The following is a 72,089-nucleotide window of genomic DNA, read 5'->3' on the forward strand; positions in this document are numbered from 1 at the left end:
GTACATAACACTTTCCACGTCTCGAATTTGAAGAAATGTTTTTCTAAAGAAGATCTCACTATTCCGTTAGACGAAATCTAAATCAACGAAAAACTTCAATTCATCGAAGAACCCGTCGAAATAATGGATCGTGAGGTTAAAAGACTTAAACAAAACAAGATACCAATTGTTAAGGTTCGATGGAATGCTCGTAAAGGACCCGAGTTTACCTGGGAACGAGAAGATCAGATGAAGAAGAAATACCCGCACTTATTTCTAGAAGATACGTCAACACCTCCAACTGCTTAAAATTTCGGGACGAAATTTATTTAACGGGTAGGTACTGTAGTGACCCGAACTTTTTCATGTTTATATATATTAAATGAAATTGTTATTTACATGATTAAGTGTTTCCAACATGTTAAGCAATCAAACTTTTTAAGACTTGATTAATTGAAATAGGTTTCATATAGACATTTGACCATCCAAGTTGACCGGTGATTCACGAACGTTAAAACTTGTAAAAACTATATGATGACATATATATGGATATATGTGACGACCCGAAAATTTCCGACTAAATTTAAACTTTATCTTTATATTATTCTGACACGATAAGCAATGTTTGTTAAGTTAAATCTCAAGGATTTTAAACTATGTTTATACATTCATTTAAACCTCGACCAAATTCCAATGATTCATGAACCATTAAATGAACATATATGAATATGTATGTATAGGTGTATATGTTATAAATTGAAAATGTCAACAAAGTATTTAAACGTCTAATGCTTTATATGAACGTATTTATTTCAATATGATTATCGACGAAATTAAAAAATATATATTAAATGATTGAATTATCAGAAACATTGAATTATGATTACAAGTCTCTGTTGAGAGGTCCACTATGATTTGAGAAAATCTATTCCGCTTAACGATATTCAGAATAATTTGTAAAGCTATTTATAAATAAAAATAAAAAGTGTCATTTACGAAAGTTAGACAAAAGCTAGTGGAGAATTGGTTTCCATAATATTCTATTAATCTATTTTCAAACGTACAAAAAACGTTTTCAGTTTAAAAAGAACTTTATTATTAAAATGTATATAACTTTTATAAATATCTAGAATCACTTTTGACAACTCATTACTTAACCAGTATAATAAGTATAACGATATTTATATTTTATTTCATTAAATATATAAAACGATTTAAATTAATATTATATATATTTATACGCGTATTATACATACATAGTTTTTATACTTTTACTATACTTTAACTTTACCTTTACTTTTACTTTACTTTAACTTTAATAATTCACTTTAATAATTTATACTTTAATAATTCACTTTAATAATTCATACTTTAATAATTCACTTTAATAATTCATACTTTAATAATTCACTTTAATAATTCATACTTTAATAATTCACTTTAATAATTCATAATTTAATAATTTACTTTAATAATTCATACTTTAATAATTCATACTTTAATAATTCACTTTAATAATTCAAAAATCTATTATAAATAGAATTCAATAGGTTTCATTATTTCATAGAAACTTGAAAATATATTTCTCCAAACTCTCTCAATCGATTTACATATATATATATATATATATATATATATATATATATATATATATATATATATATATATATATATTTTGCTCTGTATTATTTCAAGATATTATTAGTATACATAAAATATTACGACGGAGTGATGTCCGAGTGATTTCAAAATAGTTTTTTGAATGAGTCGAAGCTAAGGAAATTATGGATTATAGCTATGGAGGTGATGGGTATGGTTCATGGGTATGCTCGTGAGGTCAATCTAGTGTTTATCATCTCCGTTGCTTCTACGTACTTTCCTGCAATATTGAATCTCAATATTGATACGTTCGTGAATCCGAGGCCAACCTTGCACTTGTTAAATGACGTTATACGTATTTTTACTACGAAATACAGTATGGTGAGTTTAATTTGCTCCCTTTTATATATATTTTTGGGACTGAGAATACATGCGCTGTTTTTATAAATGTTTTACGAAATAGGCACAAGTACTAAAACTAATTCTACGTGGGTTTAAACCAGAAATATACCCTTAGCTTGGTAACATTAAACTACTTGTCTATGTACGGTAGGCACGAATCCTAAAGATAGATCTATTGGGCCTGATAAACCCCATCCTGACTATGGGATGCTTTAGTACTTCGAGGTTATTTTAAACACACCTGATCTGGTGTACTTCAGAGGGTAAAACATGAACGTTAAGGCTTGTTACCGGGTGCCTACAACTTATAGAATACTTTTATACACTTGCGAGTGTACATATATTTATAAACGGAAATCTTGTGGTCTATTAATATATTGAGATGATTGTTATGATAAACCTATGAACTCATCAACCTTTTGGTTGACACTTTAAAGCATGTTTATTCTCAGGTATTAAGGAAATCTTTCGCTGTACATTAGCTTATTTTAAGGATATTACTTGGAGTCATTCATGGCATATTTTGAAAGATGTTGCATTCGAGTCATTGAGTTCATCAAGATTATTATTATGTCAATTATAGTTGAATGTATTATGAAATAGTGTGCATGCCGTCAACTTTCATTGTAAAGAAAGTTTGTCTTTTAAAAACGAATGCAATGTTTGTAAAATGTATCATATAGAGGTTAAATACCTCGCGATGTAATCAACTATTGTGAATCGTTTATAATGTATATGAACGGGTCTTTTCAGTTGGTATCAGAGCGGTGGTCTTAGCGAACCAGGTCTGCATTAGTGTGTCTAACTGATAGTCGTTAGGATGCATTAGTGAGCCTGGACTTCGACCGTGTATGCATGTCAAAAGTTTTGCTTTTCATTTTTGTCGGAAATTGCCTGCTTATCATTCTTAGTATAGACACGTCTTACTGCATTGATTGCATGAATAGTGTATAGACAAAATACATATCTTAGTGTATCTGCTAATCCATATCTTAGCGTATCTGTTACTGTAAACTTTGCCTGACATATCCCGTAAATTCCTCCGTAATCTACGAAATCTTTTGCGCTATATATATAGATATTCTATGTAATTAGAATACCACCCGATAGCCGAAAAATCATTTCATATCGAAAAATCCTTTATTCAATCGAACGAAATGGAATTCGTCATTAGTTCAAGTCCCTCGAATTCCGATATGGAATCCCACTCAAGCTCCGAAAGTAGTGTGACCGGAATGGATCAACCAATTAGCCATCATCTATTCTGGATGAATTGGGGATAGGTTCGTAGCCTCCTCAATAATTGGAGACAAGAAGAAAGTGATCCCTTCCATCCACCACATTGCCCTCTTGGCGATGAACCTGAAGCACTTACTGGCGAACCGGTCTGAAACACCATTTTCTCTCTCATTTCCAGAGTATCTCGTCACGATTATATACTACATCAAATTCTAGATTTTATTTATCCGCTTGTCCGAACCGAAAATCACCCCGGTGTAATAGAAGAAGTCAACGCACTTCGCGCTCGAGTAGTGGCTTTAGAGAATATGGTGCAAGGGTTACAAACACCAACAAATAACGAATAATTTCAATTTTATTGAATAAATACTCCGTAAAAGTTATGTAATTTCTAAAGTCTTTAGGGATTATTCAGTTCTAGTTTCAACCGTAAATCAAATGAGTTTAATTTAATATTAACTCATTAAATCTATGTTACATCTGAAGAAAATATGTACATATATATTTTCATAAAGACTGTAATAAAATTCTGTTGTACAAAATATTAATTGTGAAAAAAAAATTTAACGGGTAGGTAATACCCGAGAGATATATAAATTCACAATTAATATGTTACATTTTTCGAATCTGATTAAGCAAATCATCAACTATACTCCCAAAATCTCACAACAATATACATTCTTGTATAGTAATCAAAACAACCATTCTCACCCAAATTTGATTACGCATTCTGATTTTGACAAATCAAAATCCAAGTCATGATTTAACAGAAGACATCACTCTTAGATTCCTACATCTTTCAAAGCTATACTTTGACTTCAAAACTGTGTTAGAACATCATATGAATATTAACGATTACAAACTGTGTTCAAACTCTCTGAAGTTTTCGAAGACACTTCAAATAATGAACAATCAAGATGATGACCCAACCACATATTACCCACATTTATGTACCTAAAAAGCTCTCGAAGCCAAAGTCATAGTTTGATGCGTATCCGTGTCAGACCCTTTGGCATTTATTAGCTAAAATGACTTTTCAATTCCTTTTCAAAGTAGACAGTTTTGTCACAGCTCCAGCAAGTCAACTTCGACTTTTCAGTCGGACTAGTCTTATTATAACCTCGATAGATACGTTGCCCTTTCATCATCGTTACTGGGGACCTTTCATATCTCGCCACTTTAGCAATAAACTTACCAACAACTTCAATTATCTTTGACTTTTCGAAAAATCATTATATTTATTGAAATCACATCATTTACTCATTCGCATCTTGTAACGAGAATTGTCACACGAATCATTGGAAAACAGTAACCAGTATTTTGAAATCTCGCAGCATGTCTACGCCAACAGTTATATGTGTACGTAAAACGTCTATCTCCTGGACTTACATACTTTGAATGTGAAGTTCTGAAAAATATTTTGAACTGCAAACTAGTTCTTGAAATGCTGACGAAGCATCAAAAACTGTAAACGATCTTAACAGTAAAAAGTTTGATGACAAAGAATAGTAAGGTGGTAAAGCTGAGAAAAAGAGAAGGTTTGGAACCGGAAAACGGATTGAACAGACTATGAAGGAGGCTGTGGACAAATCACAAAGACTAAATCTGCCTTCAAAGAATCCAAATGATTCAGTGTCTGCTAAAGTCATTAACGAATACCTTACTCTTTATTCTAAACCTTTACAGACAAATCTTCATCATCATCCATCAATATTAGAAATTCTAAGATATTATCATATCTTTCATTATAAATATCCGCGATATTTCTGAAGATATTTTCACAACTAATCTTATCTGAAGTCATTTATCTCTTTGCGCTATCAGTGTTACATCATATAAGAAACTATTAGTTTCTATATTCTATAAACTTTCAAGTTTAAATTATGAATGTTTTGAAGTAGTGTTGGGAACTGAAGCATGAGTTAGTATAATATAATGACACTTGATCAACGTGATTATATTACAGTAAGTCATGCTGAGTTTCTAATGGGACATGACGATTCACAAACTATGCCGTCATCATGTTCCATGTTACACGACTCTTGTATTCTATTTAATCTCTAAAAATATCAAGAATATATTTTCTTGATGATTCGGTCTTTTCAGGGTATTCTGGTAAATTAACAAATCAAGATCGTACCATTACCATTTCCTTCTTAGAACATTAACTATGTTCATTCTAAAATTCATATTTGCGAATACTGGACCATTACAAACGTTGCTTAATTGCAAGAAGAAGAAACGAAAGGACAAAACTCCAAAATAGAAATTGGAGTATAAATCGCAGCAAATAGAAGGGATCATTAACTATGGATGTCAATGATTATAGAAGACAAAAGCAGGGTCTTTGAAATATAAGGGAAGATATAAAACCCAACAACCACCCAAAAATTATAAATCGTATATATCGATGCATATAGCAATATAAAGACACGGAAGAACTAAAAATGCTATAAAACCGAGAGTATAGTAGAAGTAAATAGATTCTTCCGGAGGCAGATGAAAAAGAAGAATGACAGATATGAAAGTGAGGAGTATATCGAGAATCAGTATTGGATGAAGCATATTGACAAATACTTTAAAATATGAGTTGAGGGAGAAAGAATAGAAGGTGTGAGTTGTAAGGAAACGAAGGAGGTGGATTTATAGTGAAATACCCGACAGAGAAATCAAGATGGATTATCGTATTAATTCGAAGAGAATAATAATCTCCTTAATCATCGAAGCATCAAATCCAACATAGATTACAAAGATTTTCTTTAAATTCGGAGATTAATTGTGATGACGTCAAAAGATATGACGGATCACTATAATCTTATTTCCTTCATTTACGATAACTTCCCTCATACGCTTCGAGTAATCGAATTATTTTATCCATACTTCTTAGACATGATAAAACTTCATAATCGTTACGTCATAATAACATTCTCATTGTTAGCTGTAACGACCTCTATCAAATTTCGGGGACGAAATTTCTTTAACGGGTAGGTACTGTGACGACCCGGAAATTTCCGACTAAATTTAAACTTTATCTTTATATTATTCTGACACGATAAGCAATGTTTGTTAAGTTAAATCTCAAGGATTTTAAACTATGTTTATACATTCATTTAAACCTCGACCAAATTCCAATGATTCACGAACCATTAAATGAACATATATGAATATGTATGTATAGGTGTATATGTTATAAATTGAAAATGTCAACAAAGTATTTAAACGTATAATGCTTTATATGAACGTATTTATTTCAATATGATTATCGACGAAATTAAAAAAAATATATTAAATGATTGAATTATCAGAAACATTGAATTATGATTACAAGTTTCTGTTGAGAGGTCCACTATGATTTGAGAAAATCTATTCCTCTTAACGATATTCGGAATAATTTGTAAAGCTATTTATAAATAAAAATAAAAAGTGTCATTTACGAAAGTTAGACAAAAGCTAGTGGAGAATTGGTTTCCATAATATTCTATTAATCTATTTTCAAACGTACAAAAACGTTTTCAGTTTAAAAAAAAACTTTATTATTAAAACGTATATAACTTTTATAAATATCTAGAATCACTTTTGACAACTCATTACTTAACCAGTATAATAAGTATAACGATATTTATATTTTATTTCATTAAATATATATAACGATTTAAATTAATATTATATATATTTATACGCGTATTATACATACATAGTTTTTATACTTTTACTATACTTTAACTTTACCTTTACTTTACTTTTACTTTACTTTAACTTTAATAATTCACTTTAATAATTCATACTTTAATAATTCACTTTAATAATTCATACTTTAATAATTCATACGTTAATAATTCACTTTAATAATTCATACTTTAATAATTCACTTTAATAATTCATACTTTAATAATTGACTTTAATAATTCATACTTTAATAATTCACTTTAATAATTCATACTTTAATAATTCACTTTAATAATTCATACTTTAATAATTCACTTTAATAATTCAAAAATCTATTATAAATAGAATTCAATAGGTTTCATTATTTCATAGAAACTTGAAAATATATTTCTCCAAACTCTCTTAATCGATTTACATATATATATATATATATATATATATATATATATATATATATATATATATATATATATATATATTGCTCTGTATTATTTCAAGATATTATTAGTATGCATAAAATATTACGACGGAGTGATGTCCGAGTGATTTCAAAATAGTTTTTTGAATGAGTCGAAGCTAAGGAAATTATGGATTATAGCTATGGAGGTGATGGGTATGGTTTATGGGTACGCTCGTGAGGTCAATCTAGTGTTTATCATCTCCGTTGCTTCTACGTACTTTCCTGCAATATTGAATCTCAATATTGATACGTTCGTGAATCCGAGGCCAACCTTGCACTTGTTAAATGACGTTATATGTATTTTTACTACGAAATACAGTATGGTGAGTTTCATTTGCTCCCTTTTATATATATTTTTGGGACTGAGAATACATGCGCTGTTTTTATAAATGTTTTACGAAATAGGCACAAATACTAAAACTAATTCTACGTGGGTTTAAACCAGAAATATACCCTTAGCTTGGTAACATTAAACTACTTGTCTATGTACGGTAGGCGCGAATCCTAAAGATAGATCTATTGGGCCTGACAAACCCCATCCTGACTATGGGAGTACTTCGAGGTTATTTTAAACACACCTGATCTGGTGTACTTCAGAGGGTAAAACATGAACGTTAAGGCTTGTTACCGGGTGCCTACAACTTATAGAATATTTTTATACACTTGCGAGTGTACATATATTTATAAACGGAAATCTCGTGGTCTATTAATATATTGAAATGATTGTTATGATAAACCTATGAACTCACCAACCTTTTGGTTGACACTTTAAAGCATGTTTATTCTCAGGTATTAAGGAAATCTTCCGCTGTGCATTAGCTCATTTTAAGGATATTACTTGGAGTCATTCATGGCATATTTTGAAAGACGTTGCATTCGAGTCATTGAGTTCATCAAGATTATTATTATGTCAATTATAGTTGGATGTATTATGAAATGGTGTGCATGCCGTCAACTTTCGTTGTAAAGAAAGTTTGTCTTTTAAAAACGAATGCAATGTTTGTAAAACGTATCATATAGAGGTCAAATACCTCGCGATGTAATCAACTATTGTGAATCGTTTATAATGTATATGAACGGGTCCTTTCAATATATATATAGTTAACATGATATTATGATAAGTAAACATATCATTAAGTATATTAACAATGAACTACATATGTAAAAACAAGACTACTAACTTAATGATTTTGAAACGAGACATATATGTAACGATTATCGTTGTAACGACATTTAATGTATATATATCATATTAAGATATATTAATACATCATGATATCAGGATAATGTAATAATTTAACATCTCATTTGATTTAATAAACAATGGGTTAACAACATTTAACAAGATCGTTAACTAAAAGGTTTCAAATCAACATTTACATGTAACGACTAACGATGACTTAACGAATCAGTTAAAATGTATATACATGTAGTGTTTTAATATGTATTCATACACTTTTGAAAGACTTCAAGACACTTATCAAAATACTTCTACTTAACAAAAATGCTTACAATTACATCCTCGTTCAGTTTCATCAACAATTCTACTCGTATACACCCGTATTCGTACTCGTACAATACACAGCTTTTAGATGTATGTACTATTGGTATATACACTCCAATGATCAGCTCTTAGCAGCCCATGTGAGTCACCTAACACATGTGAGAACCATCATTTGGAAACTAGCATGAAATATCTCATAAAATTACAAAAATATGAGTAATCATTCATGACTTATTTACATATAAACAAAATTACACATCCTTTATATCTAATCCATTTACCAACGACCAAAAACACCTACAAACACTTTCATTCTTCAATTTTCTTCATCTAATTGATCTCTCTCAAGTTCTATCTTCAAGTTCTAAGTGTTCTTCATAAATTCTACAAGTTCTAGTTTCATAAAATCAAGAATACTTCCAAGTTTGCTAGCTTACTTCCAATCTTGTAGAGTGATCATCCAACCTCAAGAAATCTTTCTTATTTACAGTAAGATATCTTTCTAATACAAGGTAATACTCATATTCAAACTTTGATTCAATTTCTATAACTATAACATGAAATGTCCCGTTCTTATTGTATAAAAACGTTCCATATTAATTGATTTCGTTGCGAGGTTTTGACCTCTATATGAGACGTTTTTCAAAGACTGCATTCATTTTTAAAACAAACCATAACCTTTATTTCATAAATAAAGGTTTAAAAAGCTTTACGTAGATTATCAAATAATGATAATCTAAAATATCCTGTTTACACACGACCATTACATAATGGTTTACAATACAAATATGTTACATCGAAATCAGTTTCTTGAATGCAGTTTTTACACAATATCATACAAACATGGACTCCAAATCTTGTCCTTATTTTAGTATGCAACAGCGGAAGCTCTTAATATTCACCTGAGAATAAACATGCTTTAAACGTTAACAAAAATGTTGGTGAGTTATAGGTTTAACCTATATATATCAAATCGTAACAATAGACCACAAGATTTCATATTTCAATACACATCCCATACATAGAGATAAAAATCATTCATATGGTGAACACCTGGTAACCGACAATAACAAGATGCATATATAAGAATATCCCCATCATTCCGGGACACCCTTCGGATATGATATAAATTTCGAAGTACTAAAGCATCCGGTACTTTGGATGGGGTTTGTTAGGCCCAATAGATCTATCTTTAGGATTCGCGTCAATTAGGGTGTCTGTTCCCTAATTCTTAGATTACCAGACTTAATAAAAAGGGGCATATTCGATTTCGATAATTCAACCATAGAATGTAGTTTCACGTACTTGTGTCTATTTTGTAAATCATTTATAAAACCTGCATGTATTCTCATCCCAAAAATATTAGATTTTAAAAGTGGGACTATAACTCACTTTCACAGATTTTTACTTCGTCGGGAAGTAAGACTTGGCCACTGTTGATTCACGAACCTATAACAATATATACATATATATTAAAGTATGTTCAAAATATATTTACAACACTTTTAATATATTTTGATGTTTTAAGTTTATTAAGTCAGCTGTCCTCGTTAGTAACCTATAACTAGTTGTCCACAGTTAGATGTACAGAAATAAATCGATAAATATTATCTTGAATCAATCCACGACCCAGTGTATACGTATCTCAGTATTGATCACAACTCAAACTATATATATTTTGGAATCAACCTCAACCCTGTATAGCTAACTCCAACATTCACATATAGAGTGTCTATGGTTGTTCCGAAATATATATAGATGTGTCGACATGATAGGTCAAAACATTGTATACGTGTCTATGGTATCTCAAGATTACATAATATACAATACAAGTTGATTAAGTTATGGTTGGAATAGATTTGTTACCAATTTTCACGTAGCTAAAATGAGAAAAATTATCCAATCTTGTTTTACCCATAACTTCTTCATTTTAAATCCGTTTTGAGTGAATCAAATTGCTATGATTTCATATTGAACTCTATTTTATGAATCTAAACAGAAAAAGTATAGGTTTATAGTCGGAAAAATAAGTTACAAGTCATTTTTGTAAAGGTAGTCATTTCAGTCGAAAGAACGACGTCTAGATGACCATTTTAGAAAACATACTTTCACTTTGAGTTTAACCATAATTTTTGGATATAGTTTCATGTTCATAATAAAAATCATTTTCTCAGAATAACAACTTTTAAATCAAAGTTTATCATAGTTTTTAATTAACTAACCCAAAACAGCCCGCGGTGTTACTACGACGGCGTAAATCCGGTTTTACGGTGTTTTTCGTGTTTCCAGGTTTTAAATCATTAAGTTAGCATATCATATAGATATAGAACATGTGTTTAGTTGATTTTAAAAGTCAAGTTAGAAGGATTAACTTTTGTTTGCGAACAAGTTTAGAATTAACTAAACTATGTTCTAGTGATTACAAGTTTAAACCTTCGAATAAGATAGCTTTATATGTATGAATCGAATGATGTTATGAACATCATTACTACCTTAATTTCCTTGGATAAACCTACTGGAAAAGAGAAAAATGGATCTAGCTTCAATGGATCCTTGGATGGCTCGAAGTTCTTGAAGCAGAATCATGACACGAAAACAAGTTCAAGTAAGATCATCACTTGAAATAAGATTGTTATAGTTATAGAAATTGAACCAAAGTTTGAATATGATTATTACCTTGTATTAGAATGATAACCTACTGTAAGAAACAAAGATTTTTTGAGGTTGGATGATCACCTTACAAGATTGGAAGTGAGCTAGCAAACTTGAAAGTATTCTTGATTTTATGAAACTAGAACTTTTGGAATTTATGAAGAACACTTAGAACTTGAAAATTGAACTTGAGAGAGATCAATTAGATGAAGAAAATTGAAGAATGAAAGTGTTTGTAGGTGTTTTTGATCGTTGGTGTATGGATTAGATATAAAGGATATGTAATTTTGTTTTCATGTAAATAAGTCATGAATGATTACTCATATTTTTGTAATTTTATGAGATATTTCATACTAGTTGCCAAATGATGGTTCCCACATGTGTTAGGTGACTCACATGGGCTGATAAGAGCTAATCATTGGAGTGTATATACCAATAGTACATACATCTAAAAGCTGTGTATTGTACGAGTACGAATACGGGTGCATACGAGTAGAATTGTTGATGAAACTGAACGAGGATGTAATTGTAAGCATTTTTGTTAAGTAGAAGTATTTTGATAAGTGTATTGAAGTCTTTCAAAAGTGTATAAATACATATTAAAACACTACATGTATATACATTTTAACTGAGTCGTTAAGTCATCGTTAGTCGTTACATGTAAGTGTTGTTTTGAAACCTTTAGGTTAACGATCTTGTTAAATGTTGTTAACCCAATGTTTATAATATCAAATAAGATTTTAATTATTATATTATCATGATATTATCATGTATGAATATCTCTTAATATGATATATATACATTAAATGTCTTTACAACGATAATCGTTACATATATGTCTCGTTTAAAAATCATTAAGTTAGTAGTCTTGTTTTTACATATGTAGTTCATTGTTAATATACTTTATGATATGTTTTCTTATCATAGTATCATGTTAACTATATATATATATATATATCCATATATATGTCATCATATAGTTTTTACAAGTTTTAACGTTCGTGAATCACCGATCAACTTGGGTGGTCAATTGTCTATATGAAACATATTTCAATTAATCAAGTCTTAACAAGTTTGATTGCTTAACATGTTGGAAACATTTAATCATGTAAATATCAATCTCAATTAATATATATAAACATGGAAAAGTTCGGGTCACTACAGTACCTACCCGTTAAATAAATTTCGTCCCGAAATTTTAAGCTGTTGAAGGTGTTGACGAATCTTCTGGAAATAGATGCGGGTATTTCTTCTTCATCTGATCTTCACGCTCCCAGGTGAACTCGGGTCCCCTACGAGCATTCCATCGAACCTTAACAATTGGTATCTTGTTTTGCTTAAGTCTTTTAACCTCACGTTCCATTATTTCGACGGGTTCTTCGATGAATTGAAGTTTTTCGTTGATTTGGATTTCATCTAACGGAATAGTGAGATCTTCTTTAGCAAAACATTTCTTCAAATTCAAGACGTGGAAAGTGTTATGTACAGCCGCGAGTTGTTGAGGTAACTCTAGTCGGTAAGCTACTGGTCCGACACGATCAATAATCTTGAATGGTCCAATATACCTTGGATTTAATTTCCCTCGTTTACCAAATCGAACAACGCCTTTCCAAGGTGCAACTTTAAGCATGACCATCTCTCCAATTTCAAATTCTATATCTTTTCTTTTAATGTCAGCGTAGCTCTTTTGTCGACTTTGGGCGGTTTTCAACCGTTGTTGAATTTGGATGATCTTCTCGGTAGTTTCTTGTATAATTTCCGGACCCATAATCTGTCTATCCCCCACTTCACTCCAACAAATCGGAGACCTGCACTTTCTACCATAAAGTGCTTCAAACGGCGCCATCTCAATGCTTGAATGGTAGCTGTTGTTGTAGGAAAATTCTGCTAACGGTAGATGTCGATCCCAACTGTTTCCGAAATCAATAACACATGCTCGTATCATGTCTTCAAGCGTTTGTATCGTCCTTTCGCTCTGCCCATCAGTTTGTGGATGATAGGCAGTACTCATGTCTAGACAGGTTCCTAATGCTTGCTGTAATGTCTGCCAGAATCTTGAAATAAATCTGCCATCCCTATCAGAGATAATAGAGATTGGTATTCCATGTCTGGAGATGACTTCCTTCAAATACAGTCGTGCTAACTTCTCCATCTTGTCATCTTCTCTTATTGGTAGGAAGTGTGCTGATTTGGTGAGACGATCAACTATTACCCAAATAGTATCAAAACCACTTGCAGTCCTTAGCAATTTAGTGATGAAATCCATGGTAATGTTTTCCCATTTCCATTCCGGGATTTCGGGTTGTTGAAGTAGACCTGATGGTTTCTGATGCTCAGCTTTGACCTTAGAACACGTCAAACATTCTTCTACGTATTTAGCAACATCGGCTTTCATACCCGGCCACCAAAAATGTTTCTTGAGATCCTTGTACATCTTCCCCGTTCCAGGATGTATTGAGTATCTGGTTTTATGAGCTTCTCTAAGTACCATTTCTCTCATATCTCCAAATTTTGGTCCCCAAATCCTTTCAGCCCTATACCGGGTTCCGTCTTCCCGAATATTAAGATGCTTCTCCGATCCTTTGGGTATTTCATCCTTTAAATTTCCCTCTTTTAAAACTCCTTGTTGCGCCTCCTTTATTTGAGTAGTAAGGTTATTATGAATCATTATATTCATAGATTTTACTCGAATGGGTTCTCTGTCCTTCCTGCTCAAGGCATCGGCTACCACATTTGCCTTCCCCGGGTGGTAACGAATCTCAAAGTTGTAATCATTCAATAATTCAATCCACCTACGCTGCCTCATATTCAGTTGTTTCTGATTAAATATGTGTTGAAGACTTTTGTGGTCGGTATATATAATACTTTTGACCCCATATAAGTAGTGCCTCCAAGTCTTTAATGCAAAAACAACCACGCCTAATTCCAAATCATGCGTCGTATAATTTTGTTCGTGAATCTTCAATTGTCTAGACGCATAAGCAATCACATTCGTTCGTTGCATTAATACACAACCGAGACCTTGCTTTGATGCATCACAATAAATCACAAAATCATCATTCCCTTCAGGCAATGACAATATAGGTGCCGTAGTTAGCTTTTTCTTCAATAACTGAAACGCTTTCTCTTGTTCATCATTCCATTCAAATTTCTTCCCTTTATGCGTTAATGCAGTCAAGGGTTTTGCTATTCTGGAAAAGTCTTGGATGAACCTTCTGTAGTAACCAGCTAGTCCTAAAAACTGGCGTATGTGTTTCGGAGTTTTCGGGATTTCCCACTTTTCAACAGTTTCTATCTTTGCCGGATCCACCTTAATACCTTCTTTGTTCACTATGTGACCGAGGAATTGAACTTCTTCCAACCAAAATGCACACTTTGAAAACTTAGCGTACAATTCTTCCTTTCTCAATACTTCTAACACCTTTCTCAAATGTTCACCGTGTTCTTGGTCATTCTTTGAGTAAATAAGTATGTCATCAATGAAAACAATGACAAACTTGTCAAGGTATGGTCCACACACTCGGTTCATAAGGTCCATGAACACAGCTGGTGCATTAGTTAAACCAAACGGCATGACCATAAACTCGTAATGACCATAACGTGTTCTGAAAGCAGTCTTTGGAATATCATCTTCTTTCACCCGCATTTGATGATACCCGGAACGTAAGTCAATCTTTGAATAAACAGACGAGCCTTGTAGTTGATCAAATAAGTCATCGATTCTCGGTAGTGGGTAGCGGTTCTTGATGGTAAGTTTGTTCAACTCTCGGTAGTCGATACACAACCTGAATGTACCATCTTTCTTCTTGACAAACAAAACAGGAGCTCCCCACGGTGATGTGCTTGGTCGAATGAAACCACGCTCTAAAAGTTCTTGTAATTGGCTTTGCAGTTCTTTCATCTCGCTGGGTGCGAGTCTGTAAGGAGCACGAGCTATTGGTGCAGCTCCTGGTACAAGATCTATTTGAAATTCAACGGATCGATGTGGGGGTAATCCCGGTAATTCTTTCGAAAATACATCGGGAAATTCTTTTGCAATGGGAACATCATTGATGCTCTTTTCTTCAGTTTGTACTTTCTCGACGTGTGCTAGAACAGCATAGCAACCTTTTCTTATTAGTTTTTGTGCCTTCAAATTACTAATAAGATGTAGCTTCGTGTTGCCCTTTTCTCCGTACACCATTAAGGGTTTTCCTTTTTCTCGTATAATGCGAATTGCATTTTTGTAACAAACGATCTCTGCTTTCACTTCTTTCAACCAGTCCATACCGATTATCACATCAAAAATCCCTAACTCTACTGGTATTAAATCAATCTTAAATGTTCCGCTAACCAGTTTAATTTCTCGATTCCGACATATATTATCTGCTGAAATTAATTTACCATTTGCTAATTCGAGTAAAAATTTACTATCCAAAGGCGTCAATGGGCAACTTAATTTAGCACAAAAATCTCTACTCATATAGCTTCTATCCGCACCCGATTCAAATAAAACGTAAGCAGATTTATTATCAATAAGAAACGTACCCGTAACAAGCTCCGGGTCTTCCTGTGCCTCTGCCGCATTAATATTGAAAACTCTTCCGCGGCCTTGTCCATTCGTGTTCTCCTGGTTCGGGCAATTTCTAATAATGTGGCCTGGTTTTCCACATTTATAACAAACTACATTGGCATAACTTGCTCCGACACTACTTGCTCCGCCATTACTCGTTCCGACACCATTTGTTCCTTTCGTTCTATTAACCCCTGGTCCGTAGACCTCACACTTCGCCGCGCTATGACCATTTCTTTTACACTTGTTGCAAAATTTGGTGCAGAACCCCGAGTGATTCTTTTCACACCTTTGGCATAGCTGCTTCTGATTGTTGTTGTTGTTGCGGTTATTATTGTTGTTGGGATGATTGTTGTAGTTGCTGTTGTTGTTGTTGTTGTTGTTGTTGTTGGGCCGTTTGTTGTAGTTGCGATTGATGTTGCGATTGTTGGGATAATTGTTGCGATTATTGTTGTAATTGCTGTTGTTGTTGTATTGGTGATTCTTATCACCGTTTTCCTCCCACTTTCTTTTGACTTGCTTCACATTGGCCTCTTCAGCAGTCTGTTCTTTAATTCTTTCTTCAATCTGGTTCACTAGTTTGTGAGCCATTCTACATGCCTGTTGTATGGAGGCGGGCTCGTGTGAACTTATATCTTCTTGGATTCTTTCCGGTAATCCTTTCACAAACGCGTCGATCTTCTCTTCCTCATTTTCGAATGCTCCCGGACACAATAGGCACAATTCTGTGAATCGTCTTTCGTACGTGGTAATATCAAATCCTTGGGTTCGTAACCCTCTAAGTTCTGTCTTGAGCTTATTGACCTCGGTTCTGGGACGGTACTTCTCGTTCATCAAGTGCTTGAATGCTGACCACGGTAGTGCGTACGCATCGTCTTGTCCCACTTGCTCTAGATAGGTATTCCACCATGTTAACGCAGAACCTGTGAAGGTATGCGTAGCGTACTTCACTTTGTCCTCTTCAGTACACTTACTTATGGCAAACACCGATTCGACCTTCTCGGTCCACCGTTTCAATCCGATCGGTCCTTTGGTTCCATCAAATTCCAAAGGTTTGCAGGCAGTGAATTCTTTGTAGGTGCATCCTACACGATTTCCTGTACTGCTAGATCCAAGGTTATTGTTGGTATGTAGCGCAGCCTGTACTGCGGCTATGTTTGAAGCTAGAAAAGTACAGAATTCCTCTTCATTCATATTCACTGTGTGTCGAGTAGTCGGTGCCATTTCCTTCAAAATAGTCAAATGGAACAAGTTAATCATACAGAATATTAAGAGTAGTTAATAGTATTTCGTAGCATAATATGAACTCATTTATAAAAGCTTTTTCTTCATATTAGCGTTTTATAAGTTTAAATTCGGGTAGTACCTACCCGTTAAGTTCATACTTAGTAGCTAATATACAATTCAACTACTACAATTCTATATGAAAAACTGATTATAATAATATTTCGCGTTCAAACTTTTATACAATATTTTACAAACTTACAATACCGCTTATTTTACATAAAGCATGAAATATAGTACACAATAACTTTGATACAAGATAGTTGTGAAGATAATTCTAGCTAGTACACAAGTCGTTCAGCAAAGGCAATAAAGACACGTAATTCATACGTCCAGAAACAAGTCATGCATTCTGGTTTTACTAGGACTACTTCCCATCCTTAGTCTTGTGCAACATAACCGTTATGGCCGTTGATAAGACAGCGTGTTGTAACGTCGTCAAAGGGACGAGGGTTACGTAATGTCCAACAGTCCCGTAACAATCTAAAAACCTCATTTCTTACCCCAATTACCGACTCCGTCACTTGTGGAAACGTTTTGTTTAATAGTTGTAGCCCGATGTTCTTGTTCTCACTTTGGTAAGAAGCGAACATTACTAATCCGTAAGCATAACATGCTTCTTTATGTTGCATGTTAGCCGCTTTTTCTAAATCACGAAGTCCAATATTCGGATATATTGAGTCAAAATAATTTCTTAACCCGTTGCGTAAAATAGCATTTGGGTTCCCCGCAATATATGCGTCAAAGTAAACACATCGTAACTTATGGGTTTCCCAATGTGATATCCCCCATCTTTCAAACGAAAGTCTCTTATAAACCAAGACATTCTTGGAACGTTCTTCGAATGTCTTACAAACTGATCTCGCCTTAAATAGTTGTGTCGAGGAATTCTGACCGACTCTAGACAAGATTTCATCAATCATGTCTCCGGGTAGGTCTCTTAAAATATTGGGTTGTCTATCCATTTTGTGTTTTTAAACTGTAAAATAGACAAGAGTTAGATTCATAGAAAAATACTTATTAATACAAGCAATTTTTACATATATCATAAAGCATAAGCACACTATATTACATATATTACACCACACGAATACAACTATCTTATTCCGACTCGCTCGTTTCTTCTTCTTCGGTTTTGGTTCGTTTTGCCAAATTTCTAGGGATATATGATGTTCCCCTAATACGAGCCGTCGTTATCCACATTGGTTTAGAAAAACCGGGTGGTTTAGAGGTTCCCGGGTCATTGTTACAACTTAAGGACTTCGGGGGTTGACGATACATATAAAGTTCATCGGGGTTGGAATTAGATTTCTCTATTTTTATGCCCTTTCCCTTATTATTTTCTTTTGCCTTTTTAAATTCAGTTGGGGTAATTTCTATAACATCATCGGAATTCTCGTCGGAATCCGATTCATCGGAGAATTGGTAATCCTCCCAATATTTTGCTTCCTTGGCGGAAACACCATTGACCATAATTAACCTAGGTCGATTGGTTGAGGATTTTCTTTTACTTAACCGTTTTATTATTTCCCCCACCGGTTCAATTTCTTCATCCGGTTCCGATTCTTCTTCCGGTTCCGATTCCTCTTCCGGTTCTGACTCTTCTTCCGGTTCCTCTTCGGGAACTTGTGAATCAGTCCACCAATCATTCCAATTTACATTTGACTCTTCATTATTATTAGGTGAGTCAATGGGACTTGTTCTAGAGGTAGACATCTATCACATAATATCAAACGCGTTAAGAGATTAATATATCACATAATATTCACATGTTAAAAATATATATTTTCCAACAAAATTTGTTAAGCAATCATTTTTCAAGTAAACACGGTCGAAGTCCAGACTCACTAATGCATCCTAACAAACTCGATAAGACACACTAATGCAAAATTCTGGTTCTCTAAGACCAACGCTCGGATACCAACTGAAATGTCCCGTTCTTATTGATTAAAAACATTCTATATTAATTGATTTCGTTGCGAGGTTTTGACCTCTATATGAGACGTTTTTCAAAGACTGCATTCATTTTTAAAACAAACCATAACCTTTATTTCATAAATAAAGGTTTAAAAAGCTTTACGTAGATTATCAAATAATGATAATCTAAAATATCCTGTTTACACACGACCATTACATAATGGTTTACAATACAAATATGTTACATCGAAATCAGTTTCTTGAATGCAGTTTTTACACAATATCATACAAACATGGACTCCAAATCTTGTCCTTATTTTAGTATGCAACAGCGGAAGCTCTTAATATTCACCTGAGAATAAACATGCTTTAAACGTCAACAAAAATGTTGGTGAGTTATAGGTTTAACCTATATATATCAAATCGTAACAATAGACCACAAGATTTCATATTTCAATACACATCCCATACATAGAGATAAAAATCATTCATATGGTGAACACCTGGTAACCGACAATAACAAGATGCATATATAAGAATATCCCCATCATTCCGGGACACCCTTCGGATATGATATAAATTTCGAAGTACTAAAGCATCCGGTACTTTGGATGGGGTTTGTTAGGCCCAATAGATCTATCTTTAGGATTCGCGTCAATTAGGGTGTCTGTTCCCTAATTCTTAGATTACCAGACTTAATAAAAAGGGGCATATTCGATTTCGATAATTCAACCATAGAATGTAGTTTCATGTACTTGTGTCTATTTTGTAAATCATTTATAAAACCTGCATGTATTCTCATCCCAAAAATATTAGATTTTAAAAGCGGGACTATAACTCACTTTCACAGATTTTTACTTCGTCGGGAAGTAAGACTTGGCCACTGTTGATTCACGAACCTATAACAATATATACATATATATTAAAGTATGTTCAAAATATATTTACAACACTTTTAATATATTTTGATGTTTTAAGTTTATTAAGTCAGCTGTCCTCGTTAGTAACCTATAACTAGTTGTCCACAGTTAGATGTACAGAAATAAATCGATAAATATTATCTTGAATCAATCCACGACCCAGTGTATACGTATCTCAGTATTGATCACAACTCAAACTATATATATTTTGGAATCAACCTCAACCCTGTATAGCTAACTCCAACATTCACATATAGAGTGTCTATGGTTGTTCCGAAATATATATAGATGTGTCGACATGATAGGTCGAAACATTGTATACGTGTCTATGGTATCTCAAGATTACATAATATACAATACAAGTTGATTAAGTTATGGTTGGAATAGATTTGTTACCAATTTTCACGTAGCTAAAATGAGAAAAATTATCCAATCTTGTTTTACCCATAACTTCTTCATTTTAAATCCGTTTTGAGTGAATCAAATTGCTATGATTTCATATTGAACTCTATTTTATGAATCTAAACAGAAAAAGTATAGGTTTATAGTCGGAAAAATAAGTTACAAGTCGTTTTTGTAAAGGTAGTCATTTCAGTCGAAAGAACGACGTCTAGATGACCATTTTAGAAAACATACTTTCACTTTGAGTTTAACCATAATTTTTGGATATAGTTTCATGTTCATAATAAAAATCATTTTCTCAGAATAACAACTTTTAAATCAAAGTTTATCATAGGTTTTAATTAACTAACCCAAAACAGCCCGCGGTGTTACTACGACGGCGTAAATCCGGTTTTACGGTATTTTTCGTGTTTCCAGGTTTTAAATCATTAAGTTAGCATATCATATAGATATAGAACATGTGTTTAGTTGATTTTAAAAGTCAAGTTAGAAGGATTAACTTTTGTTTGCGAACAAGTTTAGAATTAACTAAACTATGTTCTAGTGATTACAAGTTTAAACCTTCGAATAAGATAGCTTTATATGTATGAATCGAATGATGTTATGAACATCATTACTACCTTAATTTCCTTGGATAAACCTACTGGAAAAGAGAAAAATGGATCTAGCTTCAATGGATCCTTGGATGGCTCGGAGTTCTTGAAGCAGAATCATGACACGAAAACAAGTTCAAGTAAGATCATCACTTGAAATAAGATTGTTATAGTTATAGAAATTGAACCAAAGTTTGAATATGATTATTACCTTGTATTAGAATGATAACCTACTGTAAGAAACAAAGATTTTTTGAGGTTGGATGATCACCTTACAAGATTGGAAGTGAGCTAGCAAACTTGAAAGTATTCTTGATTTTATGAAACTAGAACTTTTGGAATTTATGAAGAACACTTAGAACTTGAAGATAGAACTTGAGAGAGATCAATTAGATGAAGAAAATTGAAGAATGAAAGTGTTTGTAGGTGTTTTTGGTCGTTGGTGTATGGATTAGATATAAAGGATATGTAATTTTGTTTTCATGTAAATAAGTCATGAATGATTACTCATATTTTTGTAATTTTATGAGATATTTCATACTAGTTGCCAAATGATGGTTCCTACATGTATTAGGTGACTCACATGGGCTGCTAAGAGCTGATCATTGGAGTGTATATACCAATAGTACATACATCTAAAAGCTGTGTATTGTACGAGTACGAATACGGGTGCATACGAGTAGAATTGTTGATGAAACTGAACGAGGATGTAATTGTAAGCATTTTTGTTAAGTAGAAGTATTTTGATAAGTGTATTGAAGTCTTTCAAAAGTGTATAAATACATATTAAAACACTACATGTATATACATTTTAACTGAGTCGTTAAGTCATCGTTAGTCGTTACATGTAAGTGTTGTTTTGAAACCTTTAGGTTAACGATCTTGTTAAATGTTGTTAACCCAATGTTTATAATATCAAATGAGATTTTAAATTATTATATTATCATGATATTATCATGTATGAATATCTCTTAATATGATATATATACATTAAATGTCTTTACAACGATAATCGTTACATATATGTCTCGTTTAAAAATCATTAAGTTAGTAGTCTTGTTTTTACATATGTAGTTCATTGTTAATATACTTTATGATATGTTTTCTTATCATAGTATCATGTTAACTATATATATATCCATATATATGTCATCATATAGTTTTTACAAGTTTTAACGTTCGTGAATCACCGATCAACTTGGGTGGTCAATTGTCTATATGAAACATATTTCAATTAATCAAGTCTTAACAAGTTTGATTGCTTAACATGTTGGAAACATTTAATCATGTAAATATCAATCTCAATTAATATATATAAACATGGAAAAGTTCGGGTCACTACATAACAATCTTATTTCGAGTGGAAATCTTACTTGAACTTGTTTTCGTGTCATGATTCTACTTCAAGAACTTTCAAGCCATCCAAGATCCTTTGAAGCTAGATCATTTCTTGTCACTTCCAGTAGGTTTACCTACTAAACTTGAGGTAGTAATGATGTTCATAACATCATTCGATTCATACATATAAAACTATCTTATTCGAAGATTTGAACATGTAATCACTAGATCATAGTTTAGTTAATTCTAAACTTGTTCGTAAACAAAAGTTAATCCTTCTAACTTGACTTTTAAAATCAACTTAACACATGTTCTATATCTATATGATATGCTAACTTAATGATTTAAAACCTGAAAACACGAAAAACACCATAAAACCGGATATACACCGTCGTAGTAACACCGCGGGCTGTTTTGGGTTAGTTAATTAAAAACTATGATAAACTTTGATTTAAAAGTTTTTATTCTGGGAAAATGATTTTTCTTATGAACATGAAACTATATCCAAAAATTATGGTTAAACTCAAAGTGGAAGTATGTTTTCCAAAATGGTCATCTAGACGTCGTTCTTTCGACTGAAATGACTACCTTTAAAAAAACGACTTGTAACTTATATTTCCGACTATAAACCTATACTTTTTCTGTCTAGATTCATAAAATAGAGTTCAATATGAAACCATAGCAAATTGATTCACTAAAACGGATTTAAAACGAATAAGTTATGGGTAAAACAAGATTGGATATTTTTTCTTGTTGTAGCTACGTGAAAATTGGTAACAAATCTATATTAATCATATCCTAGCTAACTTATATTGTATTATACATGTATTCTAATATATTATATAATCTTGGGATACCATAGACACGTATGCAAATGTTTTGACATATCATATCGACCCATGTGTATATATTATTTGGAACAACCATAGACACTCTATATGCAGTAATGTGGGAGTTAGCTATACATGGTTGAGGTTGATTCCAAAAATATATATACTTTGAGTTGTGATCTAGCCTGAGACGTGTATACACTGGGTCGTGGATTGATTCAAGATAATATATATCAATTTTTTTCTGTACATCTAACTTTGGACAACTAGTTGTAGGTTACTAACGAGGACAGCTGACTTAATAAACTTAAAACATCAAAATGTATTAAAAGTGTTGTAAATATATTTTGAACATACTTTGATATATATGTACATATTTGTTATAGGTTCGTGAATCGACCAGTGGCCAAGTCTTACTTCCCGATGAAGTAAAAATCTGTGAAAGTGAGTTATAGTCCCACGTTTAAAATCTAATATTTTTGAGATGAGAATACATGCAGGTTTTATAAATGATTTACAAAATAGACACAAGTACGTGAAACTACATTCTATGGTTGAATTATCGAAATCGAAAATGCCCCCTTTTATTAAGTCTGGTAATCTAAGAATTAGGGAACAGACACCCTAATTGACGCGAATCCTAAAGATAGATCTATTGGGCCTAACAAACCCCATCCAAAGTACCGGATGCTTTAGTACTTTGAAATTTATATCATATCCGAAGGGTGTCCCGGATTGATGGGGATATTCTTATATATGCATCTTGTTAATGTCGGTTACCAGGTGTTCACCATATGAATGATTTTTATCTCTATGTATGGGATGTATATTGAAATATGAAATCTTGTGGTCTATTATTATGATTTGATAATATATAGGTTAAACCTATAACTCACCAACATTTTTGTTGACGTTTTAAGCATGTTTATTCTCAGGTGATTATTAAGAGCTTTCGTTGTTGCATACTAAAATAAGGACAAGATTTGGAGTCCATGCTTGTATGATATTATGTAAAAACTGCATTCAAGAAACTTATTTTTGATGTAATATATTCTTATTGTAAACCATTATATAATGGTCGTGTGTAAACGGTATATTTTAGATTATCATTATTTGATAATCTACGTAATGCTTTTAAACCTTTATCGATAAAATAAAGGTTATGGTTGTTTTAAAAATGAATGCAGTCTTTGAAAAACGTCTCATATAGAGGTCAAAACCTCGCGACGAAATCAATTAATATGGAACGTTTATAATCAATATGAACGAGACATTTCAGAACAGAGGTGTCGTGCCCTTTTCTTCAAAGTTTTGATTTAATTCAACCGTTTTTATTCGAAATGTATTAGGAGGAGGTTATATAAAGGATATTTGATATTGTTACAGCTCATTTGACCAAATTGCAGTTTGTTTTATAGCCTAAAGTGATTCGACAGGTTCTATCGGGCAGGGAAGTAAAAAAATAATAATATATATATATTTTTATATATATCAGACAACGACTTTAAACAAATTCGTACGATTTATTCGATAATTGAAAGCTAACACTCAGAAAATAACAAAATTTAATTAAAGTTGATGTATATGGGAAACAGATTTGAGTTCTAAATTTCGCGTATGATGCTATATAATTATTATTATTATTATTATTATTATTATTATTATTATTATTATTATTATTATTATTATTATTATTATTAATTAGTAATTATAATTATAATTATATCAATAATAATAAAAATACAAATGATGTCATTAAATAAAAATAATAATAATAATAATAATAAGTCACAATTTTTAAAAAAATTTAATGAAATTGATAGTAATCATATTCATAGTAATATTAAATAATGATGTTATTAATAATAAAATACTAATACTATTAATAATAATAATAAAATTGTTAAAATAATAATATCGAAATAATACTAGTAATAATTATGATATCAAGATAATAAAGAAAAATAATGATACTGATATGTTAACATAAATAAAAGATAAGTTTAATAAATAATTAATACTAATGATGCTAATAATAATAATATTATCAATGATAATAATAATATTGATAATAATAATAATATAACAACTTATACATATCAGATTTCATATTTAATAATATTATTAATAAATATTAATAATAATAATAATAATAATGAAAGTAAATGAAAATTTTATTATAACAACTATATTCTTATCTTGTAATTACATTTAATATATTAATACTACCGTTTATTAAATATGTAAGATTTATTAATTATATATAATTTTAATATTTATACTCTATATGTATATGTGTGTGTGTATATATATATATATATATATATATATATTACAATATACTTTTAATAATAATTATACATAGAACTCGTATTTATATATATAGACTCATTTTATATTATTATAATAATTTTGTATTTTGTTTTACATATTTAATTTATATTGTATTTTATTATTTCCAATTATTATATAGTCTTACATTTTATATATATGTATATATATTTAATTACATATTTATTTACAAACAATTGTTCGTGAATCGTCGAGAGCAGTCGAAGGGTAATTGCATATATGAAAACAGTTCAAAATTTTTGAGATTCAACTTAACAGACTTTGCTTATCGTGTCGAAACCATAATAAGATTAAGTTTAAATTTGGTCGGAAATTTCCGGGTCATCACACCTTCGTCCCTTAATTCTGACCCGTTTAAACACCGATTAAGAAAAGACAAACTTACTAGTTGGAAAGTATACACCAAGACCTTTCCGAAAAGTGCTCACACGCCCCAAACGGAGTCACGGTTTGCAAGATATGACCTTTTGAAAATCAAGTTTTGAGCAGTTTTTATAGCTACAGATTTAATAATATTTACCCAATTTACACTCACAAACATACCCAAAACACTAATTCACCAACTCTTGATTAACAACACTATGAAGAATTGATTTTTTTTTTAATCATAAATCATCATCACCATCTTCATTTACAACACTAAAATCATGAATTTTAGTTACAATTACCCAACCCTAGTTCATCCATGATGCTTATGCATCATGCTTGAACTAGTCTCATCTTCAAACAACACCACATATCATAATCTAAAAGAAACCCAATTAATTAAAGTTAGGGTTCTTACCAGAACACTAGAGATGAAGAAGAAAGATTTCTTTAGTTATTTCTACACTCAATGGTTTAGTCTATCACCAATTGCACAAAATCACTAGCTTTTAGCTCCAATTTAATGAGAATCGAAACCCACTTTTCTCCTATTTCTTTCTTGCTCATCGCCACTCTCTTTCTCCATTCTCTGCTTTAATTATTTTTTTTTTTTTTTTTTTTGTGACTAAATGAAAAGGAGATGCTTCCCGCCAATGTTGCAAAATTTGCTATTCGGGGATTAATCGGTCAGGACTTTGGAAGGATTAATCAGAAATTTGGGGATTAATCGAGGGTTAATCGGATTGTACTTTATACATTAATATTAAAATTTCAAAAATTATATGTGTAAATATAGAAGAAAATCATAAGCATAAACATAAGCTTTAACATAATTGTCTAAATTTGTTCAATTTATTCAAAAACTATAAATTCTAATCATATTAAAATGTTGACAAATTTTGACTTTGACCGAATTTGATTACCAAATTCGATTTTGACACATCAATTGACGTTGACCGATTAATTAAACGGATTTTGAAAAATTGGAACGGATTGCTCTTAAAAATGATTAATCAGGGATTAATCGATTAGTAATCGGGATTTTTACAACACTGCTTCCAGCCTTTTAATTTGTTTTTAATTTAAGTTTAGTGGTTCTACACTTTAACCCTCCCTTACACAAAGTCTTGCAAACAAAGTCATATTTCTCACAAACAAGGTCCTTTTTCTAACAAGATTATATTAACTAGCAACAACAAATTAAATAATACCTTAATTAATATTGGGGTGTTACATGCGCATAATGCGGAATTCACCTGGTACCAAGTCTCGCGTTCGGAGGCTTGTTTACCCAAGGTTTTACCTTCTATGGGGGAGTCAATGTGCTCGTTCATAGCAGAGTTTCTTTCCTTACCAAAAATAAAATAAAAAATACTTGATATGATTGCAAGTACTAAAACCAATTTTTTAAAATAATATACTCCAGTAAGAAATTACCCCTATATACTAAATATACTAATATGCATGGGAAAAATGGTAGTTTTAGTTTTATCCGAATGTCGTTTTGAATTTGCGTTCACACTACACCCGGCCCCTCAAATTCGGCTTCATATACACAACGACCCCCAACTTTCTATTTTTAGGGTAAAAAGCGTAAATATATAATTTTAAAAAAACAAAAGAAAATGATTCCACCCGTATTTTTAACGGGCCCTATCTTCTCGCTCGGTCCGAGTTAAATTTTTCTGAGACCACCGTTCAACTCGAAAAAATCAGACGGACACAACGGGACTAACTATGCGCGAAACGGACATCGTTAAAAAAACACTAAATAACGGGCCCTATATTCCGCTCGGTGCGAGCTAAATTTTTCCGAGACCACCGTTCAACTCGATATTATTTTACGAACACAACGCGACTAACTATACGCGAAACGGACATCGTCAAAAAAACACTAAATATTTCGAGCTATATTTCATACATATACGTACACGTCCAACAAACAACTCAACCTACTAGATATATTAGGTACCAAACAACGTATATACAAATATGACTGCGCGTTTAGATCTAAAAATAAAATTTACTTCTATATACAAAACTTTCAGTTTTCTGAGTCAATTACCAGGACCCCTGAAATCTCATTATCTAGCCAAAACTCCAACTTAAACTTAATGACTTAAAACCGTCCTATCCAACTCGATTCGGTTGCAACCCTAGCCAAACCAATTTATAAACTTTGGACAACAGAACTTAAGAAGACAATTTATAAAGAATAATAAATATACATTCAGTAATTACCATTTTGGTTTCCAAATATTTATAGGAAACTAAATATAGAACATATAAACAGCATCCAGTCTTCTCAGTTCTCACTGCATTTCTCAATACACAAGCCTAAACATCTAATATACAGCTTTCTATCTAAATGTATATTCTTAGCCCCAAAAATTTAAATAATTTTCTTCAATTGATTGCTTTATTTCTATATTTTCCCCCTTCTTTCTATTTCCTCTGTCCTTCGAATTCAATTCCTCGAAGGACCGTATATCGAAACCAAAAGAAGATAATTTACTAATCAATGGCCGCTTTGTTCTTCCGACCACTCATTGGCTTTGGCAACCCATCAAAGATTGGTCTTGTGATGGCTGCCGTAGACAATGCTTGAAGATCTGCTGTCAAATTCAACATAGAAGTAGGCCAAATCGAAGATGAAGATGTGCAATAACTATTATTACTGTTGCTATTACTATATGATTCATGAAAGCTTGGTGAACTTGAAGACTTTTTAACACCACCAGAACTATCTGTAATGACTGAATCCCCTAATTTTAACAGGGGCATGTTTGGTGGACCATCAGCATCACTGTTGGTTCGACTGGTGGCTTTTGGCCTCAAAGCTAAACCTTTTCCGGCAGCCGGTGAAAATGCAGTGGCGGTGTTGGTAGTGTCGGGTCTAAGCATCATCTCTGGGGTGTGATTTTGAAGGTCGATTTCTGATCTACGCCTTCTCATTAATCTGTCATACCATGTATCAGAATCGGGTTTATTTGCATTTGGGGGTGTTGTTACATCAGTATCCATGGCAATTTTTTCTGATAAATCGTTAGCTAAGCTTTTGCATTTTCTGTGAAGACCGAGTGGCGGGTGAGAATTTTGAGGTGGTTTGGATCCGTGTTCTAAGCTGAAAGTAGCTCTAGTTTGATAGGGATCAGTTTTAGATTTTTCATCGGTACCATTCTGATTGGTTGGTTTAAGACCATAATAGTCTCTTAAAGCATCCATGGATGGTGAAACGGTACGAGGAGCAGAAGCTGACAGTTTTAGGGATTTGATGGAGTCAAATAAGTCAGAATGTATACGGTCGGGTGGTGTCATCTCAGACTTATTTGGCCTGCAAAAAATAAAAATAAAAAATACCATGTTAGGTCAATTGGTTAAACACCGCTACAGAAATATATTGTTGTTTTCTCAAACCAAGAAGGCATCACCCTATAAAGTGTGTGTACATTATAAAGCGTTGTATTTAAAAGCTTATAATTCGATATGGTTCATGGCTCAAATTTACTAATTAGGTTCCGACAAATCAACCACTAAGCTACACTTCACACAAGAGAAAAGGGCATCAAGGACGTTATATGCTGGCACAAACATGTAAACTCAAAATCAGCTTGAAATGATGTCACAACAAAAGACATTAATATGGAGCAAAAATGATTTCAAGTACTTCTGTTATTAAAAATGTAAAGTCGGCATTTCTTCACACAAATCAAAGAAACACTTTTTATGTGGATACAAAACGACATATACCCTAAAGTCCGCTCATTACAAGATTGGTATATGATTTGGAACTGCAGGGGGCGGAAAAGATACAAGAATGGTCAAAAGAAGTATGCATTGTTAAGGTAAAATGGTGAAACAGCGTAATGATGAAAAGATTGGCCCTTGCTGTCAGCTATATTTATATTTATATTTGCTATCATGTGTATATATGCATATACAATAGATAAGATTTCACGATATTCAGACATAATCAGTACCGTTGACTATCATGTCCATTTGTCAAGATGGGAGAGGGTGGATGCCTTCCTGGTAGTGGTATGTGAAGCGTCTTGCGGGAAAACATTTGTAGATCAGTTGTCAGCCCATTCATCCTCTTTATGTCAGCCACCTGACATAAGATGCAACGGTAAATACAGAATAAATAAACTAGCAATATCACATTTTAATGTAGAGACGTAAGTCATAATTTGGAGTGGTATTTAAAAGTAATTCAACTTTTTCGGTCTTAACTAACAGCCCATATTTATATATCTCCCTTAGTACACTAAGTGGCTCTACCTCAGAATCACGTACCTCATACATTCATTTAATACCTTTTGGCGACATTCATATAAATATATAAACATCCCTTTAAGTACATAAAATGAAATGATACGAAGTACATTTTATTGATAGAGATTTGTCATCATCCCAAATTGAAAAGACTTGATAACCACTCTATTTGTAACAATCATAACCATAAATACCGTAACTTAATAATTAGTAGTTCCTTCGCCACCTAACATTCACAAATAATTAATTATCATACATCAACTAACAACGTAAATCAGTCATCATCCCTACAAAACAGCTAAGCTTGTAACTTGTCTTTGTCCCCTACGAAAAACTATCTGCCAAATTTCAACAAGTTTAACATTCCTAGCATACCATTCCTCTAACCAACACATGATAAACAGTCATTCATCAATTTCCATCATATAAACGATAAAATTGTTCAAAAACGTTACCACGCTAGAAGTAACACGTTCTAGTCGAAAGTACTAATTTCTACAACAAAACCATATTATATTAAAAATAATGTTCAAACAAGACATGTAGCACTAACATAGTATTAATTCTCCATGATAGAGATTTATTCACCAATAACAATCAAGGTAAACACAATTATTTTAAAAAATCATAAAATTGCTTAAATTTTTTGGTCATACTTGAAAGTTGAAACAAATTCTTTCTTACACATACACCTGATCACATGAACACTCACAAAAAGTAACTTACCAAATTTCCATAAAAAGACATATCACAGTTCAAACACATTACGAATTACGTAAAATGAATTAACCAAACTAATTTATTAATAATTTAATTTAATTGCACTCGATAATTTAATATTATTAAATTATTAGATTAAAATATAAATAAATATACCTCAACACCATACTTAATTGCCACACCAGCAAGCGTATCAAATTTTGTTACAATATGTACAATATATCCCAAAACACCACCGCCACCACCACTAACCGATGAATCATTATCAAACAGCTTCGTATGTGGCGTTGATTCCATCAATAATCTCCGATCTAATAATTGATTCCAATCAGCGTTTCTTTTCTGCATCTTTATATTCTCCAATTAACAACATATCTCCTAATTTTAGAATCCGAAAACCTTAACCTAACCCTAAAATTGACCGTACATTGCTCCGATAATTATATACATGACGATGAATTGATCGACGAATCGTTTAATGAGAAACGAATTAAATAACGGTCAATTAAATGATTGATTGAGGATTGTAGATCTTGTGGTGAATTGATTTGTAGAGATTTGTTGTTGTATGTATAAATACATGTAACGAAAGCTTGTGTGTGAAAAAGTGATGGAATTTTGGAATGAGAGAAAGAAAGAGAGAGAATGAAGAAGGGGGAAGATGATGATGTGGTATGTGTATAAATGGAAGTCTTTCTTTTTTTTTTTTTCTAAGAAAGAAAAAGAAATTACTCGACGTGTTCCAATTTTTAGATTTTTCAAATTTTTATTACTCTACTACTCATACTATAACATTATTTTAATAGTTTTATGAGCTCGTGCGTGGCACGACATTTGTTAAATTGGTAGTCAATAACATTAATATTGATAGTTATCAAATATATAATACAATTACAATAAACAATTTTTTATTGCAGATAATATTTCTATCAATAACATTAGTATTGAATACTAATGCATAGATTATGAGTCTGTTCGTTGAAATCATTTTAACTTCAATTGACAAATAATCGATAAAAATACCAAACACGAGCTCCTAAAAAGTTGTTTTAAAACCGATCGTTAAGAATAATATTTTATGTTCATCTCGAGTTGTATATGTTTTTAGTACAAACTAAATTCATTATGTTAAAATTTTAAACGAAACAATATCTATAAAGATTATCAAATAACCATTTTAACTTCAATTGACAACATGAGCCAGTGCGTTTATATAATATTTTACAAATATTATGAGAAAACTATAAATTAATTTTATATGATATAAAATATCATTCATAAATAATAGTATAATTATAATATCAATAAAAAATATCTATTTTATAATTTTTATTACAATAAAAAAATATTGTAAATGATTTTTAATATATGACCATTTATATATATAAATATCATCAATCAATATTTATATTAAAATAATATATCAGTTAATAAAATTTCATAATAATAATATCTGTGTATTAAATTAAATTATTTAATAATTCGATTAATATATGAAAATAACAGATAGACTGACACGTGTCAAGAATAAATGAGGAGTTGACACATGACATGAATTAATCAGGAGTTGACACGTAGGATTATTGTCACGCGCTTTATATAATGTATAGAAGATAGATAGAAGATTGATAGATATTTTATTATTTTATAATAAAATAATATATATATATATATATATATATATATATATATATATATATATATATATATACATTAATATTATATATTAAATGAATTTTTTATTATTATTACTATTTATATTTATATATTAATATTAATATTAAGTTTTATTATTATTATATTCTATATATTAGATTATATAATATTATATTATTTATTAGTATTATATTATTTAGGGCTAATGTTCCTGTACAAAAAAGAACATTGAATTGAATGACGGTGGTCTGAGATGTTGAATTGAACTGAATTTGGGTTGATGTTGAACGTGACTTTCTAATCGGCCTGTAGGTTTAATCTAATAGTTGGAAACAAATTGAGAAGAAAGTTATCAGAAGGACGTAGACTTTGTTCGTAGCAAATAGATGTTACTTGAAAGTATCACCATTGAATTATACTATGAAGAATGAAAATGTTCGATTGCTGATGAATGACCGGGAATGGAAAGGGTGAGATTGAAAGAGTTTTCAAATGACCCCTATGAATGATCGTTACGTAATGCTTCCCGTGTAAATTATTTGAGGGCATTTTCGGGAGTTGTTAAAGGAAAAGTTGATTTATTAGCTAATAAGAGTAGAGGATTAATTTAGACCATTAGATGAAGGGATATGTGATGGGCCTTTTTTAATCTTGAGAAAGGGGTTTTTAAAATATTTATTATTTAATAAAGATTCTCTTTTAATATATAGGATATGATGATAGGAAATGATAGGATATAAAAATATAAATAAATGATAGAAAATGATCTTGTACCGATTCAAGTCAAATTGTTAAAATGTAGACACCGTTAACTTTAGGCAGTTGGTCTGTTTTAGTTAAAACTATTATTTTAAGTTTAAAATATTAAATATAAGCTAGGTCTTTATTTACTTAATTCAGTTGCTTAAAGTTTAGTTTGTTACGGAGTAGTTTTAAAATTTTCAATTTTTTATTGTGTCGACTCCAACCCATTATTTGATTGCCTCCTCGTATGTCGGTGGACTACTTACGTTGGTCCCCCATTTCACGACTTAATTCAATAGCTGTTTCTAATTTTTAGTTTTTGTTTTCTTATACAACAACAACAAAACCCAATATCACATAAATGGTGTGTATAGGAGGTGATATGTAGACAATTTTTCTCCTATCTGAGAATAAAAATAATTTATTTCTCCACCCAGAGTGAAACACTCTCAAAAGTAGAGAATGTCATCACTCTCTCTATTCGACGGATAAAGAGATTGTTTTCGAATGGACATCCTACAAATAAGTAGATTTTTATAAATAAATAAAAAACTAAAATAAAATTGAGACGTCATGCAAATGATATAATCAAATTTCTATGGATTTTAAAATATATCTGAAATTCAATTTAAGCTTTAAACGGCAGTTAAGACGCCAATAAATTGACGTTTACTGTTGACTCAAAAATAGAACCAAAGTTTTTGTTTTCTTATGTAAACATCAAATCAGAATATAGAGTAGTAATGAAGAGTAGTATTTCAGTTTCAATAATAATAATAATAATAATAATAATAATAATAATAATAATCTTATATTATTTTTGTTCGATAATACTAAATTATCAAGTGAGAATCTCATATCTTTCGATACTTTTTTTCTGTACGAGATCATTCAATGGGGACTCAACCACTCACGCGTTTATCTTCCTGCAGTTGCATAATCCGCCTTCAACTGATGGTCAGGAGGAAAATCGGTCGTATCCGAAGACATGAGCGATAAAACTTCCCTCACCCACTGCCCCCGTAATTCGATGTGCGGAAGACATCATTTAAAACCATAAATTACATGTTTCTCTAAAGGGTTTTGATAAACGTAGCCCTAAGGGCTACGTTTAAGCATAGTTTATAAACTTTGTTTAATTTATTACAATGCATATATAATTTATTTTAAATATCGACTTTTCTATATAAATTTGATATTAATATTATTCATGACAGGTTTAAATTATAAATATGAAATAAAATTATATTTGAAATGTTTAAGAGTAGTCCTTAAGACTAAGTTTATTATTTTCCTTCTCTAATAACTTTTCAATGCATAATGTATCAAAACTTAAAATACATATTTGGAGAAATATAAAATTGTCTTTAAATATTAATTACTCGTATTGACATAATTCAAATTTTATTTTATTTTTCTTCATAACCACTTTTTCATTTAAATTGAATTGATGATGATGATATTCACACTTACTAAAACTTAAAATATTAATATTCTTACAAGGGTGTTACCTGAAATTTCAATAATTTATATCTGAAAAGATTTTTTTATATTCTTTTTTTGTTATTGTTAAAATTAATATTTAATTACTAACTATAATAAAAAATTGAAATTACATTTTCAATACACTTTTCATTCTCTAGTTCACTAGAGAATAAGCCTAGAATTCTCCATGATATTTTTATTTATGAATTTTTCTAATGATAATTTTAGGGCTTTCATTAAAAAATAAAGTAATGCAAAAGTGATATTATATTTTGTAATTATTTTTTGTAATAAAGTATGCGTGTTGGAATTTTTTTAAAAATATTCTTTAGAGTTGTAAGTAGAAAAAATTCTTTATTTATTAGGGAAGAGATCACTTTACATAAATTTATTATTATTCATTAACTAGACAGCCAATTAATGATGAACGTTATGTATGTTGACTATGATTTGTCTAAATGAGACACCACTTGCATAATATTAAAGGGAGTTGATCCGTACACCACCTTATTTTTGCCATACACCACCAAAATAATTATTTAGACAGTTTTACCCTTCCTTTGAGAAGTTAAGGGGAGTTGGTGGTGAACAAAAGGAAGGGTAAAAATGTCCAAAAAATTTATTTAGTGGTGTATGGCAAAATAGAAGTGGTGTACGGATCACCTTCCAATATTAAATGTCCTTATAATTAAAGTTGTAATTATAATTTTCCTGCGAATAAACTTTTATTAAATAATCCTAAAATGAGTTGGATTGAAGATGCAAAAAGTGATTTAAAGGAGCGGTGTGAATGAAATATTTATAATATGAGACGATCAAATTATTATTTTTTGTAAGCGAGAAAAACCTCCTATTAACGAGTACATTGGTTCCCCAATAGAAGGTAAAACCTCTGGTAATCAAGCCCCCATGAGTGCGAGACATGATACCGGATAAATTTCGCATTATGCGTACCTTCTAGTCACACTACCTTTTTGAACAATTTGACATAAACAGGAATTGAACCCGGGTGATGTGCTTCATTGGACAACTCGGTGGCCACTCAGGCAAACCTTAGTGGTTTGAGACGATCAAATTATTCATTGGTGACATTGGCAATTCTACCCTATGAGTCATTATATTAGACGATAATAGAGTCCGAGTTTGTATGTGGCTTTAGAGTCCATTAAGCTTTAAACCTATTGAACCTAAGCTCACATACAAACTTGGACCTTATTATCATCTAATAAAAGCCAATCACAATTTCAGTTTATTCACTCAATTTTTTTAACGGCGATATCGGCATCGAATGCTCTCATTTGTCACTCACACACGCGTTAGGAGATAACCCCATTCGCGACGATGTTGGCAGTACCGTCGAAGGTTGAGAAAACCCCTCAGAGACAGTGGCGGGCCCAGAAATTTTTTTCACCGGAGCGATTTTTTTTTTAAATGTAGGGATTTTTTTTAATTTTTTTTTTGCAAAACATGGAGGTGTTGGGGAAAATTATAGAGTTTTTTGAGCAAAATTTGAATTTTTTTGGGCAAAATACGAAGATTTTTGAGCAAAATATGAAAGTACGAAATCGACCGATTTTTACAATATAATATCTTGTAGATCAAGGAAACTACGAAACATCAACAAATCGGAACTTACCTTTGTGGTCCAGTGGTTCACCCCTTTGCATTTGTGCAATGGGATGGGGGTGGGGAGGTCTGAAGTTCGAGTCTCTCCCCTTAAAAATATTCGTGGGATTTATTTCCCGAAAGCCGAATTGTCCCGGGGAAGGTTTTACCGACCCGTATTCAGGTTCCAGGTCCGATCGCCTGCCCCTCGAGATGGTATAAGGTTCGGATCCCTATAATGCGGTTCCGGTTTTCTGTCCAAAAGCGCGTGCGTGGCAAATTCGATGCCAACAACTTGCCTTTAAAAAAAATCAACAAATCAATCGATTTTTACATTCCGTAATTAATTGATATTCTGTACATTTTAATTTCCTTATATATTATGGACACACACACACACACACACACACACACACACACACACACACACACATATATATATATATATATATATATATATATATATATATATATATATATATATATATATATATATATATATATATATATATTCTCGCGTTATTAGTATATTATTACACCATTACAACATGTTTGTTTTTTAAAGATGGTACAACACTTTTGTTTTTTTGGGTTTAAGCTACAAATAGATCACATACTTTTACTTTTGTCACCTTGTAAACTATATATCCTAAATAATACCATTGTACTACGTAAACTTTTAAATAGTGTATTCACATAAACTTCAAAACTTTTTTAACCAGAAATTGAAAAAAAAAAAAGTGATAACGTGAAATCCTACATGACGATGACTTGGTATTACAAGTAGGATTAATGTTACTATTTAATTTCCCTTTTTTCATACAAGGTTGCAGCAAACAAGGTGGTTCAGATAGTTCTAATCTAACTTTAAATTTAATTAAACTCTAACAAAACAAAATCTAAATTCTAACTTTAAATTTAATGTTTAATTTTCCCCTTCGTAACCCATTTTTCAAACATGGTTGCAGAGTCGATTAATCAAGGTGGGGTTACCACCAGCAGCAAACAATGTGGTTCACTATGGTTGTGGGTTTCAATTGGGGTTGCCAGCAGCAGCATATTCCATCAATTGGGATTACAACTTATTAAAAAAAGTTAAACCAATTTCACCCAAATTTTTAAGAGAGTGTATCTTTCCGTTCGGGTTTTACTTATGAAGTTTGGGGTTTTAATTAGATAAACAGACACAGCTGAATGGTTAAGGGCGGTGATAGGTTAGCGAGTGGTCTCGGGTTCGAGCCTGGTCATGAGCATTTATTTTTGGAACGCGAGTTAAATTTATCCGACGTCATCGTTCAACTCAAAATAATTTTATGAACACAACGCAACTAACGATACGCGAAACGGACGCTTTTTAAAAAACGTTAAATATTCCGGGTTATCTTTCAGACATACACATACACGTACATTAAACAACTCAAACTAACTATATTATATCGATGATACCATTCCCCTTTTTTACGCGATTTTCCTGGCGTTAAAAATGCGCAGGCCATTAGGTATACTATGTACTAACCACGTGTATCCAAATACACCCGTAGCAATGCGTTTTTAATTCTGTAAATACATAACGCTACGTTAAATATGAATATACAATCCGAAAGGTCCTGCCGCATCGCGCAAGTCGATATTTTTCTAGTTATAATCATAATTGGAACCATAGAGTGTACATATGACACAATATGGAGTTGTGAACAATACAATATATGATCAATATGCATATACAAAATAATAGTTCAGCTTAAACCACAAATGATTACAACATATTTATGATCAATATACATTATACATAAAATATAATATGGGTAATGTGTATTACAACAAAAAAACAAAAGGTTTGAAGTGGGTCAAATAAATTTACCTTAAAAACTCATGGATAATTCTTTTCACGAAACCGAACCAAAACTTGTGAAACCGAACCGAACGGATATTATATGGTAGGATCCTCGGTACGACTTGGTTCAATATTTTGGGACTATTGGACGGATCGAACCGAATTATTTTGGGCTGATCCGTACCATACAAAAAGGATTTAAACGCACCATATATACCTACTTAAATTGCATAATACCACATACACCTATTTTAATCAATTGAATGCGTCCAAGAAGTGAAGCACCATCGCTACCGAAGTAGTGGCCATAAACTCTGCATCTCAATTCTACTTAATTCTCACAGATACAACATGATGAAGCACCTTCACCACTAAAATACCATCGTTTATTAACATTAGATAAAAACCAATTTAAAGTCGATAGATTCACTCACTACATCAAAGCTTAAGTAGCAATTTTACATTTTGTGCTCGTTTCCATTTATCCGTATTTAACTAAATCATTTACTTTACGACTAAACCAATAATTGATCATCAAGGTTCAAAAACCCGTAGACAGATTATAGATATACTTTGTACTTGTATTAGTCGAATATATAATTGAACAACTGTGATGCTCTATCATACAAAGACTAGAACGACGATGGTGCCTCGGTACTGATGGCGCTTATCATGTTGAATCTGTAGGAGATAAATAGAATGGAGATGTTGGATTTATGGCCACCATTTCAGTAGTGTTTCACTTATTGGATGCATTTAATTGATTAAAATTTGAGTGTATGCAATATTATGTACTTTAGGTGGGTGTCTATGATCCTTATAATTAATTAGAATATGTATATGTAATATTATTCATCTTAAGTGAATAAATACGTGATCTAATATCTAATTTTAAGAAGGAGATGTATGATAAAATTTCATAAAAGTATATGAATATTTAAACAAGCGAAAAGACTCGTGGAATCACGGCTTTGTTTAATCGAAACAGCTTAATAATATGTTTTAGGTATTAAGTGAATATAAATGTTTTTTTTTCAAAAGCAAACTTCAAACTCCGAGTGCAACTAAGGAAAAGCCGGTTGCGAGAGGGCAACCGAAGCCAAGCTACTACTTACACCTATACATCAATTAGCCGACCAAAACTACAAAACTCGACAACTAACGTAAAAATGAAACAAGGATCGACTATTACAATGAGGATAATAACCCACTCGGGTTCGAAATCCAATTTAACCAATCAAACGAATGAATTTTTTCTCGCGACGAAATCCACTTGAACATTTGGATTGTATTTCACTAAGGGCCATCGGAATGTTCCAAGTTTTGTTTTGGAAGATGATTTTATTCCTAAGACCCCAAATGTGGTAGAGCCCAATCCAAACAATTGCTTGCCATATCACTTTACCCCGATCCGACATCGATGTTGAAGCTTTTCCTTCGATTAGTACTTTTAAATGGGTAGGGGTGAAGTTGTGAATCCCCCACCATTTAGCTATACGTAGCCAAAGACCTCGAATCCGATCACAATCAAGTAAGGAGTGTTCTACCAATTCCTAATCATCGTTACACACGGGACATCTCACAATATGAAGATCAATGCCCCTATTATCAATTTCAAGTCACACCGGTATTCTCCTCTTTTGCACCCGCCAAATAAAAATCTCCACTTTTTTAGGAACTAATATGTTTTTCAAAGTAGCCTCCTGTGAAGAAAATTGCTCCAACATGTTTGTCTCTAAAAGATTAGATAGTTTTTTAACCGTGAACATACCATTTGAGGCCAAAGGCCACGACCATTTATCTCTTGAGTCAAATTCGAAGGAGTAGCGTGATATCATCTCGATCAGCAGCTGCAGTTCGCCCTTGGTTCTGTCTCGCGGTTCTCTGCTCCAACACCATTCGAATAAAAAACCCGAGTCTGAAGCTCTAATTCGATCAGAAATTCTGACTTCTTTCTCTGTTTCTAGTCGATAAATTCTTGGGAAAAGAGTACAGAGTTTGTCCGCCCCGATCCAGTGTTCTAACCAAAACGCCGTCGAGTCACCACTTCTAATTGTTTTGATGAAGGAATGTTTGAACGAAACCTGTAATTCTTCCATGGCATGACCTGCAATAATAATATTACCCCAAATGGTTGGTAATACGGAGCAGTTAAAATCACTCCCCATCACCAAACCACCACAATTCCCGTAAATACTTTTGATTAACTTTACCCCAAGTGATTCGATAAGGTATTAATGACCCGCGTACAATATTTGAATGTAAACGTTAAATTCATTTAGTTTAATGACCCGTGGAACCACGAATTTCGACTAAGAAACTTGTCGTTATTTTTACAAAAATATTGATGTACTTAACTTGGTCTGAATAAATGAAATACATTCATTCTCTTACCACCATCTTCCAATTTTCATTACAATTACTGGTTTCCTTATCATAAAAACCTAGATTACAATCTTTTATTGAGACATGTAGTTCAGATACATATGTAACGTAATTAATCTTGTAAAGAGAACTCATAGTTGAATAATAATAATAATAGTAATAATAATAATAGTAATAATAATAGTAATAATAATAGTAATAATAATAATAATAATAATAATAATAATAATAATAATAATAATAATAAAGTTTGCTTTAAAAGTGAGTATTTATATTTTTAAAATAATTATTAGTAATAAAAAATGACTCGTGAAATTTTTTCAAAAATTAAAATACAATTATTATATGAACGTTGTACAGTATGCATCAAAGTTTGTATATGTGTTCATGGGGTGCTTTGTAAAAGATTGTACAATTTGTTTTAAAGTTTTTACATATGGTCATGGGGGTGTTATATTATAAGGTTGTACATAATGCTTCAAATATTGTACATATCGTTATGGGGGTGTTTTACCATAAGGTTGTACATAATGCTTCAAATATTGTACATATAGTCATGAAGTGTTTTATTATAAGACCATACCCAACCGGGCGTGAGTTTTACTCCGTCAGTCCTACATGGCCAAAGTGACAGAAACTGACGGCCCCTAACGGGGCGTTAGTCAGTTTGGATGTCATCCGTCAGTCACGAACGTGACCCAAGGTGAAGGATCCGTCAGTTTTTGTCCCACCAATCACAATTTTTCATTATATATATTTTTATTTTTAATTAATTTTTTTCCACCCCATTTTCAATGTGATTTTACCACATCACCCTACTCAATATTTAACACATAAAACTGACACACACGGTTATAAAATGTCAGAAATTGACACTGCCCAGTCATAATTAGATAAAGTGCACTAACTGCCCATGACGTCACAGTCAGGGTTGGAAATGGTCTAAGGTTGCACATAATGCTTCATATATTATACAATTAACATGTTAATATTTTTATTAAATACAATTATTTTTTTATGACATCATCATGGAGGGCTTAGATTTTTTCTATATATTTTTGAATTTTTTTTAAGCTTGAATAATCCTTATTTATGACATCATCATTTTAGAAATTTATATGATACTATAAAAGATTGACACCAATGAGGTGATTCTCACACACCATTTTTTAATCCATATACGTTTTTGTCTCATAAATTTACAGTTATATCCCTGAATTAATATGAGAAGTTGAACTTATATTATTATTGTAAGTATAATTCAGCATATAATAGGTAATTAGGTGTACATGAATTAAAAAGTGGTGTGTGAGGACATCACTCTTTTGGAAACATATATTGTAACGACCCGACTTTTTCGACTTGTTTATGTGCCTTGTGATTTTAGCGAAACTGCATATTTGTGCGTACTATGCTACTTTATACTCTGGAACCTTTATATACATGGTTTACTTTCATTTATATGTTAAAACGTGCCTTAGAGTACGTAGGATACTTAACTTGATCACCGGAAACCTTTATGACCGTTAGTGTCACTTGACGTTACGAACAAACTGCGTACTGCGTACACGTTTAACTTTTGTCGTAATCGGAATATTATGACTACGAAATCTTAATTATTATTTTATAATAATAATTACTTGGGTTTTTAGATGCTTAATTATGCGTAGTAATTTAATTATGCTTACTAGTTAGTCTTGGTGACCCAATAATAAGTAAGACAAATGTCCATTTATTAAAGGAAACATGCTAGCATTTATGTCAAGTATTATCCTTAATGTTGCATGAGATCCTAACATAAGCACCAACTTTAGACAATCATTAACCAAAAAGCAAACTTTTGTCCCCCTTGTCCCCCCTCTAAATCACGGCCACCTTCACCACCACCCTCCCCCATTCACCTATAAATACCACCCTTATTCCATCCATTTAACACTTGCTTTCATTTGTAATTCACACACGCACTCTCTCTAATTCTCTCTAGTTCTTTCTCTCTCTAAAAGTGTAAGTATTTTGAACTTTTCTTCTTCTTCTCCTTCTCATCACTACGAATTCATCATCATCATCATCATGGGTCTAGCTTTTTAGCTTTTGATCTTGATTATATCTTGTAGATTCAAACATGGATTTGAATCCTTCAAGAACATGAAAGATTCAAGCTTTCTAGCTTTGAATCTTTACCCACTTTGTAGATCTATATCTTTTAACTTTAAATCTTGTTATTTTGTTATAAAGATTCAAACTTGTGTTTGTAATCTTCATGTAACTTAAAGATCTAAGGTTTATGCTTCAAGATCTTCAAGAACAATCAAGATGCAAGCTTTCTAGCTTGGATCTTCATATCTTTTGATGGATCTAAGTTTTCTAACTTATGATCTCATTATTTTGATATAAAGATCAAAACTTGTGTTTATGGTCTTCATATAACTTAAAGATCTAAGATTTATGCTTCAAGTTTTTCAAGAACACTAAAGGTTCAAGCTTTCTAGCTTTGTGACCTTATAACTTGTGTGAAAGGGATCCAAGCTCTCTAGCTTAGGGTTTCATCACCTCATTTAACTTAGATTATGTTCATACTTGTTTGATTGATGTAAAGTTTGTAGCTTTAGTTGTAAATGTAACTTGTAATTGTAGTGACCCGAACTTTTCCATATTTATATATATTAATTGAGATTGATATTTACATGATTAAATGTTTCCAACATGTTAAGCAATCAAACTTGTTAAGACTTGATTAATTGAAATATGTTTCATATAAAGCAATTGACCACCCAAGTTGACCGGCGATTCACGAACGTTAAAACTTGTAAAAACGACATGACGATATATATATATATATATATATATATATATATATATATATATATATATATATATATATATATATGGGTATACATATGGTTGACATGAGATTATGATAAGTAAGTATCTCCATAAGTATATTAACAATGATTTATATACATATAAACAAGACTACTAACTTAAGGATTTCGAAACGAGACATATATGTAACGATTATCGTTGTAACGACATTTAAATGTATATATATCATATTAAGATATATTAATATATCATAATATCATGATAATATAATAATTTAACATCTCATTAGATATAATAAACAATGGGTTAACAACATTAATTGAGATCGTTAACTTAAAGGTTTCAAAACAACACTTACATGTAACGACTAACGATGACTTAACGACTCAGTTAAAATGTATATACATGTAGAGTATTTAGATGTATTAAAATACTTTTGGAAGACTTCAAGACATATATCAAAACACTCATACTTAACGAAAATGGTTACAGTTACTTTTCCATTCTTTTCTTTCATCAAGAATTCTAGTCGTATTCTTACCCGTATTATACACAGCTTCAAAACGTACTTACTATGAGTATATACCAATAGGAACTAGCATGGGATTCCACTCTTGATTATGTTATGTATGACTAATCAATTTTAACTTCTACCATGAGCTAGTCAACTAACTAGAACTCCTTTTAACCCCACTCACCACTCACCAATTACCACTCATCATTCACTCCATTTCACTTCCAATTCTCTTTCTAATTCTCTCTCAACACCCACACACTATTATGAATGTATTTTTCTAGTAGTTAATCATCATCTTCATCAAAAATCACTTCAAGAATCAAGCTATAATCATCATAGGAAGAACACTTCAAGAACACTTCAAAAATCCCTTCAAGTTTATTAATTTACTTTCAAGCTTTCTAATTCATTCCAAGTAATCATCTAAGATCAAGAAACCTTTGTTATATACAGTAGGTAATCTTTCTTATTCAAGGTAATATTCATATTCAAACTTTGATTCAATTTCTATAACTATAAACTATCTTAATTCGAGTAAAAATCTTACTTGAACTTGTTTTTGTGTCATGATCCTACGTCAAGAACTTTCAAGCCATCCAAGATTCTTTGAAGCTAGATCATTTCTTGTCATTTCCAGTAGGTTTACCTACTAAACTTGAGGTAGTAATGATGTTCATAACATCATTCGATTCATATATATAAAACTATCTTATTCGAAGGTTTAAACTCGTAATCACTAGAACATAGTTTAGTTAATTCTAAACTTGTTCGCAAACAAAAGTTAATCCTTCTAACTTGAGTTTTAAAATTAACTACACACATGTTATATATCTATATGATATGCTAACTTAATGATTTAAAACCTGAAAACACGAAAAACACCGTAAAACCGGATTTACGCCGTCGTAGTAACACCGCGGGCTGTTTTGGGTTAGTTAATTAAAAACTATGATAAACTTTGATTTAAAAGTTGTTATTCTGAGAAAATGATTTTTATTATGAACATGAAACTATATCCAAAAATTATGGTTAAACTCAAAGTGGAAGTATGTTTTCTAAAATGGTCATCTAGACGTCGTTCTTTCGACTGAAATGACTACCTTTACAAAAATGACTTGTAACTTATTTTTCCGACTATAAACCTATACTTTTTCTGTTTAGATTCATAAAATAGAGTTCAATATGAAACCATAGCAATTTGATTCACTCAAAACGGATTTAAAATGAAGAAGTTATGGGTAAAACAAGATTGGATAATTTTTCTCATTTTAGCTACGTGAAAATTGGTAACAAATCTATTCCAACCATAACTTAATCAACTTGTATTGTATATTATGTAATCTTGAGATACCATAGACACGTATACAATGTTTCGACCTATCATGTCGACACATCTATATATATTTCGGAACAACCATAGACACTCTATATGTGAATGTTGGAGTTAGCTATACAGGGTTGAGGTTGATTCCAAAATATATATAGTTTGAGTTGTGATCAATACTGAGATACGTATACACTGGGTCGTGGATTGATTCAAGATAATATTTATCGATTTATTTCTGTACATCTAACTGTGGACAACTAGTTGTAGGTTACTAACGAGGACAGCTGACTTAATAAACTTAAAACATCAAAATATATTAAAAGTGTTGTAAATATATTTTAAACATACTTTGATATACATGTATATATTGTTATAGGTTCGTGAATCAACCAGTGGCCAAATCTTACTTCCCGACGAAGTAAAAATCTGTGAAAGTGAGTTATAGTCCCACTTTTAAAATCTAATATTTTTGGGATGAGAATACATGCAGGTTTTATAAATGATTTACAAAATAGACACAAGTACGTGAAACTACATTCTATGGTTGAATTATCGAAATCGAATATGCCCCTTTTTATTAAGTCTGGTAATCTAAGAATTAGGGAACAGACACCCTAATTGACGTGAATCCTAAAGATAGATCTATTGGGCTTAACAAACCCCATCCAAAGTACCGGATGCTTTAGTACTTCGAAATTTATATCATATCCGAAGGGTGTCCCGGAATGATGGGGATATTCTTATATATATGCATCTTGTTAATGTCGGTTACCAGGTGTTCACCATATGAATGATTTTTATCTCTATGTATGGGATGTGTATTGAAATATGAAATCTTGTGGTCTATTGTTACGATTTGATACATATAGGTTAAACCTATAACTCACCAACATTTTTGTTGACGTTTAAAGCATGTTTATTCTCAGGTGAATACTAAGAGCTTCCGCTGTTGCATACTAAAATAAGGACAAGATTTGGAGTCCATGTTTGTATGATATTGTGTAAAAACTGCATTCAAGAAACTGATTTCGATGTAACATATTTGTATTGTAAACCATTATGTAATGGTCGTGTGTAAACAGGATACTTTAGATTATCATTATTTGATAATCTACGTAAAGCTTTTTAAACCTTTATTGATAAAATAAAGGTTATGGTTTATTTTAAAATGAATGCAGTCTTTGAAAAACATCTCATATAGAGGTCAAAACCTCGCAACGAAATCAATTAATATGGAACGTTTTTAATCAATAAGAACGGGACATTTCAGTTGGTATCAGAGCGTTGGTCTTAGAGAACCAGAAAATTTGCATTAGTGTGTCTTATCGAGTTTGTTAGGATGCATTAGTGAGTCTGGACTTTGACCGTGTTTTCTTTAAAAATGATTGCTTAACATTTTTGTTGGAAACTATATATTTTTAACATATGAATATTATGTGATATATTAATCTCTTAACGTGTTTGATATTATGTGATAGATGTCTACCTCTAGAACAAGTCCCATTGACTCACCTAATAATAATGAAGAGTCAAATGTAAATTGGAATGATTCGTGGACTGATTCACAAGTTCCCGAAGAGGAACCGGAAGAAGAGTCGGAACCGGAAGAAGAATCGGAACCGGAAGAAGAATCGGAACCGGAAGAAGAAATAGAACCGGTGGGGGAAATAATAAAACGGTTAAGTAAAAGAGAATCCTCAACCAACCGACCAAGGTTAATTATGGTCAATGGTGTTTCCGCCAAGGAAGCAAAATATTGGGAGGATTACCAATTCTCCGATGAATCGGATTCCGACGAGAATTCCGATGATGTTATAGAAATTACCCCAACTGAATTTAAAAAGGCAAAAGAAAATAATAAGGTAAAGGACATAAAAATAGAGAAATCTAATTCCAACCCCGATGAACTTTATATGTATCGTCAACCCCCGAAGTCCTTAAGTTGTAACAATGACCCGGGAACCTCTAAACCACCAGGTTTTTCTAAACCAATGTGGACAACGACGGCTCGTATTAGGGGAACATCATATATCCCTAGAAACTTGGCAAAACGAACCAAAACCGAACAAGAAGAAACGAGCGAGTCGGAATAAGATAGTTGTATTCGTGTGGTGTAATATATGTAATATAGCGTGCTTATGCTTTATGATATATGTAAAAATTGCTTGTATTAATAAGTATTTTTTTTTATGAATCTAACTCTTGTCTATTTTACAGTATAAAAACACAAAATGGATAGACAACCCAATATTTTAAGAGACCTACCCGGAGACATGATTGATGAAATCTTGTCTAGAGTCGGTCAGAATTCCTCGGCACAACTATTTAAGGCGAGATCAGTTTGTAAGACATTCGAAGAACGTTCCAAGAATGCCTTGGTTTATAAAAGGCTTTCGTTCGAAAGATGGGGGATATCCCATTGGAAAATCCATAAGTTACGATGTGTTTACTTTGATGCATATATTGCGGGGAACCCAAATGCTATTTTACGCAACGGGTTAAGAAATTATTTTGACTCAGTATATCCGAATATAGGACTTCGTGATTTAGAAAAAGCGGCTAACATGCAACATAAAGAAGCATGTTATGCTTACGGGTTAGTAATGTTCGCTTCTCACCAAAGTGAGAACAAAAACATCGGACTACAACTATTAAACAAAACGTTCCCACAAGTGACGGAGTCGGTAATTGGGGTAGGAAATGAGGTTTTTAGGTTATTACGAGACTGTTGGTCATTACGTAACCCTCGTCCCTTTGACGACGTTACAACACGCTGTCTTATCAACGGCCATAACGGTTATGTTCCACAAGACCAAGGATAGGAAGTAGTCCTAGTAAAACAGAATGCATGACTTGTTTCTGGACGTATGAATTACGTGTCTTTATTGCCTTTGCTGAACGACTTGTATACTAGCTAGAATTATCTTCACAACTATCTTGTATCAAATTTATTGTGTGCTATATTTCATGCTTTATGTAAAATAAGCGGTATTGTAAGTTTGTAAAATATTGTATAAAAGTTTGAACGCGAAATATTATTACAATCAGTTTTTCATATAGAATTGTAGTAGTTGAATTGTATATTAGCTACTAAGTATGAACTTAACGGGTAGGTACTACCCGAATTTAAACTTATAAAACGCTAATATGAAGAAAAAGCTTTTATAAATGAGTTCATATTATGCTACGAAATACTATTAACTACTCTTAATATTCTGTATGATTAACTTGTTCCATTTGACTATTTTGAAGGAAATGGCACCGACTACTCGACACACCGTGAATATGAATGAAGAGGAATTCCGTACTTTTCTAGCTTCAAACATAGCCGCAGTACAGGCTGCGCTACATACCAACAATAACCTTGGACCTGGCAGTACAGGAAATCGTGTAGGATGCACCTACAAAGAATTCACTGCCTGCAAACCTTTGGAATTTGATGGAACCGAAGGACCGATCAGATTGAAATGGTGGACCGAGAAGGTCGAATCGGTGTTTGCCATAAGTAAGTGTACTGAAGAGGACAAAGTGAAGTACGCTACGCATACCTTCACAGGTTCTGCGTTAACATGGTGGAATACCTATCTAGAGCAAGTGGGATAACATGATGCGTATGCACTACCGTGGTCAGCATTCAAGCACTTGATGAACGAGAAGTACCGTCCCAGAACCGAGGTCAATAAGCTCAAGACAGAACTTAGAGGGTTACGAACCCAAGGATTTAATATTACCACGTACGAAAGATGATTCACAGAATTGTGCCTATTGTGTCCGGGAGCATTCGAAGATGAGGAAGAGAAGATCGACGCGTTTGTGAAAGGATTACCGGAAAGAATCCAAGAAGATATAAGTTCACACGAGCCCGCCTCCATACAACAGGCATGTTGAATGGCTCACAAACTAGTGAACCAGATTGAAGAAAGAATTAAAGAACAGACTGCTGAAGAGGTCAATGTGAAGCAAGTCAAAAGAAAGTGGGAGGAAAACGGTGATAAGAATCACCAATACAATAACAACAGCAATTACAACAATTATCCCAACAATCGCAACATCAATCGCAACTACAACAAACGGCCCAACAACAACAACAACAACAACAGCAACTACAACAATCATCCCAACAACAATAATAACCGCAACAACAACAACAATCAGAAGCAGCTATGCCAAAGGTGTGAAAAGTATCACTCGGGGTTCTGCACCAAATTTTGCAACAAGTGTAAAAGAAATGGTCATAGCGCGGCGAAGTGTGAGGTCTACGGACCAGGGGTTAATAGAACGAAAGGAACAAATGGTGTCGGAACGAGTAATGGTGGAGCAAGTAGTGTCGGAGCAAGTTATGCCAATGTAGTTTGTTATAAATGTGGAAAACCGGGCCACATTATTAGAAATTGCCCGAACCAGGAGAACACGAATGGACAAGGCCGCGGAAGAGTTTTCAATATTAATGCGGCAGAGGCACAGGAAGACCCGGAGCTTGTTACGGTTACGTTTCTTATTGACAATAAATCTGCTTACGTTTTATTTGATTCGGGTGCGGATAGAAGCTATATGAGTAGAGATTTTTGTGCTAAATTAAGTTGTCCATTGACGCCTTTGGATAGTAAATTTTTACTCGAATTAGCAAATGGTAAATTAATTTCAGCAGATAATATATGTTGGAATCGAGAAATTAAACTGGTTAGCGAAACATTTAAGATTGATTTGATACCAGTAGAGTTAGGGAGTTTTGATGTGATAATCGGTATGGACTGGTTGAAAGAAGTGAAAGCAGAGATCGTTTGTTACAAAAATGCAATTCGCATTATACGAGAAAAAGGAAAACCCTTAATGGTGTACGGAGAAAAGGGTAACACGAAGCTACATATTATTAGTAATTTGAAGGCACAAAAACTAATAAGAAAAGGTTGCTATGCTGTTCTAGCACACGTCGAGAAAGTACAAACTGAAGAAAAGAGTATCAATGATGTTCCTATTGCAAAAGAATTTCCCGATGTATTTCCGAAAGAATTACCGGGATTACCCCCACAGCGATCCGTTGAATTTCAAATAGATCTTGTACCAGGAGCTGCACCAATAGCTCGTGCTCCTTACAGACTCGCACCCCGCGAGATGAAAGAACTGCAAAGCCAATTACAAGAAATTTTAGAGCGTGGTTTCATTTGACCAAGCACATCACCGTTGGGAGCTCCTGTTTTGTTTGTCAAGAAGAAAGATGGTACATTCAGGTTGTGTATCGACTACCGAGAGTTGAACAAACTTACCATCAAGAACCGCTACCCACTACCGAGAATCGACGACTTATTTGATCAACTACAAGGCTCGTCTGTTTATTCAAAGATTGACTTACGTTCCGGGTATCATCAAATGCGGGTGAAAGAAGATGATATTCCAAAGACTGCTTTCAGAACACGTTACAGTCATTACGAGTTTATGGTCATGCCGTTTGGTTTAACTAATGCACCAGCTGTGTTCATGGACCTTATGAACCGAGTGTGTGGACCATACCTTGACAAGTTTGTCATTGTTTTCATTGATGACATACTTATTTACTCAAAGAATGACCAAGAACACGGTGAACATTTGAGAAAGGTGTTAGAAGTATTGAGGAAGGAAGAATTGTACGCTAAGTTTTCAAAGTGTGCATTTTGGTTGGAAGAAGTTCAATTCCTCGGTCACATAGTGAACAAAGAAGGTATTAAGGTGGATCCGGCAAAGATAGAAACTGTTGAAAAGTGGGAAACCCCGAAAACTCCGAAACACATACGCCAGTTTTTAGGACTAGCTGGTTACTACAGAAGGTTCATCCAAGACTTTTCCAGAATAGCAAAACCCTTGACTGCATTAACGCATAAAGGGAAGAAATTTGAATGGAATGATGAACAAGAGAAAGCGTTTCGGTTATTGAAGAAAAAGCTAACTACGGCACCTATATTGTCATTGCCTGAAGGGAATGATGATTTTGTGATTTATTGTGACGCATCAAAGCAAGGTCTCGGTTGTGTATTAATGCAACGAACGAAGGTGATTGCTTATGCGTCTAGACAATTGAAGATTCACGAACAAAATTATACGACGCATGATTTGGAATTAGGCGCGGTTGTTTTTGCATTAAAGACTTGGAGGCACTACTTATATGGGGTCAAAAGTATTATATATACCGATCACAAAAGTCTTCAACACATATTTAATCAGAAACAACTGAATATGAGGCAGCGTAGGTGGATTGAATTATTGAATGATTACGACTTTGAGATTCGTTACCACCCGGGGAAGGCAAATGTGGTAGCCGATGCCTTGAGCAGGAAGGACAGAGAACCCATTCGAGTAAAATCTATGAATATAATTATTCATAATAACCTTACTACTCAAATAAAGGAGGCGCAACAAGGAGTTTTAAAAGAGGGAAATTTAAAGGATGAAATACCCAAAGGATCGGAGAAACATCTTAATATTCGGGAAGACGGAACCCGGTATAGGGCTGAAAGGATTTGGGTACTAAAATTTGGAGATATGAGAGAAATGGTACTTAGAGAAGCTCATAAAACCAGATACTCAATACATCCTGGAACGGGGAAGATGTACAAGGATCTCAGGAAATATTTTTAGTGGCCGGGTATTAAAGCCGATGTTGCTAAATACGTAGGAGAATGTTTGACGTGTTCTAAGGTCAAAGCTGAGCATCAGAAACCATCAGGTCTACTTCAACAACCCGAAATCCCGGAATGGAAATGGGAAAACATTACCATGGATTTCATCACTAAATTGCCAAGGACTGCAAGTGGTTTTGATACTATTTGGATAATAGTTGATCGTCTCACCAAATCAGCACATTTCCTGCCAATAAGAGAAGATGACAAGATGGAGAAGTTAGCACGACTGTATTTGAAGGAAGTCGTCTCTAGACATGGAATATCAATCTCTATTATCTTTGATAGGGATGGCAGATTTATTTCAAGATTCTGGCAGACATTACAGCAAGCATTAGGAACTCGTCTAGACATGAGTACTGCCTATCATCCACAAACTGATGGGCAGAGCGAAAGGACGATACAAACGCTTGAAGACATGCTACGAGCATGTGTTATTGATTTCAGAAACAGTTGGGATCGACATCTACCATTAGCAGAATTTTCCTACAACAACAGCTACCATTCAAGCATTGAGATGGCGCCGTTTGGAGCACTTTATGGTAGAAAGTGCAGGTCTCCGATTTGTTGGAGTGAAGTGGGGGATAGACAGATTACGGGTCCGGAGATTATACAAGAAACTACTGAGAAGATCATCCAAATTCAACAACGGTTGAAAACCGCCCAAAGTCGACAAAAGAGCTACGCTGACATTAAAAGAAAGGATATAGAATTTGAAATTGGAGAGTTATCTCAACAACTCGCGGCTGTACATAACACTTTCCACGTCTCGAATTTGAAGAAATGTTTTGCTAAAGAAGATCTCACTATTCCGTTAGATGAAATCCAAATCAACGAAAAACTCCAATTCATCGAAGAACCCGTCGAAATAATGGATCGTGAGGTTAAAAGACTTAAGCAAAACAAGATACCAATTCTTAAGGTTCGATGGAATGCTCGTAGAGGACCCGAGTTCACCTGGGAGCGTGAAGATCAGATGAAGAAAAAATACCCGCATCTATTTCCAGAAGATTCGTCAACACCTTCAACAGCTTAAAATTTCGGGACGAAATTTATTTAACGGGTAGGTACTGTAGTGACCCGAACTTTTCCATATTTATATATATTAATTGAGATTGATATTTACATGATTAAATGTTTCCAACATGTTAAGCAATCAAACTTGTTAAGACTTGATTAATTGAAATATGTTTCATATAGACAATTGACCACCCAAGTTGACCGGCGATTCACGAACGTTAAAACTTGTAAAAACGACATGACGATATATATATATATATATATATATATATATATATATATATATATATATATATATATATATATATATATATATATATATATATATATATATATATATATATATATATATATATATATATATATATATATATATATATGGGTATACATATGGTTAACATGAGATTATGATAAGTAAGTATCTCCATAAGTATATTAACAATGAGTTATATACATATAAACAAGACTACTAACTTAAGGATTTCGAAACGAGACATATATGTAACGATTATCGTTGTAACGACATTTAAATGTATATATATCATATTAAGATATATTAATATATCATAATATCATGATAATATAATAATTTAACATCTCATTAGATATAATAAACAATGGGTTAACAACATTAATTGAGATCGTTAACTTAAAGGTTTCAAAACAACACTTACATGTAACGACTAACGATGACTTAATGACTCAGTTAAAATGTATATACATGTAGTGTATTTAGATGTATTAAAATACTTTTGGAAGACTTCAAGACATATATCAAAACACTCATACTTAACGAAAATGGTTACAGTTACTTTTCCATTCTTTTCTTTCATCAAGAATTCTAGTCGTATTCTTACCCGTATTATACACAGCTTCAAAACGTACTTACTATGAGTATATACCAATAGGAACTAGCATGGGATTCCACTCTTGATTATGTCATGTATGACTAATCAATTTTAACTTCTACCATGAGCTAGTCAACTAACTAGAACTCCTTTTAACCCCACTCACCACTCACCAATTACCACTCATCATTCACTCCATTTCACTTCCAATTCTCTTTCTAATTCTCTCTCAACACCCACACACTATTATGAATGTATTTTTCCAGTAGTTAATCATCATCTTCATCAAAAATCACTTCAAGAATCAAGCTATAATCATCATAGGAAGAACACTTCAAGAACACTTCAAAAATCCCTTCAAGTTTATTAATTTACTTTCAAGCTTTCTAATTCATTCCAAGTAATCATCTAAGATCAAGAAACCTTTGTTATATACAGTAGGTAATCTTTCTTATTCAAGGTAATATTCATATTCAAACTTTGATTCAATTTCTATAACTATAAACTATCTTAATTCGAGTAAAAATCTTACTTGAACTTGTTTTTGTGTCATGATCCTACGTCAAGAACTTTCAAGCCATCCAAGATCCTTTGAAGCTAGATCATTTCTTGTCACTTCCAGTAGGTTTACCTACTAAACTTGAGGTAGTAATGATGTTCATAACATCATTCGATTCATATATATAAAACTATCTTATTCGAAGGTTTAAACTCGTAATCACTAGAACATAGTTTAGTTAATTCTAAACTTGTTCACAAACAAAAGTTAATCCTTCTAACTTGACTTTTAAAATTAACTACACACATGTTCTATATCTATATGATATGCTAACTTAATGATTTAAAACCTGGAAACACGAAAAACACCGTAAAACCGGATTTACGCCGTCGTAGTAACACCGCGGGCTGTTTTGGGTTAGTTAATTAAAAACTATGATAAACTTTGATTTAAAAGTTATTATTCTGAGAAAATGATTTTTATTATGAACATGAAACTATATCCAAAAATTATGGTTAAACTCAAAGTGGAAGTATGTTTTCTAAAATGGTCATCTAGACGTCGTTCTTTCGACTGAAATGACTACCTTTACAAAAACAACTTGTAACTTATTTTTCCGACTATAAACCTATACTTTTTCTGTTTAGATTCATAAAATAGAGTTCAATATGAAACCATAGCAATTTGATTCACTCAAAACGGATTTAAAATGAAGAAGTTATGGGTAAAACAAGATTGGATAATTTTTCTCATTTTAGCTACGTAAAAATTGGTAACAAATCTATTCCAACCATAACTTAATCAACTTGTATTGTATATTATGTAATCTTGAGATACCATAGACACGTATACAATGTTTTGACCTATCATGTCGACACATCTATATATATTTCGGAACAACCATAGACACTCTATATGTGAATATTGGAGTTAGCTATACAGGGTTGAGGTTGATTCCAAAATATATATAGTTTGAGTTGTGATCAATACTGAGATACGTATACACTGGGTCGTGGATTGATTCAAGATAATATTTATCGATTTATTTCTGTACATCTAACTGTGGAACACTAGTTGTAGGTTACTAACGAGGACAGCTGACTTAATAAACTTAAAACATCAAAATATATTAAAAGTGTTGTAAATATATTTTAAACATACTTTGATATACATGTATATATTGTTATAGGTTCGTGAATCAACCAGTGGCCAAGTCTTACTTCCCGACGAAGTAAAAATCTGTGAAAGTGAGTTATAGTCCCACTTTTAAAATCTAATATTTTTGGGATGAGAATACATGCAGGTTTTATAAATGATTTACAAAATAGACACAAGTACGTGAAACTACATTCTATGGTTGAATTATCGAAATCGAATATGCCCCTTTTTATTAAGTCTGGTAATCTAAGAATTAGGGAACAGACACCCTAATTGACGCGAATCCTAAAGATAGATCTATTGGGCCTAACAAACCCCATCCAAAGTACCGGATGCTTTAGTACTTCGAAATTTATATCATATCCGAAGGGTGTCCCGGAATGATGGGGATATTCTTATATATGTGCATCTTGTTAATGTCGGTTACCAGGTGTTCACCATATGAATGATTTTTATCTCTATGTATGGGATGTGTATTGAAATATGAAATCTTGTGGTATATTGTTACGATTTGATACATATAGGTTAAACCTATAACTCACCAACATTTTTGTTGACGTTTAAAGCATGTTTATTCTCAGGTGAATACTAAGAGCTTCCGCTGTTGCATACTAAAATAAGGACAAGATTTGGAGTCCATGTTTGTATGATATTGTGTAAAAACTGCATTCAAGAAACTGATTTCGATGTAACATATTTGTATTGTAAACCATTATGTAATGGTCGTGTGTAAACAAGATACTTTAGATTATCATTATTTGATAATCTACGTAAAGCTTTTTAAACCTTTATTGATGAAATAAAGGTTATGGTTTGTTTTAAAATGAATGCAGTCTTTGAAAAACGTCTCATATAGAGGTCAAAATCTCGCAACGAAATCAGTTAATATGGAACGTTTTTAATCAATAAGAACGGGACATTTCAGTAATTGTGTTAAGACTAAGGATATGATGTAACCTTGGTTCATCATCCATCTAAGACTCTTAAATGAGTTGTGTTATTACTTAGTCTTAACATATTGTGTATTGATGGTAGAATCTTGGTCAAAAGTGATGCTAAACCATCAACGAGTTGTACACTTGAAGCTACAAGCATCAAGCATTAAGAACCCCACCGGAGCACTTGTTTACTGTTTTTCGGGATCTGATCAGTAACCTGGTGTAAGACCCAAATATTTATTGTACATAATGTATTCATGGTGTACGATGCGTATATGAAGTGTACGAAGCATGTACGTGTTGCTTGCTCGAATGTCGAAGAAAACTGGACGTTGTTTGAGGTACAAGGTGTGTACGTATCTTTTCAACCCCAAATAAAGTTTGAGTTGATGTTTCAAAGCCTTTACATTGGAAATAATATCTTATTATGTTTCCAACGATATTTGATTCATCGAAAACGGAGCTACGGTCAAAAAGTTATGGCCAAAACAAGTTTCTGAAAACTGACCTGTAGGTTGGAGCGGCGCTCCACCTTTCGGCGCGGCGCGCCGAACCCGTCTGATGCAATTTTCAGCCTTTTTAAAAGGTTTAAATGAGGGGTACTTTGGTCTTTTCATTTATGGTCGGTTTAGGGTCACCAAAACTGATTTAGAACTCCATTGGAGCTCATTTTCACTCATTAAACACTCTCATCTTCAAACCCTAGAGTGAGAGGAGAGTTTTAGAGAGAGAGAGCTCCAATTGGAGAAGAAGAAGGGTGTTTCGGGTCAAACCTCGGGTATTAAAGTTGTTCTACTCGTCAACGGCATCATTTTGGCGGTATTGGTAAGTTCAAACTCCGAACTTCATCTTTGTAATTTGATATTCAAGTTTAGGGTTTTGAACTAGTTAGTTATAAAACTCTTTTAGGAGGTGAAATGGGTAATTGTAACTAGTTATTGTTGATGTTGGTGGGTTTAGGATTGGATGATGATATTGTTAGTTTGTAAACTAATTTTTGTTGATGAAATCACTAGCTAACTTGGATTATTAGTGATTTGGGGTGTAAGTTCACAAATTGGGTGTTTTGACTAGTTTTAGGTCAAAATGGGTTTTTGTATAAATGATGGTCTAAAATGCATTTAAAGCCTAAAAGAGGTGTATTTAGGTATTTCGGGAACGCGGGAAATGGTCTCGTTAGTTTTGAACTTTCGAGTATCGTTAAAAAGTACAAAAAGGCGTAGATTGCACTTTATGTCAATTTGGGCGGGTCGTGAGTCCAAATGGGGGATTGGTTGATCAAACCTTGTGCAAAATGTATTAGTGGGACATAATCACTATTCGATTGTGATTATGAGTAGTTCGGGTGAGATTTGACTTAGTCAAAGTTGGTCAAGTGTATATAGTCGAAATTACACTTGTGATGTGTTAAGTCGAATAGGCTTAAGTTGTAGCTTATTTGCATGTATAATTTGCGTAGGTGATATACGTGAAGTCGGTGGAAGGAGTTCAAGTTTGCGAGTTGCACTTCTTCAAGTAATCGAGGTGAGTGAAATATTTATACATGTATGTATGTGGTTTATTTACTCGTACGCGATGTGGGCCTTTGGTGCCACATCGTGAGTAGTGGGCGTTATGTCACAAGACGGTGACATATTTGTTGGTATGATGGGATGGGAACTACAAGTCGGTAGTGTCTCGGCAGGTTATTCACAAGTCGGTGACACCTCATAGTGGTTCACGGGGCGGTGACCCTTAGTAGTTGGTTGGTGTTTCACAAGTCGGTGTCACCATAAGTCGGGGAAGTGATTCACGAGTCGGTGACACTTCATAGTGTTCACAAGCTGGTGACACTAGGTGGTGCTTCACAAGTCGGTGATGCCACATGGAGGTTCACAAGTCGGTGACCCATATGTATTGATGGGGGTTCACAAGTCGGTGATACCCTTGGGTGATTCACAAGTCGGTGACACCCTATAGTGTTCACAAGTCGGTGACACTTAGTGGCGCTTCACAAGTCGGTGATGTCACATGGCGTTCACAAGTCGGTGACCCATAGATATTGGTGGGTAGTTCACAAGTCGGTGACACCCTTTGATGAGTCACAAGTCGGTGACAACATACGAGTGAGACTCGACGTTATTGGTCGTCTACAAGTCGGTAGTGCCATAGCGGGGAACGGTTTGTTATAATTATGCATTATTGTGATTTAGTATATTATTCTGGCGATTTATATACTAACGTTGTTGCTAGTCGTATGTTTGTTGTTGCTAGCTCGTTTATACATTTTGATAGCATGGTATTGTAAGTGGATGCGTGTAGGTAAATTACATATGTATATGTATAAGTATTGCATTCACTAAGCGTTAGCTTACCCTCTCGTTGTTGACTTTTTTATAGATTGCATGGATGCGGAGGCTCGGGTAAGCGGGGACTAGTTGACTTGCGTAGTTGCTTTAGAAGGCTTGCTTTTGGATTGATTAGGATTGGGTAGCGTATCCCCAATCGCCATGCTCGACCTTTATTTTGTATTACAAATCATGTGGTTGAAAACTTGTATTTTCGTACGAAAGTCGTAAAACGGCCGATGTGGGCCCGGTCCTCGTAAAACTTATTTTATGAATGGAACATGTTAGTTTTTCATATATGAATATGTTGTGAATAGCGTTTTGTCTAAATACGTCGGGAAGTGGTCAAACATTTTAGCATTTCAAGACTTTTTGGACAGGCCACTTTGGCGCGCCGCGCAAGGTTATGGCGCGCCGCGCCACCTACTGAACAAAGGAATTTTTTTTTATTTTGGTAAATTTCACGTGGTCGATTATATATCGGGTTGGGTTGTTACAAGTGGTATCAGAGCATTGTCTAAGGGATTTAGGTGACTTGAGATAGGCGCCTCGACTTAGACTTTTTGTGTGGACTATTATGCGGGACTTGTAGGATTACGGGTCGGTTCGGGTTTCTAGTTAGTGCCTTTGAGAATAGGTGCTTTAACTACACGTTGATTATGTGTTACCAATCATGTTGTGTTGTGTTGAACATCTAGCGAGATGATTGTTGTATTCATGAGTTCGGCATGGCATGTGAGCGTAATAATGCTTCGCGACCATTATTACGGTTGCAAGCCAAGTCATGCAAGTGATGTACAACAAGTGTTGAACTAGATGGGATGTACGAACGGTGGCATATTATATGTTTGTGAATGATTGATCGTGGTGGTGTGTGTAAGTTATTCATGTTGTGTTCCTAACCGAGTTCATTTCTTAGAATGACGACAAGGAGCAAACAAGCCAACGAAGATCAAGACGAAGACGTTGAGTTCACGGCTAAGGTTGAGGCCATCTTTAAACGTCAAAAAGCGGAGTTTCTCAAGGATGTTAGAAAGGTTTTCCGGGAATCGGTTGATGGGCAAATAACCTATCTAATTGATGAAAGGGTGAAGGTCGCAATCGAGGAAGCGCTTGATGCTAGAAATATTTATCCCCGAGGCGAAGGGAGTGAAGGAAATGGGAGGCGGGATTTCCATTACAAAAACTTCAAGGATGCACAACCTCCTATGTTTAATGGGGTAAGGGATCCGTTGAAGAGTACATGTTGGGTTTCCGACATCGAGGGGGCTTTCCGTACTAGTGAATGTCCTCCCGAGAAGAAAACGAGGTACGGTTCTAGTATGTTATGTGAAAAAGCCAAGTTGTGGTGGGATGACAAGATTCAATTGTATGGCGAGGAACAATGTATGAGCTTGTCATGGGATGAGTTCAAAACGGAGTTCTTTGATGAATACCGAACTTCTTCCGATCTTGATAGAATCCGGGACGAGTTACACAATTTGCGACAAGGTTCGATGGACTTGGTTACTCTCAAGTCTACCTTTTTAGCAAAGACTCGTTTTTGTTCGGAGTACGTTGGTGACGATCACAAGTTGATGAAAGATTTCTACCGTACACTGAATGACGAATTTAAGGGTAAGATTAGTCGGGGAATGGCTAAGTCTTTTGAAGAGTTGTTTGAGTTAGCTCGGGGTATCGAACCAGAGGTGTCGAAGCCAAGTGTGTCCGGTGTTAGTAAACGGAAGTTCGAAGCGACGGCGTTTTCGAACAAGAAGAGTAAAAGTGCTACCGAAGGTGTCGGAAGCGTAAAGATGAGTGACACGGGTGGTTCTAAATTCGCGTGTTATAATTGTGGACAAAAGGGGCATAAGTCTCGTGATTGTCCGTCGGGCAAGGTCACATGTTTTAAGTGCCGGAAGGAGGGACACCGGAAGTCGGAATGTCCCGAGTGGAATAGTGACGGGGCGCGAAAATCTGGCGACACTTGATTCAGGTACTATTCAATTTTAGTACTATCTATGTGCGGATGATTTGGGTAATGATTGAGTTTATCCATGTGTTGTAGTGACTAGCTAGGTCGAGTTAGTCCATTGCGGTTTGATTAACCAGGTCGGGTTAATCAATTGTTGTTAGGTGTTGACCGAGTCAGGTTGACCAAGGGTATTTGACTAACCAAGCCGGGTTACTCAAATTGTTTTTAGGGGTTTGACCGAGTCGGGTTGACCGAGATAGTTTGACTAACCTAGTCGGGTTAATCGATAAATTGTTAGGAGTGTTGACCGAGTCGGGTTGACCGAGTGCGTTTGACTAATCAAGACAGGTTAATCAATTGTTGTTAGGACTTAACCAAGTCGGGTTGACCGTGTGTGTTGACTTAACCAAGTAGGGTTAATCGATTGTTGTTAGGTGTTGACCGAGGCGGGTCAACATAGTGTATTTGACTTGACCGAGTCGGGTTAATTGGGTTGGTGTTGGAGGCTTAACCAAGTCGGGGGTAACCATGGGATGATTAGAGGGTTACTTGTATTGTTCTCCATAAGGGTTAGCATAGGATGGAATTTCGTTCGAGAGGCGCTTACGTTGATCATGTAGGTGTGCGAGAAGAGTCACGATTGTTGACTATCTTTGGTGTGTGTAAATAACCGTGTTAACGGTTGAGAGGATACGAGTTGGGGTGTAAGTCTTGGTGGCACCAAGCATCACCATTGTAAGTGAAAGGATTACTAGGCTTGCTTTGCGGCCTAGGCGGATAGTGACAAGCAGGCGTCACTAGAAAGTTGTAGGCGTTGAGCCGTAATGTCCATTGGATTTGTGTGACTTCGAATAGTCAAGTGTCATATGACACCGAGGAGGGACCCGAAAGGGTCGAGTGATTGAGACTCGGTGGTAGTAATGGGAGTTGCATAACACTACGTCAGGTGCCCTCCGTATACCTGCAAGTGGAATGTTTCACTCCGGTGTTGTGATTATTTTGTACTTGGGTACTGACGAGAAAACCCGAAGGTACAATGATGGTTTATTGTGGTGATTAGCGGGCGGTGACGTTTAACCGATTCGAAAGGACTAGGTCCGAGTATCTTGTGGTAAGTCCGCGGAAAATTTTGAGTATGACCAACGTTGGTGCCGGTCATGTGTGTGTGGAATGTTGAAATTTCACAAGATATTATCGTCTTGACGGTGATAAGGTAGGGTTAAAACCCTAAGTGAGGGAGTATGTACCCGGTGGGTACGATGTTTCTTCGATTTGGTAGGCGTGTTTGAGCCATTTGCCGGAAGTTGTCTCGTTTGGGGAGCCAACTAGGGGCGTAGAGTGTTAGTTTGGACTGTCTCATGTAGGGGCGTGTTAGTGTAGAGTGCGTTCGGGAACGAACTCTCTAGAGTATTGGCGGTGGGCGTTAGAACTCTAAGTCGTGAGTTGGAGTACGCCAAGGAATTTCTGAAGGATAGTTGTGCGATTGGAACGTTGCATGGTGGTAAAGCGTGATCGATAGGATGCAATGGCGGCATCAAAGGGTCCGAAATTGTGTGAGAACTCGAAGACTTGAGGAAAGTGTGTTGTTTTTGTTCGCGATGAGGTTTAGATCACGAGGACGCGATCCAATTTAAGTGGGGGAGAGTTGTAAGACCCAAATATTTATTGTACATAATGTATTCATGGTGTACGATGTGTATATGAAGTGTACGAAGCATGTACGTGTTGCTTGCTCGAATGTCGAAGAAAACTGGACGTTGTTTGAGGTACAAGGTGTGTACGTATCTTTTTAACCCCAAATAAAGTTTGAGTTGATGTTTCAAAGCCTTACCATTGGAAAGAATATCTTATTATGTTTCTAATGATATTTGATTCATCGAAAACGGAGCTACGGTCAAAAAGTTATGGCCAAAACAAGTTTCTGAAAACTGACCTGTAGGTTGGAGCGGCGCTCCACCTTTCGGCGCGGCGCGCCGAACCCGTCTGATGCAATTTTCAGCCTTTTTAAAAGGTTTAAATGAGGGGTACTTTGGTCTTTTCATTTAGGGTCGGTTTAGGGTCACCAAAACTGATCTAGAACTCCATTGGAGCTCATTTTCACTCATCAAACACTCTCATCTTCAAACCCTAGAGTGAGAGGAGAGTTTTAGAGAGAGAGAGCTCCAATTGGAGAAGAAGAAGGGTGTTTCGGGTCAAACCTCGGGTATTAAAGTTGTTCTACTCGTCAACGGCATCATTTTGGCGGTATTGGTAAGTTCAAACTCCGAACTTCATCTTTGTAATTTGATATTCAAGTTTAGGGTTTTGAACTAGTTAGTTATAAAACTCTTTTAGGAGGTGAAATGGGTAATTGTAACTAGTTATTGTTGATGTTGGTGGGTTTAGGATTGGATGATGATATTGTTAGTTTGTAAACTAATTTTTGTTGATGAAATCACTAGCTAACTTGGATTATTAGTGATTTGGGGTGTAAGTTCACAAATTGGGTGTTTTGACTAGTTTTAGGTCAAAATGGGTTTTTGTATAAATGATGGTCTAAAATGCATTTAAAGCCTAAAAGAGGTGTATTTAGGTATTTCGGGAACGCGGGAAATGGTCTCGTTAGTTTTGGACTTTCGAGTATCGTTAAAAAGTGCAAAAAGGCGTAGATTGCACTTTATGTCAATTTGGGCGGGTCGTGAGTCCAAATGGGGGATTGGTTGATCAAACCTTGTGCAAAATGTATTAGTGGGACATAATCACTATTCGATTGTGATTATGAGTGGTTCGGGTGAGATTTGACTTAGTGAAAGTTGGTCAAGTGTATATAGTCGAAATTACACTTGTGATGTGTTAAGTCGAATAGGCTTAAGTTGTAGCTTATTTGCATGTATAATTTGCGTAGGTGATATACGTGAAGTCAGTGGAAGGAGTTCAAGTTTGCGAGTTGCACTTCTTCAAGTAATCGAGGTGAGTGAAATATTTATACATGTATGTATGTGGTTTATTTACTCGTACGCGATGTGGGCCTTTGGTGCCACATCGTGAGTAGTGGGCGTTATGTCACAAGACGGTGACATATTTGTTTGGTATGATGGGATGGGAACTACAAGTCGGTAGTGTCTCGACAGGTTATTCACAAGTCGGTGACACCTCATAGTGGTTCACGGGGCGGTGACCCTTAGTAGTTGGTTGGTGTTTCACAAGTCGGTGTCACCATAAGTCGGGGAAGTGATTCACGAGTCGGTGACACTTCATAGTGTTCACAAGCCGGTGACACTAGGTGGTGCTTCACAAGTCGGTGATGCCACATGGAGGTTCACAAGTCGGTGACCCATATGTATTGATGGGGGTTCACAAGTCGGTGATACCCTTGGGTGATTCACAAGTCGGTGACACCCTATAGTGTTCACAAGTCGGTGACACTTAGTGGCGCTTCACAAGTCGGTGATGTCACATGGCATTCACAAGTCGGTGACCCATAGATATTGGTGGGTAGTTCACAAGTCGGTGACACCCTTTGATGAGTCACAAGTCGGTGACAACATACGAGTGAGACTCGACGTTATTGGTCGTCTACAAGTCGGTAGTGCCATAGCGGGGAATGGTTTGTTATAATTATGCATTATTGTGATTTAGTATATTATTGTGGCGATTTATATACTAACGTTGTTGCTAGTCGTATGTTTGTTGTTGCTAGCTCGTTTATGCATTTTGTTTGCATGGTATTGTAAGTGGATGCGTGTAGGTAGATTACATATGTATATGTATAAGTATTGCATTCACTAAGCGTTAGCTTACCCTCTCGTTGTTGACTTTTTTATAGATTGCATGGATGCAGAGGCTCGGGTAAGCGGGGACTAGTTGACTTGCGTAGTTGCTTTAGAAGGCTTGCTTTTGGATTGATTAGGATTGGGTAGCGTATCCACAATCGCCATGCTCGACCTTTATTTTGTATTACAAATCATGTGGTTGAAAACTTGTATTTTCGTACGAAAGTCGTAAAACGGCCGATGTGGGCCCGGTCCTCGTAAAACTTATTTTATGAATGGAACATGTTAGTTTTTCATATATGAATATGTTGTGAATAGCGTTTTGTCTAAATACGTCGGGAAGTGGTCAAACATTTTAGCATTTCAAGACTTTTTGGACAGGCCACTTTGGCGAGCCGCGCAAGGTTATGGCGCGCCGCGTCACCTACTGAACAAAGGAATTTTTTTTTATTTTGGTAAATTTCACGTGGTCGATTATATATCGGGTTGGGTTGTTACACCTGGGCTACTGTAAAGTTGATTTTCAGTTAGTTCGGTTCGAGTAGATGATTTTCCGTTTAGGCCTCGTCTTAATCCGAGTTACGGTTTAGGATTTATGGCCCTCCGAAAGTCACTACGCCATTGTAACGTTGTGCTGAAATTTCTGACCTACTCGCACTTAAACCGTCGCCACGGTCAAACGAAGACGAGTTAGGTTCTTAAAATTTTTCAAAGGTTAGGGGACTCATATACGGAGCCATAGCCAATGACTACTCGTCTTTTCGATTTACGTAGAGGTCATAACTGCTGACCGAAGTCAGCCTATTGTTTTGATCTATATTCTCGTCAAACTTACTTAGTTTTTAATGATGATGATGATGACACTTAAACTTATTTTATGCACTAGTAGAACTTATGAGGATAACATACTGACCTAGTAACCTTTGATTTAGGTTGACGACCTTTCGGACCGACTTACTACTTGCACACTTTCGTATCGACTTGTATTGCTTATTCACTGTGAGTTATAGCTTCCCTTTTTACTTTACTATTTTTGGGACTGAGAATACATGTGCTTTTTATGTTTTACTTATTTGACACGAGTACTTAAACTTTACATATGTGTGGGTTATATAACGGCATAAACTTTCCCCTTAGCACGGTAATGTTTAACTATCGGTTTTTGAACCGGTAGACGCGAATCTTAGATATGGATCCATAGGGTTTGACATCCCCACTCGGGCTAGTCGCGCTAGCATTTAACGGGTGTTTAATACTTCGAGGACATACGCACTCGCCATGTGTACTTTCAGGGGGTGTGATAATGCTAAAAACGAACATATATTTCATAGCATTATTCCTCAAGAAAGACAAGCTTTTAGTTACAATTGTTCTATTTACAAGTGATATTCGTTTAAATAATAAAAGGTGAAGACAAGAGACAGATTCGACGAATTGAAGACGCAAACGACTAAAAAGCTCAAAAGTACAAAATACAATCCAAGAGGTTCCAATTATTGATAAGAAACGTCTCGAAATTACAAGAGTACAAGATTCAAAACGCAAAGTACAAGATATTAAATTGTACGCAAGGACGTTCGAAAATCCGGAACCGGGACCAGAGTCAACTCTCAACGCTCGACGCAACGGACTAAAAATTACAAGTCAACTATGCACATAAATATAATATAATATTTAAATAATTCTTATAATTATTTAATATATTATATTTATTTATAAAACCGTCGGCAGAAGAAAACAACCAAATATGAGCCTCCCCAGCTGGCCATGCGATCGCATGGCCTGGAAGGCATAAATCCATGCGATCGCATGAGCCCCAGTTCCAGCCCACATGCCTATAAAAATCGAGCTTTGGTGCACCACAAAATCCATCATATATCATTCTCTCTATCTATATACGTAAAATATATATATATATAATTTATATTTTAATTTTAAATTTAATTTTAATCCTAATAATAAGGGTATGTTAGCGAATGTTGTAAGGGTGTAAGTCAAAATTCTGTCCGTGTAACGCTACGCTATTTTTAATCATTGTAAGTTATGTTCAACCTTTTTAATTTAATGTCTCGTAGCTAAGTTATTATTATGCTTATTTAATCCGAAGTAATCATGATGTTGGGCTAATTACTAAAATTGGGTAATTGGGCTTTGTACCATAATTGGGATTTGGACAAAAGAACGACACTTGTGGAAATTAGACTATGGGCTATTAATGGGCTTTATATTTGTTTAACTAAATGATAGTTTGTTAATGTTAATATAAAGATTTACAATTGGGCGTCCCTATAAGTTACCATATACACTCGATCGGACACGATGGGCGGGGTATTTATATGTACGAATAATCGTTCATTTAACCGGACACGGGAATGGATTAATAGCCACTAGAATAATTAAAACAGGGGTGAAATTATGTACAAGGACACTTGGTATAATTGAAAACAAAATATTAAAACCTTGGGTTACACTCAGTCGACATCCTGGTGTAATTATTAAACAAAGTATTAAAATCTTGTTACAGTTTAAGTCCCCAATTAGTTGGAATATTTAACTTCGGGTATAAGGATAATTTGACGAGGATACTCGCACTTTATATTTATGACTGATAGACTGTTATGGACAAAAACCAGACGGACATATTAAATAATCCAGGACAAAGGAAAATTAACCCATGGGCATAAAACTAAAATCAACACGTCAAACATCATGATTACGGAAGTTTAAATAAGCATAATTCTTTTATTTCATATTTAATTTCCTTTATTTTATATTTAATTGCACTTCTAATTATCGCATTTTTATTGTTAATATATTTAATTGCACTTTTAATTATCGTACTTTTTAATTATCGCAAGTTTATTTTATCGCACTTTTATTATTCGCAATTCCATTATCGTTATTTACTTTACGCTTTAAATTAAGTCTTGTATTTATTTATTATTTTACATTTGGTTTTAACTGCGACTAAAGTTTTAAAATCGACAAACCGGTCATTAAACGATAAAAACCCCCCTTTATAATAATAATATTACTTATATATATATATATTTGTATTTTTATAAAAGTAAACTAATATAGCGTTAAGCTTTGTTTAAAAAGATTCCCTGTGGAATGAACCGGACTTACTAAAAACTACACTACTGTACGATTAGGTACACTGCATATAAGTGTTGTAGCAAGGTTTAAGTATATCCATTCTCTAAATAAATAAATATCTTGTGTAAAATTGTATCGTATTTAATAGTATTTTCTTGTAAAATTTAATAGTATTTCGTAGTAAATATATAACTATTTTGTACCCCTCTGCTAAAACATCAAGTATTTTTGGCGCCGCTGCCGGGGATCAATCTAGCTTAAACGCCGGAAGCGCAACGCTAATATAAACAAAAAAAAAAAAATTTAGTTTACTTTTATTAAAATTCGTTTTTATAAAAATACGTTTTAAATATTCGAAAATATAAAAAGAAAAACAAAAATATAAATATTTTTTTAGAGTTTGGTAAATATTTAAGTTTTATAAAGTTTCTTTATTTCTATTTTTTTATTATTTTGTAAAAATATAAGTTTTATTTAATTAATAAATATATTTTATATTTTACAGCAAAAACAGAAAAAAATAATATTATTAATTCGGCCTGTACTGTAGCAGCCCACTCTGTGGCCCGAAACCCTAGCCCATGCGATCGCATGGCTGGGCAACTGAGGACTCATGCGATCGCATGAGCCCATCTGACATGCCCTACTGAACCTGCCGACAGCATTAATTACGGATTATTATTAATTATTATTAATATTAAACCCTAATTAGGGTTAGTTATTATATTAATTAATTTTAGATATTAATTAATTTGTATTTTTAGTTTAATTAGTTTATTTAAATTGTAAAATTAATAGTTTTATAAAATAAATAATATAAAAATAATATTTTTATAAAAATTGTACTTTTTACAACTTTTTATATTTTGTCCCTTTTTAATCGTTTTAGCGTAACTTTTGTATTTTTCGCTCATATTTAGTTTTAATTCATAGTCTTTGCCATTGTTATTTTTACTTCTAGATTTTTAGGCTTTGCCGTAGAATTCCTTAAGTGCTTTTTCTTTAGACTAAGATTTAAGTGCTTTAGAATTTTGCGACGCAGTTTTAAGATTTTAGTACCTTTTTAAGTTATTTCCATTTGGGATTTAGTTTTTCCTATAAGCTTTAATATTTTTAGACGACTTTTACCTATGTATCAATTATCATTCCAATTAGTAATCTCAATTTGCGATTATAATTTTAAGTTAGTTGTAGTAATAAGGTTAGGTTAGTCAAGTATTTTTAAGTTTTATAAGTTTCTTTTATTTTTCCGTCACCTTTTATTTTTCAACCATTTTTATTTTTCGACCTTTTTCGACGAACTCTTTTTTTTTCTTATTTCTCGCTATTCTAGTTTTAGGACATAGATTTTTATTCTACTTCTTATCTAAATTTCTTAAAATTACGAAAATTTATTTTAAGTGGTTAAATTGATAGACATCAAAATTTTCTGGTTCGTAGTAATAGTTGGATTTGTATGTGGACCGGGTTATTGGAGCCAAACAGTCCTCAATTATATTGAGACCAAATGAATCCTGCCCCTCTGCTGCATCTTTTGGCTATTCGAAACGTGGGCAAAATCAGAAAAGTCTATTGATTGGATAACTTATTATAATTTTTCTTTCCTTTTAAAAACTAATAGGATATTCAGTGAATGCACCGAGCAAGACATTCACCACCTGTAACTAGATCAAGACATTTAGCAAATATTACCGCCGTTGATTTTTCTTTAGAATCGTCATCCAGTCAACCAAGTACTTCAGTTCAAATTTCCGATAATCCATTTTTTGAACCCGACCTCACAATTGAGAATCCGGAGAATATTCAGGAACGATTCGTAGATCCTGAACCACTAAACTTTCCTCCGGAACCACCAATCATTCAAACAGAGATTGTTGAGGAACGAACTATTAAATCAGAATCCTCTAGTGATTCCGATTCAACAAATTCAATTATGGAGAATCTGGAACCTTTAAGTATGGAAGACCGAATGAGAGCTAAACGCACTGGCCAAGGTCACGCAATTACTCATCCAGACATTAATGCGCCAGATTATGAAATCAAAGGACAAATTCTACACATGGTGACTAATCAATGCCAATTTAGTGGTGCGCCGAAGGAAGATCCAAATGAACATCTACGTACCTTTAATAGGATCTGCACACTATTTAAAATCCGAGAAGTGGAGGATGAACAGATATATCTCATGTTATTTCCCTGGACTTTAAAGGGAGAAGCCAAAGATTGGTTGGAATCGTTACCTGAAGGGGCGATCGATACATGGGATGTTTTAGTTGAAAAATTTCTTAAACAATTCTTTCCTGCATCTAAAGCCGTAAGACTTCAAGCAGAAATTGTTACGTTTACACAGAAACCAAATGAAACTCTATATGAGGCGTGGACTAGATATGGAAAGTTATTAAGAGGATGTCCGCAACATGGTTTAGACACCTGTCAAATAGTACAAATATTCTACCAAGGATGCGACATCACTACAAGGAAAGACATAGATATAGCAGCTGGTGGTTCTATTATGAAGAAAACCGAAACTGATGCTTACAAAATTATTGATAACACTGCTTCCCACTCACATGAGTGGCACCAAGAAAAAGATATCGTTAGATCATCTAAAGCAGCTAGAGCCGATTCTAGCCATGACTTAGATTCCATTTCTGCAAAGATAGATGCTGTCGAGAGACGAATGGAAAAGATGACTAAAGATATTCACTCAATACGAATTAGTTGTGAGCAGTGTGGAGGACCACATTTGACAAAAGATTGTCTCAGTATTGAATTAACAATGGAACAAAGAGAGAATATTTCATACATAAACCAAAGGCCTGGAAATAATTATCAGAATAATTATCAACCGCCAAGACCGATTTACAATCAAAACCAGAATTATAATCGAAATATTCCATACAACAACCAACAAGGTCCTAGCAATCAACAAGTATCCAATAATACTTACAATCAGTAAAGACCTAATTTTCAAAACAAACCACCACAACAAACCGATGATAAAAAGCCGAATTTAGAAGATATGATGACGAAGCTAGTTGAAACTCAAACGCAGTTTTTCACATCTCAGAAACAAACTAATGAACAAAATGCTCAAGCATTTAGAAATCAACAATCTTCTATTCAAAATCTGGAACAAGAAGTAAGTAACCTAGCAAGGTTAATAGGTGAAAAAAAACTGGGAAGTCTACCTAGTGATACAAATGCTAACCCCCGGAATGAAACAGCTAAAGCCATTACCACAAGAAGTGGTACAACACTTAAACCACCTGAAATACCTGTAACTTCTGATGAAGCTATTCCTACTCCACAAGAACCACAACCTGATCAAGATAAGGAAAAAGAACCGGTAGTTGAAAAGGTTAATGAAGATAACACAGTTAAGGCTAAACCTTATGTTAAACCATACCAATCACCACTTTCTTACCCGAGTAAAATGAAGAAAGAGAAACTTGAAGCCGAGGAATCCAAATTCTTGGATATGTTTAAACAGATAAATGTAAATCTTCCTTTCATTGATGTGATTTCAGGAATGCCTAGATATGCTAAATTATTGAAAGATCTAATCTCAAATAGAAAGAAAATGGAAGAACTCTCGGCTATTACTATGAATGCTAATTGTTCAGCAGTGCTGTTGAATAAGATACCAGAAAAATTATCTGATCCAGGAAGTTTCACAATTCCATGTTTTCTGGGTAGTCTTAGTTCAATAGAAGCATTGGCAGACTTAGGTGCTAGTATAAATCTAATGCCGTATTCACTATACACTAAACTAGACCTTGGAGAATTGAAACCAACCAAAATAAGCATAAAACTAGCCGATAGATCAATAAAATATCCTAGAGGGATAATGGAGAACATGCTAGTTAAAGTTGGTACTTTAGTATTTCCAGTAGATTTTGTTGTTTTGGACATGGAAGAAGATTCTCAAGTTCCTCTCATATTAGGAAGACCATTCTTAAATACGGCTAAAGCAATGATAGACGTGTTCGGTAAGAAACTGACCCTAAGTATAGAGGATGAGAGTGTTACCTTTTTAGTTGATAGAGCAATGCAACAACCGCAATCTGCAAATGATACATGTTATTATATTCAAACTATAGATGCACATGCAGAATTGTTAGAAGAATTTCCAGAATTACAAGGAACAGGAGAATGTTCTTTAGGAGAAGGTAATGAACCAATTGATGAAGCTGAAATGTTAGCTACACTTATAGCTAATGGATATGAACCAACAACAGAAGAAATCCAAATGCTAAAAGAAGAAGATAGATATCGATATAAATCATCGATAGAAGAACCTCCGAAATTAGAGTTAAAGCCACTTCCAAACCATTTGGAATACGCTTATTTACATGGTGAATCTGAATTACCTGTAATAATATCATCTTCTCTTACTAAAAATGAGAAATCACAAC

General features: G+C 33.6%; 1 protein-coding gene across 1 annotated transcript; it reads right to left on the bottom strand.

Moving 5' to 3' along the window:
- Positions 1–28,289: 28,289 nt before the first annotated feature.
- On the bottom strand, positions 28,290–31,662 carry LOC139893857 (uncharacterized). The gene is made up of 3 exons (XM_071877044.1): positions 31,207–31,662; positions 30,036–30,166; positions 28,290–29,389 (listed from the first exon to the last, which is right to left on the bottom strand). The coding sequence occupies exons 1-3, from the start codon at positions 31,396–31,398 to the stop codon at positions 28,570–28,572; spliced, it is 1,143 nt and encodes a 380-aa protein (XP_071733145.1). The 5' UTR covers positions 31,399–31,662; the 3' UTR covers positions 28,290–28,569.
- Between the last annotated feature and the right edge of the window lie 40,427 nt (positions 31,663–72,089).

The sequence above is a fragment of the Rutidosis leptorrhynchoides genome, chromosome 2 (genome assembly GCF_046630445.1).
Source record: "Rutidosis leptorrhynchoides isolate AG116_Rl617_1_P2 chromosome 2, CSIRO_AGI_Rlap_v1, whole genome shotgun sequence".
NCBI lineage: Eukaryota > Viridiplantae > Streptophyta > Magnoliopsida > Asterales > Asteraceae > Rutidosis > Rutidosis leptorrhynchoides.

Bases quoted from the DNA above. Each gene is read 5' to 3' on its own strand.
- LOC139893857 (XM_071877044.1), bottom strand. From the start codon at position 31,398: ATGCAGAAAAGAAACGCTGATTGGAATCAATTATTAGATCGGAGATTA. The intron at 30,167-31,206 runs GTATATTTATTT...ATCTTATGTCAG, and splicing joins CAATTAAGTATGGTGTTGAG to GTGGCTGACATAAAGAGGAT. The intron at 29,390-30,035 runs GTACTGATTATG...TATTTTTTGCAG, and splicing joins AATGGACATGATAGTCAACG to GCCAAATAAGTCTGAGATGA.